This window comes from Coregonus clupeaformis, unplaced genomic scaffold, assembly GCF_020615455.1.
Source record: "Coregonus clupeaformis isolate EN_2021a unplaced genomic scaffold, ASM2061545v1 scaf0018, whole genome shotgun sequence".
NCBI lineage: Eukaryota > Metazoa > Chordata > Actinopteri > Salmoniformes > Salmonidae > Coregonus > Coregonus clupeaformis.
The window spans coordinates 116,377-188,465 of NW_025533473.1; the positions used below are offsets into that span (position 1 = coordinate 116,377).

Here is a 72,089-nt window from a genome sequence, read left to right on the forward strand (position 1 = left end):
ACCTACAAACAAGCAAGATTTCTGGCTCTCACAGACCTGTAACTTCTTCTTTAAGAGGCTCCTCTGTCCTCCACTCGTTACCTGTATTAATGGCACCCCTGTTTGAACTTGTTATCAGTATAAAAGACACCTGTCCACAACCTCAAACAGTCACACTCCAAACTCCACTATGGCCAAGACCAAAGAGCTGTCAAAGGACACCAGAAACAAAATTGTAGACCTGCACCACTGGGAAGACTGAATCTGCAATAGGTAAGCAGCTTGGTTTGAAGAAATCAACTGTGGGAGCAATTATTAGGAAATGGAAGAGACATACAAGACCACTGATAATCTCCCTCGATCTGGGGCTCCACGCAAGATCTCACCCCGTGGGGTCAAATGATCAAAAGAACGGTGAGCAAAAAATCCCAGAACCACACAGGGGTACCTAGTGAATGACCTGCAGAGAGCTGGGACCAAAGTAACAAAGCCTACCATCGTAACACACTACGCCCGCCAGGGACTCCAAATCCTGCAGTGCCAGACGTGTCCCCCCTGCTTAAGCCAGTACATGTCCAGGCCCGTCTGAAGTTTGCTAGAGTGCATTTGGATGATCCAGAAGAGGATTGGGAGAATGTCATATGGTCAGATGAAACCAAAATAGAACTTTTGGTAAAAACTCAACTCGGTCGTGTTTGGAGGACAAAGAATGCTGAGTTGCATCCAAAGAACACCATACCTACTGTGAAGCATGGGGTGGAAACATCATGCTTTGGGGCTGTTTTTCTGCAAAGGACCAGGGACGACTGATCCATGTAAAGGAAAGAATGAATGGGGCCATGTATCGTGAGCTTTTGAGTGAAAAACTCCTTCCATCAGCAAGAGAGCATTGAAGATGAAACGTGGCTGGGTCTTTCAGCATACAATGATCCCAAACACACCGCCGGGCAACCGAAGGAGTGCTTCGTAAGAAGCATTTCAAGGTCCTGGAGTGGCTAGCCAGTCTCCAGATCTCAACCTCATAGAAAATCTTTGGAGGGAGTTGAAAGTCTGTGTTCCTAGCGACAGCCCCAAAACATCACTGCTCTAGAGGATCTGCTGGAGGAATGGGCCAAATACCAGCAACAGTGTGTGAAAACCTTGTGAAGACTTACAGAAAACGTTTGACTTGTGTCGTTTGCCAACAAAGGGTATATAACAAATTATTGAGAAACTTTTGTTATTGACCAAATACTTACTTTCCACCATAATTTGCAAATAAATTCATTAAAATCCTACAATGTGATTTTCTGGATTTTTTTCGTCTCATTTTGTCTGTCATAGTTGACGTGTACCTATGATGAAATTACAGGCCTCTCTCATCTTTTTTAAGTGGGAGAACTTGACATGGTGGCTGACTAAATACTTTTTTTCCCCCACTGTTACATAATATTGGCACTTATCTGTCTCCATAAATTAATAATAGTGTGACATATTGCAGAATGAAACATATATGCTGTGTTGTTGCTTGAGGTCCCCTGTATTTAGCTCTGATGATGCAGTTTTGTTCCCTATAGTGTAACAACTTTGATCAGAGAACAGTCAATGTGAAAACTATTCAGTTTAGGTCTTGACTATGTATGATGACTATGAATCTATTTGAAATCATATTTTTCTTTCAAATGTTCAGAGACCAACCATTAGTTTAAATTATTATTTTGGACCAGAGATAGGATATGCTGTGGTAAAATGGAATTAATGCATGTATAAAATGCATAGCTCATAAAACGGACAGAGACATTTCTACTTTAGTCGCAAACATTAGGAAGGAGAAAAGTTTAACAGTTTTGATGGGTCCTCGAAAACACTTTACAAGTTGCTCTTATGCCATGTAAAATCTTAGGTAGTTACACAGCAGCTGTACATGGTGACAGCAGAAATATAAAATATAATGTAATTGTTTTGAAAGGGAACTTGCCAAATTTTGTTTCAAATGATTAAATAGTTTAGTTACTGTGTAGTTCCATACCATCACATCAAGATATTTCAATTCCACAGTGGTGTAAAGTACTTAAGGAAAAGTACTTTAAAGTACTACTTAAGTAGTTTTCTACTTATTTCTATTTTTGATTACTTTTACTTTTATTTCACTACATTCCTAAAGAAAATGATGTACTTTTTACTTCATACATTTTCCCCTGACACCCAAAAGTACTCGTTACATTTTGAATGCTTAGCAGGACAGAAATGGACCAATTCACACGCATCCCTGGTCATCTCTACTGCCTCTGATCTGGCGACTCACTAAACACAAATGCTTTGTTTCTGAATGATGTCTGAGTGTTGGAGTGTGCCCCTGGCTATCCGTACATTTAAAAAACACAAACAATTGTGCCATCTGGTTTGCTTAATATACGGAATTTGAAATTATTTATTATTTTACTTTTGATACATAAGTACATTTTTTTGTTTTACCTTTATTTAACTAGTCAAGTCAGTTAAGAACAAATTCTGATTTACAATGACGGCCTACACCGGCCAAACCCGGACGACGCTGGGCCAATTGTTCGCGGCCCTATGGGACTCTCAATCACGGCCGGTTGTGATACAGCCTGGAATCGAACCAGGGGGTCTGTAGTGACGCCTCAAGCACTGAGATACAGTGCCTTAGACGGCTGCGCCACTCGGGAGCAATTACATTTACTTTTGATACTTAAGTATATTTAAAACCAAATACTTTTAGACTTTTACACAAGTAGTATGTTACTGGGTGTCTTTCACTTTTACTTGAGTCATTTCCTATGAAGGTATCTTTACTTTTACTCAAGTATGACAATTGGGTACTTTTTCCACCAATACAATTCCATGTAGGCCTAACTATCTGTGGAACTCAGGTGTAACAGGTGTCTTTTGCTATACGTTTTGTCTCAATAAAATACGTTTATATAAAGTGAAATGTTTATTTTCTGTGGCAGTGGCTACAACAACTCTATAACAGACCTATTACAATAAATACCACCACTCAAACACATCTTAATTGAACTTGCGCTTGCCTAAAACTAGATGGCGCAAATGGTCCAGTAAACGACCAAACAAACTGCATACCCAAACAGCGTCAGTGAAAAACAGTGAGAACTTGTTAACCCACATCTTGGTCGCAGAAGATATTTCATGGTAGGCTATGCATGCCTAAATCAGCTAGACCTGTGATGTAACAGATTGCTTCATTTGATTACAGTAATATTGAAAACAGATTACTATCAGTGTCATGAGATATACAAATTACACATTTTCTATCACATTATTAAGAATGGACTCATGTAAAAGGGGACAATACCTGTTCCTGTTAAATATGTCTTTACGTGTTACTTTCAGCTGTGAAAGGCTTTTCCATAAATTACGTTTGCGTTTTCTGTGAAATGTAAGATAATTTTGGCCTATGTGTAAAAACATTTGCATGGTTTTCAAAAGACAATCTGGTCACTCAATAGAACATTTTAGTTTGTTCAGCAAACATTTGATGAGCTATTCAGAGAGAGGGAGCTTTTTAAACAAATTGTCAAATGTGGGCTACTGTAAAGGATGTTAACTTACACTGTATCTACAGCTGTGTGTTTTCTTGACCACAATACAAATATGGTTCTTCCAAATTAGCCAATTCACGTTTTGGTTAGCCTAGACATTAATAACCATGTGGATTGTGGTCTGAGTAAAGTTCAAAACATGTTAGGAGTGTTAATAAAGTCTGTAAAAGTAGCCCATAGACACAAATATTCGTTCATTCACGTTACAAATTGATAATTAATTTTCATTCCAAATAATAATAATTATTGATTTGACGATTTCAAATATATGTCATTATAAGGACCTCATTGGATAGCTTCTTCATACAACTAATTACAGAATAAATCAAAAGTTTGGTTTCAAAGTGATTTTTCCTGCCTGCACGTCCTGCAACTATGCTTCGTTTAAACAAATGTATGTTCGAATCTGAAAGCAGCTTTAATAGCCTACCACCGAGGTTTACACTATTTGAAATGTCAACAATTATTGAGGTTAAATTATTTAGATAATTCCTTAACCTCAATCCAATGAAAACAACGTCACATATTCCAAGTATTTAAGAGGTTGGTAAGATTTAATCTACTCATAGGTATATCCTCGAGAGAGATAAGGCCACATTTATTTATACGGACAAGGTAGCCACTCTCTCTGGGTAAAGCTAACGTATTTTGAAGGCAACCACGACCAGCCTCCCAGTTTGAAGCTTGGCAAGGCTATGCGTCTTTGGATAACACTTTGGACAAACTCTAAACGACTTTCATGCCATATTTAAACCACTGCTCCTCCAATCTTCATTTAAAGTTGACCTGATAACATTAATACTTTGTTGGATACGGACTCAAAAGTTAAAGGGTTTACACACTAAACAACAACGTAATTACAGTGATTAAAGAAATTCGTAATTGTATGCATGGTTGGTGAGGGAGCTTTAATCCCCAATAGCTAGTAAACTGAACTTGATAGGCTATAGTTCAGTGACTTTCTTTTTACACATACAAGTACAGTTAGTCATCTATTTGCAAGCTCTCATTACACAATGCTGGCTATGCACCAAACCATCAATTTTTGTATTAGAGAACAGAGGCCTGTGGCTTGATATCCGCTTAATTGCGCCCATTCTCTTCCCACTTCTACTGTCATATTGGACAAAAGGTCTGTCAATCAATTCTGCGAAGGAGTGTCAAATTCTTACACTTAACCTCCAATAAAATACATGTTTTAGAGTGCTATTATAAACCTGAAAAAAAAGTTAATAGCTTATTTGTTAGACTACTTTTATTTTGAGGAAAAATGGACAGCTGTTTCTATTCATGGTTAGTTATTTGCTTATTTATAGCCAATCTTTTGTTAATATTTATATGTATTCTTTAAATAAACTTAAGGCATGCTCGTCATTGCCACAACAAATCTTACAGCTGAGCACCAGATAATGCAACCCTATATGCGATTGAATATGCTCTTTTTACAGTTCTCAAACGCCCCCACCGGGTTCTCCACTTGATGTGGCCCATGCCAATACGTGACCAGTTATGGCCACCACTACTTCCGGGTTTGCACAAATTGGTCAAAGCTACCCTCTCTGCGTTATGCGCCTTGCAACAACACACACACACACGCGCGCGCATTTGGAGACCCAAGCACGGCATTCACACTGCACATCGGGATCCACCAAAACGCGGACAGACGACGGCTCCTTTAAGAAAAACTAAGTCAGAAAATATCACCCCTCCTTCTTCAGATCTCCACTTGGATGGTATTGCATCAAATAAAACCTTTACTGGAGTTGCAAGTGATCGAGGCGACGATAGGGACTGTTTTTGAACATCTCCACATGAATATCTGAAGCATTCCAAGTGAGGGAAGAGCGCGACGAGTCATCATTAATTAAGCAACTTGACAACCTCGATATTGATTGACAGCTTGCTTGTTGAGCGAGACTAGAGTCTCACTGTTTTTTTTTTCTGTAAGGGGCATTTTACACCAGTCGCAAGCGTGAAGTCGTAGCCTAGTGTCGCTTGTTTATGAACGGTCTCCAGGAGAAAGCGAAGGAGCTCTATACTGGATTGTGGTGTTTTTGTCAATTGCTGGATTTATGCTGACGATCTGGCAACCATCCTCTCTGGAGAGACGAGCACAGTATTCTTAATCTTGCATTTGGAGTTAGGTGTTTATTTTCCCTCAGCCCTGGCCTCGTAGAAGACGTGTAGAGTCCGATTGGAATCGGCTAGAGTGACAGGCCGATGGCGCAACGGGTGCGTATTGACAGAACTTTTAGCAATGGCAATAAAGCTACAATTGAGACGTGGCTGATTACTGTGCGCAATTTTCCATTTGTATGGCACAACAAGCAGGCAGCTATGCAATAAGAGAGTGTTTCAGCCCTTTGGTAGAGCTATAAGTTGTTATATATACCCCTGCTACATGCTAGCCTACTATTCAGCATTTGAACGTGTGTGAGTACAATAAACAATTGCATGTTCATATTGTCTAAAGAACTATAGACTGCAGACTGCAAACTTCATCACATAATTCATTTTACCCAACTATTATGATATGTGTTTTGATATTCTGCATTTCGTAAACGCCGCGTCCATCTTTGGGGGTCCAGTGTTTAATGTAGGCTATAACCAAGTTGTTACACATCAACTTAAAAGATTTACATAAAAAACATGATGTAAGTTTGGTAACAATAACATGGACGACATTTCACAAATGTTTTGTGTGTATGCAATATCAGTCTTTACATATATGAAAATTATGTAGAGAATGTTCGCTTTGGGTTTAGTTTGTTGATATCTGTCCTTTTCAACATTTCATAATATTTTACATTCTTATTTGATATATGACATACAAATAAATCAATTCAACATTTCGTGTAAAAAATATGTGATTACTTAAAAACGTTCTCAACATATACTCGAAATAGTTTAGTTAGGCCATGTAGCCATGCATGAACAATTAGCCTATCTAAAATGCATCTGTTATTTTTTAAAAGTTTCTTTAAGCTATTAGTTTTGTCAAGATAAACAAAACAATATTTTATTTCTTTGATATATCAGCAAGAATACAGACTGAAAAGTGTAGACATTTGTGATATTGTTTTGTCTAAGCTAGACCCTGTTGTTCTAATCGGCTGAAAGAATTAAGCCTACCAAAAACGTTTGAATGTTTTAGACACATAAAGGTTAACTGCCTTTTCACAACGTTTTAAAATGTTAATGATCCAACGAATCCACAAACAATGAACATTTGCCATTGATATTCAATTAGATGATCAACATAGGCTTTTATTGCCACTAATATTATTCCTACCACTAAACATACCATAGGCTACTATTAACACCATATACCTAACACATTAGCACTTATTTTATATACTAATTTAGTAGGCCTAGATGTATTTGATATTATTAGTATAGACTGCCAACAACATCATTCTAGCTATTTTACTATTGTTATTAATACATTTTTCTTGTTATTAGTCTTTATAATTCGTTTTTATTGTCAGTATCATTACATTATTACTTTTAGTATAGCTATTATCAACACAGGCCTTCATTCAAAATTAGGAGAGGTAGCACAACAGTGTCATTGGTTATTATTTTAGAACATTCTCTATATTTCACTTTTGACAGTATGAAGACCTTCCCCACTATGGAATGGACGGAGTAGGGCTGCCCTCGACTATGTACGGGGACCCTCATGCAGCGCGCTCCATGCAGGCGGTTCACCTGAACCACGGGCCCCAGTTCCACTCGCACCAGTACCCGCACTCAACACACGCCAGTGCCATACCGCCCAGTATGGGCTCCGTCAACGACGCTATAAAAAGAGACAAAGATGCCATTTATGGGTACGTTTATTTTACTGCCAACGTAAAGTGTATAGCCATTGGGGATATTAACCACCACAAATGTGAGCGATGAAAGTTTAAGAGAGAGGGAGGCTTTGGGAAATTCTCGCTAATTAGAACCTCTTCTGTGTTCGGTCATTACGCATGGTGCTATATAGGCTTGTTTAAACATTGTATATCTGTTTTGAAATGTTAAATTATGACATTGTCCCCTGAGATTTCGAAAAGATGCATAGGCTACGTTTGCATTTGGCTTTCAGTCTAAATATGATGTTATTTTACATTGACAAAATTCATGATTTGGATGTAGCCTATTGTTTAACAGGAGCCAGTGGTTGAGTTAGATAACCTAACTCCCAAAATGTTTGCAAATCCAACTCTCAGAATTAAACAATTGTACATCAAACACATTCTCAAACTGCCCTGCCTACTTCACAATAATGTATAGGCAGCGTTGTTTATATTTGTGTGCCATACTATAAGCCTATTTTCAGGGCAAATGTAATAGTCTTATACTCAATTGTAAAGCTCATAATGTAATCCCACTGAAGAATATGGTGTTATTTCGTTGTCCTAAAATGTTGAATCGTGTTCTGAATAAGGCACTCGAGGGCTGAGGTTGCCATACGACCAGTTATGCCTATATGACCAACTATTTTCATGCAGTAGGACTAGGCCTACTTTTATATAATTATTGTGCTGTTACATTTCTGAATGTTTTATTAGTGCAGTATTTATTCAACTTGCAACTGAAAACAGAAGGCAATGTGATTGAAAGTCGATGTAACCTACTTTCTTAGTTTAGTTATTATTATGTTATTATTATGTTATTAGTTATACCGACTCGCAAACTTTCCAAGGCAGCGTATAGTGTTAATGTCCTCTCTCTTCCTTTTAGGCACCCCCTTTTCCCACTTCTAGCACTGATTTTTGAAAAATGTGAATTAGCAACTTGCACACCAAGAGAAACTGGGGTCGCTGGAGGCGACGTGTGTTCCTCCGAGTCTTTCAATGAGGATATAGCAGTATTTTCAAAACAGGTTAGACATATCTGTTTACTTGTTTTGGTGAAGTTCAAATTCGTTCAAATTCTAATATTTTAGGGTAAATAACTGTTGTGCATATTTACATGTTGTGTAATTCTGAATTGTGAAAACGTTGTAAGCAAAGCAGTCCCATGCATGTGAACACCATGGTTAGCAATGATGTACGACGCTCAGTAAACAGTGAACTTGTAACACTTTTGTTTCAGATTCGATCAGAGAAGCCCATATTTTCATCAAATCCGGAAATTGATAATTTGGTAAGAACTCACTTGCTTTAGGTCATTCACAAGAACAGTATCGAACAGTTGGCCTATGAATACATGCATTCATTGTCTACAGTAGCCGACACTTTAGTGTGAATTTGACTTTATCACAGTCCTTGTTATTAATGATGTCATAACAGATACACGTTTGTGTAATCGTTTTCTGTCAAAACGATTTTCTTGTCATAAAGTTTGTTTGCTTTCATGCTAATTATTTTCATAATGTTGATCCTGATCTATTTTGCCTACACGTTATTAATGGACGTGCGCGTGCAAACACACGCACACGCACGCACACACACACACACACACACACACACACACACACACACAATATTAATAATAATGTAATGCTCGAAAATGTGAATAAAAATGTTTTAATGCAAACCCTTTCCTCCTAGATGATACAAGCAATTCAAGTATTACGGTTTCATCTGCTCGAGCTGGAGAAGGTAGATTTACTCATAACCATCTCATGCACTGTGTGACTGATAGGCCTGGTGCTGTAAAAATCTGATATTTTATCGCAATCGATTGCGATGATGAATAGCATTAGGCTATAACTTCGTAGTAGAGGTGTAATAGTGGTGGTAGTATAGTTGGTTGCCCAAATAAAATTTTTATGTTATGGAGTTGATAATGTTGCCATTGATGGATGCGCTTGCAAAATATTAGGCGAGAGCGTTTATATAATAGTCGACATATTGCTCATGTTAGGCCTATATTGCAACTTTCATTAGTGAGGAGATCACGTTGCTAAAGTATCCTACAGTTCTCGCTCAATTATATAAAAAAAAGTAAGAAAAAAAAGTAATCATTCGTTTTTCTACAATTAATGTCAAATGTATGTAATGTAATGTAGTTCTGCTATTTTTGAAGCCAATTTGCTTGAATCGTAACTTAGGCCTGTCACAAGGGCAAGGGATAGGCAATTCTTTATAATATCACTCATTACCACCATCTACATTTTATTTTTTAGGGCTTTCCCATAGGGTATAGTGTTCACTCCGTTTTGATACATGTTTGCAGGTACACGAGCTATGCGATAATTTCTGTCATCGATACATCAGCTGCTTGAAAGGAAAAATGCCCATTGATTTGGTCATAGACGACAGGGACGGTGGAAATAAATCTGACAGTGAAGATTTTACAAGATCGTCTGGGCCTCTTGATCAGGTAAGCTCTTGCCTATCACATGCGTATTAATACAATTGTCGTCTATTAAGTGCATTTGAATTGTAGGCCTATACAGAGAACACGTCGCACGCGTTTTATGCTGTCTAGATAGTTTTATCAAAATAGATAGGCCTATGGAAAAAATATAATTTACGAAATTGTTGTCCTCCTCTTAGTGATATAGATTGATAAGTGACTTTAAAATAAATCAAATATCAAATGTAGGCCTACCATTTGACAAAATGACAATGAGAACAAAGTGTATATTCCATTTAATTTCCAAGCATAATAAATGGCTTTTTTCTGACATGACCATTAACATGTTTTGGAAAAAACTAGTTTGAAGCAAGGATCCCGGTAAACAATTGCTTGGCTTTTATTATATTACTTCATGATTAAATGCTTCCGAGGGACTATGGAAACATTTTAATTGTTATTATGCAATTTTATGGTGTTTTATGTGTCAATTATGTTCATTGTGCTGCATGTGCTCGAAAAAGATACCGTTGACCAAAAAAGGGGCAAGAGGTGAAGAGTCAAGTCTTCTCCTTTTTCGTGTGAATGCAATCAAGCCAGTTTTGAAGTCATGTTGCACCACCCTTTGAGCAAGGCTTTAGGAATATGGAATCCCTTCCTCCAAGTGCCATGTCAGCCACACAGCGACTTGTTAACCATTTAACCCTTTATTTACCAAAGCAACGAGCATCAATTCAGGCAGCTTAGTGGAGTGTCAAATGGCGCACAACTCATATGTCTCGGTGTTTCGTTTCAAACACCCTCCCTAACCTATATCATCCTGTTGTTGAGATGTTCTGAGTGTCCCATTCACTTTACTTCAGGGTTCCAAGCTCTGTATTATAAAATAGTCCTCTATCCAAGCTTTATTCTCGTGTGAATCAATCTACTATATATCACAAATTAATATGTAGCCCATTCAGTCCTCTCGGAGACTTCCATCCAGTAGTACTTTTGATCACATCTGCTGATTTGCACTTTGATAGCCTTCGTTGATTGTGCTGTCACCTGCCAGAGTATTTGTATTATTATCGATCAATCATCGTGATCAACTGAAAGCGCGGGTCCCTGGTCTTATAAGCACTGTTTATTTATACTATTGATTAAACAAGTTGTGTGGCTCAGTTGGTAAGAGCGTGGCGCTAGCAACACCTGTCGTAGGCTCCGATTCCCACTGGGGTTGCATAGACTCGGGGGGGGCGAAATGTAAGTCGCTTTGGATAAAAGGGTCTGCTAAATGGGATACATTATGAAGTAGCACACTAAAGTGCTTAGCCCCTTGACATGTGGAGGTCAACCCAATAACCTGTCCCACCAGCCTTCACTCTCCCCACTCATAAGTCCATGCATGGTACAGCACCCGCCCGACACACACCCTACCTTGCAGGACACTTTGTCCCCACCTCTAGCCCAATAGTGTACCATTTTCACACTTAATTCCACACTTAATTTCTCTTCTCAAGTGGATGTCGGGAGTACCTAACACTGGTTATGGTGAATAGTGGGAGGTGTGGTGGCGGTGTTGTGTGTGTTGTGTGTGTGTGTGTGTGTATTTGTGTGTTTGTGTACATGTTTGAGTGCGTGTGTGTGTGTGTGTCTCGGTACCTTGAAACCCTCCGTCTCTCGGGAGTGGTTCCATTCTGATAGAACAAATCTCTTCAGCTCTATACTCCATCCCCCCTCTTCCATCCCCCTTGCTAGTTTAAGTTGGGAACTCCTCTTGTTGGAGTTGGCCATCGCAGCTTATAACCATTTGTGTTCTGAGCATATGTTCTAGATTACCACAACGCCTGACATTCTCTTGGTATGCAGCGTAATACATTATATATATTTTTTTTTTTCCTTCCCAAAGAGGACTTATTATTAGTCCATTTGCTGGTCAAAAACGATTCAGGAAATGGGTATGCATTCTGACCTGGAGTTTAAGCAATGAGTTAGCCAACATGCACCGCCAACGAGAGTAGTTTAGTCAGTGTGAAGGGTTGTTTGGTGTGTTCCTCCTCGTTTGGAATGACTTACAGGATATTCTCCTTTCCGCTGAATGTACTGCGAGGAATGATATCGGTAGCGAAACCAAGAATGACGCTTTTGTTTCTGATAGGGTCCATCCATAACTCTTTTTAATCAGTCTGGTTGGATTATTCTATGACTAACTTCACTTAAAGCCCTGGAAGCCGTGCATAGAACATTGACAGTTTGTGGTAAAGTAGCTTCGGCATGACTGTCGGGTCGGTGTGATCAATTCTGATCCGGCGGTTAGTCACGTTGACACAGGGTAGCTCGGCCAGGGGACGCCTGGGCCCTCCAGTGGGGGACACACACAGCACAGTGGGGACAACAACAGTGAAGAAGGTAAGGGGATTCACTGATAGGTAAGATAACTGGATAGGTGTCCATCATTATTGCTTTTGTCTTTCAAGTATACTTTCATATCAGTAGGAGGAACGAGCTATTTTGGAGTTTTGGGACAGATCAGATTCACTTACAGGTAAAAAAATACTAGAAAGGTGTCCACCATTATCGCGTTAAGCCTATCAGGTACTTTCAGATTAGTGGGACAGTGTTGGCACTGATTCGATGTCAAGCCAATGAGTGAGTGTCACGTGTTGGCGAGTTTGGATTGGATGGATGTTGACTAGAAAGAGATGACAGCAGAGAGAAAGAGAGAGTGAATGATGAGGGTTGACAGAAAAATGAATGCGGAGCTCAGACCGGGACTGGATCTGGAAGAAAGGTGAGCATTATGTTCTGGTCGACTGAGCGAATCGATTTATATACAGCCTCTGCGCCTCTTTATTTGGACATGGGGAAAGTGTAATAACAGAGAGCAGTACACACACACACACACACACACACACACACACACACAAAAAAAAAAAAAAAAAAAAAAAAAAAAAAAAAAAACACAAAACACACACACACACACAAACATCCCCCCACACACATTCGATGCTAGGCTAGCTCCCTAATGGTTGAGGTAGAGAAGAAGACTAAAGGGACTCTCTCTCCTCTCTCCCATTGGCCGTCTTTATGAGCCAGGGATCTGGGTTCGTGGACTCCCGCCACACTGTCCAAATAGTTTCAATCAGATGTGTATCACCCATTACCAGGGCCATTTTGCAAAGTGCTGTTTGTGTGCCAAGTGCAACAAGCGCTCAGGGGTTTTGTTATCTCCCCGCATACATTTGCAGTTTAGCACCGCCACGGGTGGACTGCTTTGGGGATATCTGTGTGTTTTAACTCCCAAACACAAATACAGTCACACTGCCAGAACACTAGGCCCAGAACACAAACACCCCTAATGCCCATTCCCCCATTTGGATGGTTGGGGAATTGTGGCTCCTTCAAGGGAAGTATTTGACAGAAACATATTGGTTGAGCTTCTGTTGGATAGTGGATTCTTGGTTGATCCAATATTGGGGGATGTAGTCCAGTGATACCTTTACACTGGCTCCTTGCATCTCCTAGATAGGCTGAGAAGCTACCATTGGATAGTCATGGTTTTCTGACTTTTCAGGAAAACCTGATGCATACCTGAGAGAGATTTGTTATCTCTCACTTTAACTGTAGAGAGGGGAGGTGTAAGTGCCGGGAAAAAGAGAGGGAGGAAGAAAGAAACCAGAGGGAAAGCTGGTAAATAATGTCCCAAAGAAGGCAAACAGTTTCAATGACTTAGTTCATCGCTTTATGGTGATGTCTGCAGTTTGGTCAGACATTTAACTTCTGTTTAATTTGAACTTGCTGGTAGCCAGATAGAGAAAGTCCATCCAAGACAAGTAGTCAATTCATCTCAATCTTTCCTTTGTGTATTGTCTGTGTTTTGTTGTCCATGGTTGCTTGAAGTTATCACAGACCTGAGCAAAGGGCCATTCTTCACAGACCCATGGATTGGCCGGCAATGGTCACATGGCTGCCTCGCTCCTATAGGGAAGTGTGTCTTGCAAGAAATGACCAATGGTGGAAGCGTGGTGCAAAATAAAAGGTCCTCTCTCCTCCCAGGCCCCTTTCACCAGACCATTGGCCATAACATTTTCTGCAAACACTTCGAAAAGTTCAGCAATTGAGCGGGCCAGCAGGTATGAGCGCCGAGCTGACAGCGTGACTTATAATGTTTGCGTGAAAAGTGCAAGTTTTTGTGCCTCTTAATTCCTTTGATGCTGGAAGAGAAAGGAGCAAGCAGCGATATTGAACGGGTAGAAGAGAAAAAGGTTGCAGAAAGAAGAGGGCAAACACGGGAATAAAAGAAAGAGAGGGAGAGAGAGTGAAAGAGGGTGAGCAATGAACCCTTTGGTTTGGCGTGTGGCACGGTCAAGGCTGCATAACTACAGCTGAGCTGACTTCATGTTCAGAGTTTTTTTTCGGGCACAAAATTCCTTTGTATGGCCTCACTCTTCACTGGACCTAGACAGGAAAGCCGAGTAGTGCAGCAACCCATGCCACTACCACTTTCTCCGGACCTCCCGTCACTGAATCGCTTTTGCTTCTTCAGCTCGTCTTTCACACAAGCCCCCTTCCAGTCACACATAGCTGGATGTGGAGGACGAGGAGTTGACATGTGCAGCTCTAGTCACCGTAGGGCATTTCACAAGAGACCTATCCTCCCCGTCTCCACCCCAGGTTGTCGCTGGTGAACTCTGAGCTATCACAAACCAAGCAGGTTGGGCCCGGGGTCACCCAAGCCGCGGAGTATCTCCCTCGTGGTGTTGGACTAGAGAACACTGCCATGGCAACGCTGCAGTGAACTAATGATGCCGAGAGCTTGTTTATGGACTATGATTACTTCCACCTTCTCAGACTCTTGTCGGTCCCCGTAGAATCTCAAATCTGTTTGGAGCAGAGGTAATGGCAGAGAAGCCATAAAAGTCAACCGCCAAGCTAGTTCCCGGGCTAAAAATGCACCGCGGATAAAAGCGTCTGCTAAATAATAATAAGTATCTAAGTAGCTGCCCATGCCTGCTCTCGCTCGGGTTTAACTGACTGTCTCTAACCTTGCCAGTTGCTGATTAAAAGGGGGGAAATAAATGAAAATGAACCTCATTACAGGGCAGAAAGAGGTGCAATAAAGGACTAGCTCAGACGTTTCTCTGTGGCACTTGACAAAAATTACAAATGCTCATGATTGGTAATTGCATTTTGTGGAGGAGAGGTTAGTGTGAGGGCTTTGCTAAAGATGAACTTGACGAAATGTTGGATCGAAGGAGTTCTTGTCCCAGATCTGTTGTGCTGTCTTGCCAACTCCTATGATAGGAGTTGGCAAGACAGTCTGCAGAGAGATCTATGGCCAGGCTACCTTCAATCCAGCATTTCCTCCAGTTCATCTTGCTAGCAAAGCCCCTTCTGTGCCCCAGACAATGACCATAGGAGTTGGCAAGGCAGGACAAACAGATCTGAGACCAGGCTAGATCGGAGGAGCATTCACATCCAATGAGACATCTTGGATTACGAACCCCAGGGCCAGCAGTGTAGCTCTCCCCTTGGCCAGATGGGAGCTGAGTAAACATAGAAGAGCGAACTTGTAGCGGAAAAAACAGCGAGAGGAACAAACTGGGTATTAAATCAATTGAGCTGGTTTTGGACGACTCACCATAAACGACCCTATTCCTTACATAGTGCGTACTATGGACCCTGGTCAAAAGTAGTGCACTATGTAGAGAATAGGAGTGCCATTTGGGGACTGAAAACTAGGTCTGTGATATCTTGGAGATGTACTGTATGGATTTTGGGTGGAGTAGATGGTGCTCTGGGTGGGTCATATCAAATCCAAAAAGTACAGTGAGTCAGAGAGTTACCCCTGCTTAAAGCTTGATGTCTTTAAAATAAAATAAAATGTCCTGGGGAGGGTTGGTGCATCGCAGTGATGGGAGTGTTTTGAATGGAACATTGAAGAATCAACCTATTCGTTCAAACGCTCTCTCTGATGAAATATGAAGGTTTCTTGGATGCCGAAGTGGTAATGAGTCAATGCAAGTCAGAAATGTAGAGAGAAATATATTTTTCACCAGATCCATCCATATTTCAGCTTTAGAGCTTTCTCCTCGCATTCCGATAGACTGTAGCAGTAACTCTATTGCGGCATCCTACAGTTTGATCAATATTTTCAGAGCAGTGAGTAAAACTGTGTAAAAAGGGTAGAATTTCGAATAAAAAATTATCCGTTGCTGTCTTTTTGCCCAGGATGCTGTAGCAGAATTCTCTCCTTTTGGTTGAAAACATTTCTGTTTCTAATGCACCAACGAAACACATTCAGCTAAACAAGGCTGCAGGAAGCACGATCGCTGCTAATCATGTCCAATTAAAATATTCCTTCACAACCCAGAGGAGCTATGTTGAAAGGTTAGAATTCCTGAGCAAAATGAGCAGTTGTTGACTGTTGTCCAGGAAGATAGCAGGTTACCATGTTGTAGCAGAATGGTCCGTCGTTATTCCCACCATAACCCGGGAAATTGTGTCAAGAATTACGTTTCTGGGAAGTTAAACGAAAGCAGTTACTGTCTGTTTGTCCAAGAGGAGATAGTCGGTTGCCAGATTTGGAGTCGAAATGTCCCCAAACCCCCCCCTTAGCTCCCCATGGGACCAGCCACCCCACTAACTGTTGCCTTTGTTTAGCCACAGGTGACTGCATGGACAACGGGGTGGCCTCTCCCAGCACTGGGGACGACGACGCACCCTGACAAGGAAAAGAGGATCGTCACAACAAGAAGCGAGGTATCTTTTCCTAAAGTGGCTACCAACATCATGAGGCGTGGCTCTTCCAGCACTTGACGGTGAGTAGAGTGGTGGATCACCATTACACTTCTTAATTTAGCCAAGCAGTGAGACCTCGATACCGGCGGCCTTTGAGCTCCATGTTATGCCCTTTAGCCTCAGTTACGCCCAGGTATGTCCCATACACCTCAAGACTCTTTATGGGTGTTTAGGGTTGTTGTGACAAGTCTGAAATGTAGCGATGAGGAGGGACTTTTCCACTGCGGCCTAGCAGGTTTAGGGAGGATTTGGCTGTTGAAATGACTTTTGAAAACCCAATACCGAAGTTGCCAAAGTAGACCATGCATGCGGGTGTTTACGTGTGCTTGTGTTTTGTTTGACTAAGGCATGAGCTATAGTGAGAATTAGTTTGTAGATAACTTCTCCCTATAACCTGTCAGTAGCTACGAGTGAAGTGAGTTGTGAGAAAAGACTTTGAGTTGCAGTTAACCATCCAATAGAGCTAGAACTGCATTAGCAGTAAAAAGGGAGGCCGCTATTCTCTGTGTCCATAGTCTCACGGACCCAGACTGTTAAAAGGGGAGGACATATCGCCAATGACACGGACATATCAGATTTACAGCTTTGGCCAAAGCCCTAGCAAGCTAGTCAATTGGCCAGCAGGCCTCTGAGAGAGACACTCTGCAGAGATTTTGCTATGCAGGCATTTTCCCCCCTTTTTCTATCTGGGCTCCATACAAGGAGAGGCTAATTCAGGATGTCTCGATGGGGGTCCAAGGTGGCTGCCTGGGCCTACCACTGAGCCTGGGGGTAGATGCAGCCTGCAGCAGATGGGATGTGGGGAGTGAGGGAGGAGGAATAACCAAGCAGGAAAAAGGGAAGAAGGGGAGAGAGAGTTGAGCCATAGGTATTCCCAGGTTCTCTTGAAGTAAAATGTTGGTGTGTGTGTGCATTATCAGTTAAAGTGGTATTTAGAACTATGAGCACAGTATCTTCCATTTCCACCGTATCGATTCTCAACGACTAAGTAAATGTTTATGCATGTGGTCTAGCAAGCTGGCTGCGTGTGTGTGTGTGTGTACCACGAATCCTGGTGAGAAATGGGGCGGCACTGTCGCCCCTCCAGCAGGGAACCACAGGTCTTTTCTTTCTCTCTTCACTCACTCACACAAATGGTATTTTCCTTTTTAATTGATCAAGAAATGAGTGGTAAACGAAAGCCATTGCCCAGAAAAGCCCAAAGGAGACCCTGACTGCATCCCAAATGGAACCCCATTCCCTATACAGTGCACTACCTATAACCAGGGCCCATAGGGCTCTGATCAAAAGTAGTGCACTATGTAGGGAATAGGGTGCCATTTAGGAAACAGCCCCTCTGCTTGTTTTCTGCACACGGGGCTCCCCAATGAAAAGGTCATTATGTGATAGGGTAATGGGACGAAACCCAGGCCTGCAGATTGTTGCCATGCCCACTGCATTGTGGGAGGTTCCACTGGGATTGGCGGGTCGTTACCACGGTGAGGGGGGTAGGAGGCAGGGTGAGGAGCGACGGAGGGGGAAGGGGTTAGCAAGCTCCCGCCCTCATTTTTTATTTATTAATTATATTTATGTCTCCCTCTTAGTTGTGCACAGAATATTAAAGCCTGCGAGTGAGAGGGGAGCCACAGCTTGTAAAAGAGAAACCACAACAGAACGTGCTGTTTTCTTCACATGTTTTCGCTTCTCTTTTTACAAAGTGTTTCATGTAAAAAACAAAAATCAACTGGAAGCCATAATCCCTGTTAATGCAATTAGAGGCTAATTTGCCACCCTCTTGCTCACAGATGTGCTGTAATAATAACGTGTGCTCCAGCCCTGCATGCACATTCTACCCAAACCTGAGCAGAAACGGGTGGGAAAGAAGTTGTACTGGGTCGCTAAGTGTACTGTAACTTTGTTTATTGAAGTTGGGTTTGAATAAATGACAAGTTACCTGTAATTAGAAAACACCCACATCTGTGAGTTACGGAATGCTTTGGTTACACAGAGGTGAAGAGAACTTCTGAACTGGCAAACTGCTCAGTTAGACAAGTAGGGTGGAGATGGCCTAATTCCCGAACCTTAGAGTGCCCATAACCCAGAGTACCTTAGAGTACCCATAACCCAGAGTACCTTAGATAACCCAGAGTACCTTAGAGTGCACATAACCCATGCAATGTAGAAACATTTCTATCCTGCTTTCCTGTCCTCTGGAAAAAGGAATGCCTTCCTAAGCAGAAAAAAGAGGAGTCTGGCTAGCGTTTCACAGGAAGCCCCTGGAATGACCTCATCCCCTCTCGCCCCAGGATCATCAAAGGTCAAAGTTTGACAGGTCATTTGAACCCATTCGTCATTGGTTGTTTATTGCCAGAGCCCCCTTGGATGTTGACGCACCAGTCACCCATGGCAAACTGTGGTGTGCCACACAGCAGCCTATACCCTGGCAGGAATCCCTGTCCCATGCCAACGGCCGCCAGCCAACCCCATCCCCCTCCCTGTTCCCCCTCCCCCATCTACCCAGAGGCACATTTATAATGCAGTCTTGCCCTGATGTCATTAGATCTGGGACATGAAATGATACAAATAAAAATTTTACTATGGCCTGACTGGTCTCTCCTGCCCCCCCCCCAAAATTCCCAGACTTCTCAAGCTTGTCCCCATACACACTGTGTATTTACTGTCCTCCCCCACCCCAACCCCCCATGTACGTGTGACGAATCCATCCATCCATATTCATATTTGTAAATTAAATTTAGTCCCGGGACCTACGGTTCCTGATTATTCCTTAATTCTATCCAAGCAAGCACTCAGAATCTTTGGCGCCACCCAATTAAAGAATAAAGAACATTACACATGGTGTATAATCGCGTCTCGGCCTCTTGGACTAAAAATATGACCCTCCCTTTTTAGCTGAATGCGCCCCTTTGTTGGGGCAGCAATATCTGAAGTTCTTCTTGCCACTGTTTTTAAACCTTTCTTTTAGTTCCTCTTTGTTCTCGATGCCCATTTGAGTTATTTGAGTTCCAGGGAAACATTTGGAAGTAATGAGAAGACGAGTATTGGAGTCAGTGGCAATCCAATTACGTACATAGTGCACTACTAGCCCATAGGGCTTTGGTCAAAAGTAATGCACTATGTAGGGAATAGGGTGCCATTTGAGACTGATACAAAGAAGGGAGGGGCAGAAAGAAGGGGCAGCCAAACAGGGTCTTTTTAGGAGACCTGTGGGGCATCTGTTCATTTATCCAATGCTGGCGCCCCATTGTGTCAGGGGACGGTCTTCGTTCTTTCTCTGGGTCCCTCACCCTGCAGTGAAAACATCATCCATTACCTTTTTGACAGGCCCCCAGGGTACCCCAGGGGCTTGGGACTCAGTGCCCAGCGGGGGTCGCTTTTATTGACCTCCCAGAAATCCAGCATGTGGTCACATACATCACTGGCTCTGGCCTTTTTCTCTGACAAGGTAAATGGGCAGTGTTTAGATCCGAAAAGATAATGAAGTGAGGAGAAGAGGGCCGATGGACGGAGGAGACTGGCAGATGGCAGTACACAGTGAATGGGGGAAAGTGGACACAGGTTCAAGTTTTAGCCAAGTTTGATTGGGGATGCGCTGGAGATGAGTTCAGCAGTTATACCTGACTCGTTGGTGCTGCATGGTGTTGCTCTGCAATTCATGTTTGGGAGCAGCGATACTTTGAGCTGGAATTTGTTTGTTTCTTATTTTGTCTTGATTGCTTTTCCCTATAGCAGCTGGACACACGTAGGATGTGTGTGGCCTGTTGCATTTTTTTTGGAGTGTCCCTCTCCTTACCCTTGCCAAAATGCCACAAACGGCTAACAAATCTGAGTTTGTTAAGAGCACTGGATATTGAAGGCTTTGTGAAGTTTAGCATTTAGCCTTACACTGTAGTTCAATTGCATCCCATCTAAAGCTAGGGATCTCTCCAGGGATGTAGTGTTAAATAAAGGTGGGTGAACTCTGCAGATCGTGATGACAAAAATAAAGTTTAAAAAGCGTAATTTACCGGAATAGATACTTAAGTTTGGTTCAGATTCAGTACATTTACCCTCCACTACGTCCCCGGTCCTCTCACCTCTTGCCTGTCCTCCTCAGCTGTATCAGGTTGTGGGCACGGCGGACCGACCGCCCTCGGAGTGGCTCTTCACTCCAAATGAGGAGTAATTACAACCTCCTAACAGGTTTACTGGTCCAGTAAACAACATAATCACCCTCCCAAAACTTCTCCTGATTTGGCCCGGGCTGATCACTCAGTCGTGAACTCAAAGAGCTCACAGCTCAAACCCCCATTTGCTCACAGCAACCCTTCCCTCCAACCAGCAGGTGTGGAACAGAGTGGCAAGCCCCCCTGCCTCCCCTCTTACCCCATAGCCGTGAAATGCCACGTATTCTGTTACTGCCGTTTACTAATGAGATTGGTCAGTAGTAGGAACTCCCACTCATTAGAGGCCCTTGTTTGGGGGGGGGTGGTTGACGCGCTACATCGCTGGGGCTATCAGCAGAGGAATCTAGCCTGGGGCTTTGGGCCCTGTTTAAGGCCTTCGCCTGCCTGCCTGCCTGGCTGGATGGCTGGCTGCTAGGTGGGAGGCTGGTGGTAGACTGGTTCAGCTGGCCTGTCACCACCTAGGCTGCCTCACAACCCACAGCCCAGCGGCAGCCACTTAGTGGTCGACACCAGGCCAGGCAGGGCCCACTATGTGAGTTGTAGTGTAGTGTGTTGTAGGAGGGTGGAAGAGTGTATGATGTGTGTGTGTGTGTGTACAGTATGTCCATGTGTGTATGTGTGAGTGCGTACATGCATCCGTGCATACTCACACATGTGCATGTGTGTTTACACCCCTCCAACCAACACCCCTCCAACACTCACTCTCTCGCTAGTTTGAGAGAAAAGCACCCTTTCCATTTGATGTGTTCAGACCTGCCTGCTAGGATCGGCCTGGTTGATGACGCTTCCCTCTGTTGCTGTTAATGTGGTGCTGAAAGAGATGGCGACGGGGTGTTCCCCTCGGAGTGGTCAGGCCGGCTGGAAGTGGAGAGGGAGAGGGAGGGAAACTGTTGACTGTTGATAGTCTCAGTATCCGATGCTAACAGTTGAAAACAAGTGACATTCATTTTCAGGTAGAGTCAATTGTGTTAAAAGGTAAAACAAGTTATATTCATTTTCAGGTAGATTTTGGAAGGCTCATTTCGGTTAGTTGTTTGGAACTAAGCCAAGTTCTTCATTTTCGGTTAGTTGTTTCAGGTTAGTTGTTTGACAGCTAAGCCTTAGCCTCTGTTGCCACCAGGTATTTGTGTTGATCTGCACTACTTTGTTGCTGTTGGTGTCCTCTGTCTCCTTGGAGATTTGGCGTCAGTTAGCCATTCACCTGGAGGGCATGGTTTCATTCTGTCCCAGCATGCTAGAGCGCAGTCCTTGCTTGAGCATGGAGTGGCTGCTAGCTGGCGGCAGATCTGTGTTGCCACTCATGTCAGAGTGCTCTGAGTATAATTTTCCTATAGGCACAGATCTAGGATCAGCTTTAAATGCTATAATCCTAACGTTAACCTTTATAGTGAAAAATCACAAACTGACCTTGGATCAGCGTTGAGAGGCAACTTTATCTTTCTCGTGTCAGAGCCAAGGGTCATGTCCAGTAGGGAGAAAACTTTTGAAACAGATCAAAAAGGGGAGGTACTGAACTGAACTTGTCCAATAGGAACACATATTTTAAGGTTTTGGTTGCAAAGCGTTTCGTGTACCCTACTGAACAGGACGAAGGCCTCAGTGCTGATTACAGGGTTGGAGATGGCCCGGCATTAACTCTGGGGCGGTTAGCTCTGGATCGGTTAGAGCCGCAAGTCCTTGCTAACAGGATTATAATTCATAATGAGCGGGTGGGTCGGGATTAGGTCCCAGAGTGGAATCTCTGAAATTAGGCCTGAGGTTACCAGCCTTTCCTGTGTGTGTGTGTGTGTGTGTGTGTGTGTGTGTGTGTGTGTGTGTGTGTGTGTGCGCGCGTGAGTGTGTGTGCACGTTTGTGCATGTGTGTGTGCATGTGTGTGACTGTGCTGTCACTTTTGTGTTCTGGGAAAATGTTATGGTATCTTAACTTGTTTTCCCTTATGAATGTCATTGTAGAGATTGGTTCAAGGCGAGTTAAATTCACTGGTATGTTGGTTGTTTGATGGTCTGTCATGATGGTGTCAGCATTTTGACTTTGATGTAAACAGTTCTGTTATGATTCCTACAAGGGGTCATAAAAATTCTAGTTCGCTCCAGGACAATGTGAAGATCAAAGAGTTTGTGTCCCTGGGTTTTTTCAAACTTTCTCATAAATGTTTTGCTGCTATTTATCCTTCTCTTAGTTGATAGAATTATCCACGTTATTCAGGAACAAAGGGCACTGGGAGGAACATGGAACGTAGCCGGCAGACAGCGAGGGACAATTTGATGAGGCGACACTGAGATAATAACTTTCTGTGGCGAATTAGACTCAGTTTAGGCCAATTACCTACAATCAAATCACATGGAAACAAGAGGGCGAGGCAGCCATTACCAATTGATTCAGCGGTGGGAAAAAAAACTCAATAACATCAAAGACCCTCTCCCTGTCGCCACAGAAAACGGATGTGGTAGATAAATATTCTCCAGGTGAAAGCGTGTCATTTCTAGCTTTGTGACTGTGTGGAATTGGCCTGCGGGTGTTTGGCGTCTCAGATGGTTTGAACTGGTCACAGTGGAGGTCTGATTTCTAATGTTAAATAGCATTAGATGTTATGAAGCGTTGGGACAGTAGAAATCTGCTCTGAATCCAAAGTTTGACCTCCTTTCCTATATCCTAGCTCCCTTATTCTCACTGACTTGAGAGGTCTGGGGATGGTTGAAAGCCATAAGCTTGGTTTAGTTACTGACATAGTGCTCGCCTATCCATTTCTTTTAGTTTAGGGAGTAGGAGGGGAAAGTAAATAGAAACGGGAGCGCTGTTAAATGCATTGGGATTCTTCCCGTGTGACTTACACTCCCATCTCTACACACACACGCGCACTCACGCACACACGCCTGTATCTATATCCCACCACTACAAAGAGAACCAGCTCAACCTACTCGAGGGCATATCAGGAGCTTTTGTGTGTGTATGTGCAAAGCACCAGTAGCACCCCTAATTAATGTAGCTGTTTCTCCACTCGGCTAAACTCTTTAATTGGCTCACACACACACTCACATTCACACTCATATATACACACACACACACCATTAATTATGCTCCATTTCATATTGCCCTAATGAGTCTTTGGAGCCACACCTCCGTTTGTGTTTGTTCACGCTAATTAGCCGGCGCTGCTTTTAAGCTAGCACAGCCACAACAACACAAACAACACAAAAGCCGTTTTCTGTTTCTGTTTTCTTTCAGTTACTATTTCCTTTATATTCATATGTTCTTTCTTTCTCCTTTTCTCGTTGAAACAGCATCCTTACCCTTCGGAAGAGCAGAAGAAACAACTGGCCCAGGACACAGGGTTAACGATCCTACAAGTCAACAATTGGTGAGTTGTATTGGGGTTGTTTGGCGTCTGCATGTGTTTACATGGAAGTAATACTTGAATGCATTCAGTTGTACAACTGACTAGGTATACCCCGTTCCCTTATTTCCCTTATAATACTTAGGCTGCGTCCCAAATGGCACCCTATTCCCCATAGGGCTCTAGTCAAAAGTAGTGCACTATATAGGGAATAGGGTGCTGTTTGGGATGCAGCCTTAGTTAGTTTACCCCACCCCAGGCAACCTAGGTCTAATGATTTGAATGATTAATTCCTCTGGGAACACCTAACTGAAAATATCCCCCTTACAGTCGGTTGGCTTCAGTTAATTGGAATGAGAGGAAACCTGTAGAATAGTTCCAGTGGTGCGGGGTGCATTTACTACATTATTTACTAATCTGAATGAAACTAGGACATTTCACTGTACTTTGATCTATTTTATGAATAAATATCAACAGTTATTAACGAATAATGAGGTAATAGCCTGCAAGGTGTTTTATTCTGGCTGGTTATGGAGGCAAAACATAGACAAGAATGATGATTCAATCACTCTATGAGAAATCTCAATCTTCACATGTACTGATGTACAGACATCCTAGCCAACTGAACCCTAGCCTAGGCAAATATATGCAGCAATATACATTAGCAAATACAGAATACAGAAAATGCAATCAATGGTTTATGGTATAACTCTACACCATTCCAACTACTGTTTAGCCTTTGCTATATGCATGCACTATGTACAGTATTTCCCTATATGCATCTGTCAAAAGGAATACTCAAAGAACAATGCCTCTGTCAATCCTATAGCTATTGTATTCAGTAATAATTTGCCTATGAACCGGAGTTATACTGTTAGCACTGTGGCGGTTTGCCCGAGTTGGAAGTCCACTGTGTGCAGCTCACCCTGCACTATCAGCTCAAACATAAATATCACTGTCATGTCTACCTCTGATAAGCCTCCCAGTAAAGCAATAAAAACAATCACGAATCCCAGAAAAGTGCCCACATTAACATATGTAGCCTACTCCAACGGCATTCATCACTGTTGCAGTTTTTCATGTATATTATTACTTTTTTTATTACAATATGTATTGTTTTTATTCCAGTCAATGGTCATGCTGCTCCCCCTATGGTCATTCCACCCCACCACACCCCTCAACAGCCTTTACTCTGCCTCCACCCCAATGGACATGTATTTATTCATCACTGCCACAGTTGTTATTATGTATATAGGGCTATTTCTATTTCTATTGTTGTTTTTTTATTACCATTTTCATTCTTTTATTTCACTTAGTCCTGCATGTTGGAGCTCGAAGCCTAAGATGTCCACTGTACCCTCCAATCACACCTGCAACCCTGTATATGTGACTATTAAACACTCTGAATCTGAATCTGAAACAAGGTTCATGAAATCAATAACTTGCTAGTAACAGATAACATTCATAAACTGACTATCTCTGAAACTCACTTAGATAATACATTTGATTATACAGTGGTAGCAATACATGGTTTCAACATCTTCAGAAGAGACAGGAATGCCAATGGTGGAGGTGTTGCCATTTATGTTCAGAGTCATATTCCTGTAAAGCTTAGAGAGGATCTCATGTCAAATGCTGTTGAAGTAATATGGCAACAGGCTCACCTGCCTCACCTAAAGCCCATTCTTGTGGGAAGCTGCTATAGACCTCCAAGTGCTAACAGTCAGTATCTAGATAATATGTGAGAAATGCTTGATAATGTATGTGCTCTCAACAGAGATCAATTTTTTGGGTGACTGGCTTTCATCAAGCTGTCCATTCAAGAAAAATATTCAAACTGTAGCCAGTGCCTGGATCCTGGTTCAGGTTATCAGTCAACCTACCAGGGTATTTACAAACATCACAGGAATGAAATCATCCACATGTATTAATCACATCTTTACTAATGCTGCAGAAATCTGCTCTGAAGCAGTATCCAAATCCATCAGATGTAGTGATCATAATATAGTAGCCATATCTAGGAAAACCAAAGTTCCAAAGGCTGGGCCTAATATTGTGTATAAGAGATCATACAATATGTTTTGTAGTGATTCCTATGTTAAAGATGTAAAGAATATTTGCTGTGTAATGAGGAGCAACCAGACGCTGCACTTGACACATTTAAGAAATAGCTTATTCCAGTTACTAATAAGCATGCACCCATTAAGAAAATGACTGTAAAAACTGTTAAATCCCTGTGGATTGATGAGGAATTGAAAAATAGTATGGTCTAGAGGGATGAGGCTAAAGGAATGACAAATAAGTCTGGCTGCACAGCCGATTGGCAAACGTACTGTCAATTGAGAAATCATGTGACTAAACTGAACAAAAAGAAGAAGAAACTGTACTATGAAACAAAGATAAATGATATAAAGAATGATAGTAAAAAGCTTTGGAGCACCTTCAATGAAATTTTGGGCGAAAAGGCAAACTCGGCTCCATCATTCATTGAATCAGATGGCTCATTCATCACAAAACCCACTGATATCGCCAACTACTTTAATGATTTTTTCATTGGCAAGATTAGTACATTTAGGCATGACATGCCAACTACAAATTCTGAACCTACACATCCATGCATAACTGACCAAATTATGAAAGACAACTATTGTCTTTTTTTATTCCATTAAGTGAGTGTGGAAGAGGTGAAAAAAGTATTGTTGTCTATCAACAATGACAAACCACCTGGGTCTGACAACTTGGATGGAAAATGACTGAGGATGACAGCGGACTATATTGCCACTCCTATTTGCCATCTCTTCAATCTAAGCCTACAGCAAAGTGTGTGCCCTCAGGCCTGGAGAGAAGAAAAATTCATTCCACTAACAAGAATAACAAAGCACCCTTTTTCTGGCTCAAACAGCCGACCAATCAGTCTGTTACCAACCCTTAGTAAACTTTTGGAAGAAATGGTGTTTGACCAGATACAATGCTATTTCCCAGTAAAATGAACAACAGAAGGGCATTCGACATGTACGGACGGCACTTACACAAAATGACTGATGATTGGCTGAGAGAAATTTATAATATAAAGATTGTGGGAGCTGTTTTGTAAGACTTCAGTGCAGCTTTTGACATTATCAATCATAATCTGCTGCTGGAAAAACGTATGTGTTATGGATTTACATCCCCTGCTATATTGTGGATCGAGAGTTACCTGTCTAACAAAACACAGATGGTGTTCTTTAATGGAAGCCTCTCCCAACACAATCCAAGTAGAGTCAGGCATTCCCCGGGGCAGCTGTCTAGGCCCATAACTTTTTAAAATCTTTACTAATGACCTGCCACTGTCTCTGAGTAAAGCCTGTGTGTCTAAGTATGCTGATGACTCAAAACTATACACATCAGCTACCACAGCAAGTGAAATCATTGCAACACTTAACAAAGAGCTACAGTCAGTTTCAGAATGGGTGGCAAGAAATAAGTTAGTCCTACATATTTCAAACACTAAAAGCATTGTATTTGGGACAAATCATTCACTAAACCCTAAACCTCAACTAAATATTGTAATGAATAATGTGGAAATTGAGGAAGTTGAGGAGACTAAACTGCTTGGAGTAACCCTGGATTGTAAACTGTCATGGTCAAAACATAAGATGGGGAGAGGTCTGTCCATAATAAAGTATTATTCTGCCTTTTTAACAATGCTATCAACAAGGCAGGTCCTACAAGCCCTAGTTTTGTCGCACCTGGACTACTGTCCAGTCATGTAAGGAGAATGACTTCATCACTACGTGTATTTGTGAGAAGTATTGACATGTTGAATGCACTGAGCTGTCTGTTTAAACTGCTAGCACACAGCTCAGACACCCATGCATACCCCACAAGACATGCCACCAGAGGTCTATTCACAGTCCCCAAGTCCAGGACAGACTATTGGAGGCGCACAGTACTAAATAGAGCCATGACTACATGGAACTCTATTCCACATCAAGTAACTTATGTAAGCAGTAGAATCTGCTTAAAAAACAGATAAAAATACACCTTATGGAACAGCGGGGATTGTGAAGAGACACACACACACAGGCACAGACACACGCATACACACACACGATAACATACGCACTATACACACACGTACACATGGATTTTGTGTTGTAGATATGTGGTAGTAGAGTAGAGGCCTGAGGGCACACACTTGTGAAATCTGTAGTGAAATATAATGTAATGTTTTTAATTGTATATAACTTGCTGGAACCCAGGAAGAGTAGCTGCTGCCTTGGCAACAGCTAATGGGGATCCATAATAAATACAAATACAAATACATGTGCCACAAAGATCAGGTCTGAAATATAAAAATTGCTTTTCCCTGAATAGTGGGGTAATGACTAGCAAAAACGAGTGAAGATGGCCCGCGGTGTGCCAACCTGCCATGGTTATTGGGCGGAAGCTAATGGCTCACACAGAGAGAACAGGTGCTGTAGCCAGGTAGAGAGGAGAACCCAGCGTGTTCCTGCACACTCAGCTGCAATCAGCACTTATGCCTGCCTGGGTCCTGTTCAGTCGGGCACACAGTAGAAAAATGTCTTACAACGGAAAACGAAAATCTGCATTGTTATTGGACAGTTCACGGTAGTACCTTCCCGTTTCACTCTGTTTCAAAACTCATACAGAAAGGACATGTGCTGTAGCCAGGTAGAGAGGAGAGCCCAGCGTGTTGCTAGTGCACACTCAGCTACACACTTTTCCTCTTTCAAAGACGGTGAGGTCGTGAAACATTGTGTGTGTTCCACATGGCACCCTATTTCCTATATAGTGAACTACTTTTGACCAGTGCCCCATACACTACTTTAGACCAGTGCTCCATAGGCCCTGGTCAAAAGTAGTGCACTATGTAGGGAATAGGGTGTCATTAGGGACGCAGGCAGGATCTCAAGGGATTTCGTTAGCTGCTCAACCTAGCATGCAGGTAGTGGTACCACACGGGCCCCATGGGAATCAGGGGTGTGAGAGAGGTGGGGTGGGGAATGGAGGGAGAGGAAGAATATGGCGAGGGGCAGATAGGATGCTTGCACATTCTGGATGGGGGGTGAGGGGTGGTGTATGGGAAATATTGTTTCATTTGATGGAGATTGATGACTTCTGCTGCTATTAGTGTAGCAGCAATGCTAATATTGTGTCAACTATTATTCGTCTGTTACCGTGGTAACTTGGCTAACGAGCTGATTTTCAGAGGGATTCCAGGGTTTTCTCTTGTATAATGCTGAGAAATACAAGTGAATTCGCAAGTTTAGCCAACTTTGCTTTCAGAAAACGGCAAATGAGGCCTTCTTGTTGGTGTCTCTCCCATATATGCTTTTAAATGGACTTGTGCGCGCATGTGTGTGTGTCTGTCTTTGTGTGTGTGTGTGTGTGTGTGTGTGTGTACGCATATGTCTGTATTTCTATGTTCTACCAGAATGTGTGTGTGTCTGTCTGTGTGTGGAGAGGTGGCGGGTTCACAGTTTAGTTGTAATGGAAACACTCCTCTGAGTTTGGCGAGAGGTGCCCACCGAGGGGTGTAAGGGGGGGTAATGGGGAGGGGGGTTTAGTAATGAGGTAATGGCCGCCCACTGTTCAACAACAGAGCCTAATGTTGCCATGGGGAGTTGTGGGCGACCCCCGCGTATGTCCTCTTCGTTAAAAGCACCAACCTTTGAATCACACACAGACACATAAACGTGCACAAAAACACACACACAGACACATGCATGTATGCACGTATGCACGTATGTATGTGTACAAGCACGCTGGCACACATGCGCACGCACACACACACACACACACATACATACATACACACACACACACACACACACACACAAGTACTCTTGGAATTTCCGGCTGCGGTGGAACGTTACAGATATTCCAGCAGTGTGTGTAGGAATTCAGAGCCGTTTGGCCTCTCAACTCAGCGGCTGGCACTGATGTTTTTTCTATGTCCTCTCTGGATCTTATTAATCTAAATCAGTGGTGGAAAAAGTACTCAATTGTCATACTTGAGTTAAAGTCAAGATACCTTAATAGAAAATGACTGAAGTGAAAGTAGAAGTCACCCAGTTAAATACTACTTGAGTAAAAGTCTAAAAGTATTTGGTTAAAAATATACTGAAGTATCAAAAGTAAAAGTATAAATCATTTCAAATTCTATATAATGTATTAAGCAAACCAGGCGGCACCATTTTCTTGTTTTTTATTATTATGGATATCCAGGGGTACACTCCAACACTCCAACATAATTTACAAACAAAGCATGTGTGTTTAGTGAGTCCACCAGATCAGCGGCAGACCCCCTGGTTCGATTCCAGGCTGTATCACAACCGGCCGTGATTGGGAGTCCCATAGGGTGGCGCACAATTGGCCCAGCGTCGTCCGGGTTTGGCCGGTGTAGGCCGTCATTGTAAATAAGAATTTGTTCTTAACTGACTTGCCTAGTTAAATAAAGGTAAAATAAAAAATAATTTCAAAATGTAACGAGTACTTTTGGGTGTCAGGGAAAATAATGTATGGAGAAAAAAGTACATTATTTTCTTTAGGAATGTAGTGAAGTAAAAGTAAATAGAAAAGTATAGTACTGATATCACTAAATCTACTTAAGTAGTACTTTAAAGTACTTTTATTTAAGTACTTTACACCACTGATCTAAATGGAGCAGCAGTACAGTCCATTTCCTTGACATACACATGCATTGTTCAATTGACATTGCTGTTAGTGCTTTGAACATACTGTACATGCATGGGCTCGTTTGTCAGTCACATACTAAGTGCAGTAGGATAGGTTGCGGAGAGGTTGTGGAGAGGTTGCCGAAGCATTTAAGTCCCCCCCCCACCTCATAACAGGGCCATGTGCTGATTGGAACAGGTGAGGGGGGGGGGATGTCAATAGCGTTTTCACGGCAAACAGCTGGACTGGTTTATTTAAACACACCCAGGGGCGGGCATGCAATGGGGGAGTTGGGGGGGACCAAGGGGGAGGGGGGGCGGGGGGGCGGGGGGAAGCTGACCTGAGAATGACACCCGGGGAGGCGGGTTTAGGGGCCATTTTACGACCAGGGGAGCCCAGACTGGAGGGGAGCGCTCGTTTATTTTAATCCTCACAGGAGAGGCGTGTCACCGTGCTGAGGCTCCAGCTCTGCAGCCTGCAGTGGACGAGAACAGATGCCACCGCACCAAATTAGCTAAAGGAGGATATTTCAGTTGTTGGGGTTGTTCCTTTAAACAAAAAATGCTTTTCGGGCTGTGTTTTTATGTGTAAATTTGATGGTGCATGGTGGTGAGGTAGTATTTGTAAAGTTGTGTATCAGGGTTGGGGTCAATTCCATTTCAATTCAGGAAGTTAAAGTAAAGTGAAGGCTTTTCAATGCAATACTTCCTGAGATGATTTAATTGAAATGGAATTGACCCCAACCCTATTGTGGATACCCTGACTGTATCTAGAAGTGACTACTATAGGTGCTTACTTCACTACCCACTAAGCATACAAGTTCATATCATACAAAGCCGTCGTAAAATAATGTTTTTCTTGTGGAGGGTTTTTACGACACGTCTAGCTGTAGTCAGAAGAATAGGCCTCTATTGTGGGAGTGGGACCCAGAGAGGGGTGGATAGTCGCACTTATTGTGCGGTGGGAAGCGGAGGGCTGAAGCAGGGCCATAAACACAGTCCCATGGTGTGAAGAGTTCGTGCAGGGGTGAAACTTTTAACTCCCTAACAGAGGACGCAGCCTTGGCCGCGCCGCATGGCACTCTGTTCCCCCTTTCATTGGCTGCTTAAAAGGCGGAGCTAGTGGGTGTGTGGTGCCGCCTGGGCTCCCAGAACAACAGAGCACCCCACAGCCTCTCCACCCCTCTCTCTCCCTCTATCTCACTCTCCTTTGAGACCCCTAACACTACATACACCCCCTGTGCTCCCCACCATGATTCGTCACAGTATCATCAAGGATATGTACTTCTTGTGGTTTTTGCTGGAAGCACTCTGGCCTAAGGGACTTTGCGCCTCATTTGTCAAAGCTTTGTTGATATGAAAGTAATTGGTTCCCCTTTATTTTTGTGGTTCTATAATCCAAAACAGCACCTAATAGCCACATTTTATTGTCTGATAGAGAGATACAGTATGTTATTACACTGAAAAGGCATGCGGCTCAAGACAGGCTTCATCATATGCCTCTGTTTTGCTAGTTCAGTTTGTCCTCTGCCTCTTCTCCTCACTTCTCTCTTAGTATCGTCTTCTCCCCCTCATCTTCACCCCCCCTCCACTCCTCCTCCCACTCCTCCGCTCCCCTCCCGCCCCCTGCTTCTGCCTTTTTTTGGGCCCTGCTGAAAGGAGTGGTGTGGCTTTTGTTTTCCTGAAAAGGAAACCCGTTCCTCCCCTTTTCTCTTTTCTCTTTTTTTTTTGAAGAAAAAGATGAAATGGAACCATCCCACCAGGGGTAAAAAGGCAGGGGGACATAAATCAAGTTGGAACCACTGAGCTTTCACTCCCCGGGTCGGCAGGGGTCGCGGGGCGGGTTCACAAGGCTTTAGGCTGAGCAAGACCAGAGTGCTCCTCTGCCGAGGGTGCCGGGTCACGGGGCCGCCAGGGTCAAAGGTCAGGGGTCATGCATACCAAGATGATGGCTTTCAAGAGCACAATTATACTTAGAGGGGACGTGTATGAATGTAGGACAACTCTCTGCAAACATAGCTATTCCGTAATGCACCTAAGCTATCCCACTGCAGAGAGATTTAGTTGTATGAGCTTTGTTTGGATGTGTGCTAAGGGATGGTACACTAAAAAAACTATACTAGTACGTTAGGACTTGTGCATGGTGTATTTTATGTATTTTATGTAATGAACAGCTAAATAGCATTTAGCTGTGACATGAAATGTTTTGGACTTAAAGGACCAACATTTTTAGAGACAGTATATCAAGTGTCTACTGTACTGGTAGAGATCAAAGAAGTGTATGCTTGCACCAGCAGCGTCCGTTTGCTATGAACTCATAGATATTCCAGGTGTTTGGTTTGGTAAGAATCACAGTTACTGTCCAAGAAGCAATTTTTTTCTTTGAAAGCCACAGTTTGAGAGGACGTTGAGGTTTCCATGTTCTTTTAGTGAAGTGTAGACCAGACGCCTGGAGAACGTCAGGCAACCATCGCTGACAGCGAGTATTTTTTTTCTTCTCATAACGCCAAAGTGAATGAATGCTTTTCCTCTGTGGTCCCAAAACAGTACATTGAAATCATATGCTGCTCGCCAGGCCTCATTTATAACGTGTTGCTGTCTTCTCTCTCCTCCACCGCCCTCCCCCCATTCCCTCCCTCTCTCATTCCCTCTCTTTCAGGTTCATCAACGCGAGACGAAGAATAGTACAGCCCATGATCGACCAGTCCAATAGAGCAGGCAAGTCTGCCGTCAAATTTGAATGGTTTCAATGAATGTGGTAAAGTTGTTTCAATTCAAGTCAACGCAGGAATATGAACTCGTCAAGAAAACATTTGTCAAGAAAACAGATCAACATACATTTACAAAAATCTTGAATTTAATAAAATAAAATAAAAACTTCTCAAAATTTAAACATAAATTAAAACATATATTAATCAGTTTTTGACAAAACAAACAAAACAGCTCAAGGCCTAAAACTGTGTACTTCTCCTGCTACTATCGCCAGCCTTGCCCCTTCTGGTCTTCAACGTGTTTAACTGAACGGACGGACTTAACTACGGGAGTGAATGGCCACTAAAACCCACTGGATTAGCCCAGACAAAGACACTAATCACTTTGACTGGCCAGTCCATTGAAAGTTTAACCTTGGATTAAAAACAAACAAGGAGCAAGTGAAACTGAAGCTAAAATATGACCAGTCGTTTGCCCTTGCTTTTTTACAAATTGACATTTAATTTCAGAATTACAACTTTTTTATAAAAACACATATTGACTGTAAAAAGTTGTTGAGTAGGACTTTGGTTTACTTCGTTAGTCTCTCTCTCTCCCCCCTCTCTCTCTCGCTTCCTCTCTCTCCCTCTCTGCTAAAGACAGAGCAGTCCCCTGGCACATGCCTTGTTTTGGAGCTGCTGTAAAATGTATGACCTGTGATGAGGGTTAGGGGTTAGGGTTGCATTAGGGGGACTCTGTAAAGTTCAAAGACAAACCGAGGAGCATGAACTGTTGCTCCGGCTCATGTAACCAGAACCAGCTTCTCTACCTGAGGCTGCCTACACTTTTATGATATGAGGGAGACAGAAAGCCGAATCACAGCCTGTTCTGTCCTATCCTTCCTCCGCCACTAATTGTTCCATAAGCGATAGTGGATGATTTAAATAGTAACCTGGTGGAAAAGTAGTTCCTTAATTACGTACTGTAATCATGGTTAAGCGGTTTGCTTAAACGCGTGTTTAATGAGTCAAAGTGTTGTTATAAGTTACTTATCTCCCATTTACAGTGCTGCTGTGTAATTCGAGGGAATTACGTTCTAGTTGCCAGAACAGTAAGCTATTTGCTGATATCAACTTGCTCTTACACAGCAGAAGCCTTAAGGACAATTTGATATTAACTCTTACCAATACATACTAAGTCATTTGCTAGTAATTAAGCCTGTTGATGAATAAAATGACCTCCCAAATTATCTTGTAATTAGAGGATAATAGAGAGCGAATAACAGGACAGACCAAACCGGGAGAGGGAGGGGGGACGTTTTATGGGGGTGCACCGGTAATTAAAACGTATGTACGATTCTAATTAGCATTTCTTTCTGTCTTGGCCTGTGTTTTTTCACCAGTGACTGGAGGAGGGCCCTACACCCCAGATGGTCAACCAATGGGAGGGTTCGTCATGGACGGCCAGACACACATGGGAATCAGACCACCTGGTAAAGACTCCTATCTCTTAACTCCTATGTCCCAGGCACACACATACACACACGCCACACATGCATGCATGCACGCACACACATGCAGGCACGCACACATGCACACACCACACACACACACACACACACACACACACTTTTGAGTCCCTCTAACACACACCATGGACCTGACTGGTTCCCATGCACCCCTCCCCTGTCACAGTATAATTTGCTCACCCTATCTCTCCTGCATTCCCTCTCCCCCCACCTTGCCGAGACACAGTCTTGACCAGGTGTGATTGGTCACTGTAATATTTGCATTGCCTCACCTCACTGACCCAAATAATAAGTCTTTGACCTCTTTATCTCTTACCCCATCCTCACTCACACCTCTCTAATTTGTCCCTCTTCTCTCCCCGTAGGGCCCATGGGTGGGATGGGCATGGGTATGGGCGTGGAGGGACAGTGGCACTACATGTGACCCCTCGCTAACGGACCCAGCACAGAGCCCAAGGGGACGCACTGTAAGTATCAAGCATCCACCTTAATGTAGAAGTGTTTAGAAACATATTCTATTCTTATTTACAATAAAAGTGTCTCCAAAATGACACAAAACATTATTTGCGATTCATTTATATTGGGAACAAAATAATCTTATGCACAATCAAAACAAACAGCAAATGTATCCAACAAGTTTGTAGAGCCACAAGCTTGATGTAATCATCGCGTACTAGGAATATGGGACCAAATACTTAACTTTTTACTACTTTACTACACATGTAAGTGAATTTGTGCCAATACTTTTGGTCCCCTAAAATGGGGGGACTATGTACAAAAAGTGCTGTAATTTCTAAACGGTTCACCTTCAAATTAAAGCTGACAGTCTGCACTTTAACCTCATAGTCATTGTATAATTTCAAATCCAAAGTGCTGGAGTAAAGAGCCAAAACAACAAAAAATGTGTCACTGTCCCAAGCTCAATATATCATGAAGAATGTATAAGGCATGCACACTAAGTGGTATGCTAGCACGGACACACGAAGTAAAAGTCTACTGTATATAAATGCAGCATAAGCTACTGCCACATTGCAGTAGGATGAAAAGGCTGGCAAAAGCTAATTGACTTTGTCTAAATTAAATATGTATACGCCAGTGGTGTGACCAATTGATTTATTTGACTGGTCTTGTGGACAGAAATAATGACCTTTCATTGCTCCCGCTTCTCACACGCACTGTGGGAAAGAACCTGTTATGGCTGTCCACTTTCAAAGGGTCTACCATCGGAAAAAAGAAAGCATAGTTCTGCTTCTCAGATGTGCATATTTGATGTTTGTTTAGAAACAACCAAAGTGGATGCTCAATGAAAAACCATAGTGCTAACGAATTTCTCCAATGTACTCAGTTGGGGGTAAAATGAATAATTTAATTGGTTAATGGGGTAGGAAGTGGCATCTGAAATCCTATGGGAGCAGAAGTAAGACAGACAGACTGAGAGTCAGTCTTCCTCTGCCGTCTACTGAGTGTTGGTGGCATCCAGCTCCCTCACAGTTACATTTCGGCCTTATAGAGTGGCTAATTAAGCTAAAGATTGCAGGGTCAATTAATCATAAGAGATGAGCAATATTATTTTACGTCCCATTGAATGAATTGATCATTAACGAGGGACATAAAACGGTTTCCCCCTCTTATTTGATTAAGGGCTCCAGTTCCTTCATAAGCTATTTTCATTACGCTCGGCGAATGGGGAAGATTAAGCGAGCCGTTTACGGCCGAGACTTGAGAGAGACTCGGGACTCGGCCGGTTTTTCTAATACGGTCACTCTGCAACATTACTCCGAACCAAAGTCAATTAAAGACTTCTCAGAAGGAGCATTACGCTTTCTTCCCCTTGCGATTATCGAGCTTATGGGTCCTTGGGAAACAATGCACCTGTCAGTTCGGATCCGAAGCAAGCCATGCAGAAGCCCCCGGACCCCTCCGTCCCTGGTTGTTTGGCCCCCTTTCTTTCTGTCTTTTCTTCTTCTTCCGCAAAATTAGCCAAGGCTGGGCAACATCGTCCTTTTCCCTTCCCAGACAATAGGCGATTACGGGCCCACAAATTAATAACGAGCGTACAGGATTATTTCCCCCCGTAAAAATGTTTCTCTCTACCCAGAAACCCCCTCAGGCATCCTTTGGTGAACTTCCTCACTGACCCCTGTGCGTCGCTCTAACACCGCTGGAGGCCATTGTTTAAAGGAGCCCTCCGCCAATTATTTGGCCGAGGTTTGCTAACATCGTTCCGAGGGGTCAGGGTTGCCATCTTTTGAGGGGAGGATCGGTAAAGGGACTAACGGGAGAAAGAAAGAAAACGAAAGAGAAGAAAGAGAAAATAAGGCTTCAGGGGCGTTTAGCCTCTGCTCTCCATCGGGAAGTAGCGCCTGTTGATCGGGTCCCCCGGTGTCAGTGAAACAGAATGGGTCAACCGCGCTGCTCTCTTGCTCAGCCGCAGACTACTGCACTCTAGCCGGCTCTAAATGCCTGACCAATGGCCTCTTTTTCCTCCCTCCTCCTCTCCTTTCCTTCATGAACACTGATCTAAGAGTTAGCGGGATAGGTGAAATCCATTTGTCACGACATGTCACCCAATTGTAGTGCTGCTTAACTGCACACAACACAACGGCTTCACTTGACCTATTTTTGATGTATAGTACATGTCTCTGTGGGAGTTAAAGTAACAGTGCACAGTGATGTAGTTTTAAACTAACACTACACAGTGTTATAGTGTTAAAGTAACACTACACAGTTTTATTGTTAAAGTATCTTGTTCACACTGGTGTTGTTTTCAGTTTTACTCATTGTTTGTTTTTTCTTGGTTTTCCCAGCAGAACTGCCAGGTATTCCCGAGGATGGCGTGTCCCATGGCTGTCCAATCAGCACGGATATGGGCATCGCTCTGACTGCCACTGGTGTCCCTACCATCACCTCTACCCTCCCACCAACCAGCCCCGCCGCTGGGGCATGATCTCTCGCTGCTGCCCCTCCATCCGTGACTCTTCCGTGACCCAGCGATATCGATTGCGCGGGTGCCCAGCCTGAACTCACCACCATCGCCTGATTGTTTGTCAGTGGAGCTGGTGCCCCCCCTTCTCCAACTCCCCCCATTTCTTCAAGTGGTTCAGTCTGAGTAGCCACTGTTGCTGAACCACCACCCTGACTATGAGAGGCCTTGAAAACCCCATCATGCCTTGTAAGGACTTCTGACGTTGTAAGGACTTCCCTTCTGGAGACTACAATTACTGGAGCTCTCCAGTGGATACTTCGATACTCTGTTAATTCAACCAATACAAACAAACAATTCGTCCTTAACTTTCCCCCTCTCTGCTGCATGGCATGGACAGTTATAGAGGGTGGAGACACTCTTGTCTTGGCAGTGGACTTATACCAAGAGAAGAAGCCGATGTCTGTATTTCTTGGGGGGTCGTTTTTAAAACAACGGACACCCTGGAAACCATTTTTTTTTTTTTATAATGAAATTGTTGTAATTCTGGAAAATGACAATAAGGTGAGGCAATAGTGTGCTGTTTACTGTTTTACCACAAACTCTACGGACGAGTAACGATAACTATTGCAAGTGCTCTGGTATTGCTTTGCCGTACTATGCTGTTTTTCAAAAAGGACTTGACTTGTTTAATTCACACTATGTGTGTGTCTTTTTTCATAGACTTTTATCTCCTATCCCCACGAATCTGCGTTTGAAAATAAAAAGAAATAACAGGACCCGTTTCTCTCCGTTTGCTGTATGAACAAACCAGAAAGGAACCATTTCCATGCTTTGAGGTCCTGTCAAACAATTTATATTATGTGGTAAAGAGCTTTGTAACACTTAAGTAACTAGAGTGTAATTACAGCTTTACTACACAGGTAGCCTATAAGAATAGTAATTACAGGGCTACTACACAGGTATAAGTGCAACTCAGTGTAAAGTGCTACCATAACCCCAGTTAGTAACCCAGACAGTTAGGAGGGTACAGCTTGGTACACTACAGTGGTGGGAAAAACGACACAGTAGATTTCCATGCCTACCGGCTGCCCCCTTCCCTGCCTCGCATGGGTAGCTCCGTATTTACTGACTAATTAATTGTCTGATTCACCGACTGTGGTGGAAAGGGCTTATGCAGACACAGGTTGCGTCCCAAATGGCATCCTATCCCTTATATGGTGCACTTGTTTTGACTAGGCCCCATAGGGCTCTGGTCAAAAGTGCCATATATTATAGGCAATGTGGTGCCATTTGGGATGCATCCACAGTGTTGGTGGTGGGGGTAAGAACAGAGCAGGGCCGCTATCTCTCGCTCTTTGGTTTCTCAGCTGCTGTATGAGGTGTGGCTGAAGGAAGCAGGCTGTTGAGGCCAAAAGGTTATTCTGCCAAACGGACGTTGTTGTCAAGTCCGAACCCCGACGAGAACAGACCAGGTGGGCTTTGAAGGTCCACTAAATGAACAAGCACATTGCTCTATCTTCTTGTTCTTGTCTTTAATGGGTCAATATTAGTATCTTGGAATAATACATTATAAACTTGCCTAAGACCTATAGTCTCTCAGGTTTGAATGACAATGTGAGAAAAAAAGGTTTAACCAAAATCAATTTAACTGGAAGCTTTGTTTTGGCAAATAGAATGTTTGCGAATACTTCAGTATTTTTCTTTATTTAGGAAGAATATAATATAAATTGAGGTTATATAGAGAAGCATAATGTGGTATAGATCTGGAACTCCCGCATCACTACCAATAAAATATCTGCTGAAATGCACATCACTGAAATCCAGCCCCCGCAAACTGTGGCTACTTTTGCTGCAACTGGGACAAAAAAATATGCTGACACTAAAACATGGTGTTATACAGTATATAGACAGAGGCCTACTATTTATATAACATATTGTTATTGTGGCATCCTCCAGCATTAGGAAAAAGGCATACACTTCACTATCCACTACCAAGATGCTTAATAGTGAGAAGGCCTTGATACAAATTAGTCTTCCTTGGAATTTGAGGGACTGAAAATATGCTGACACTTACTAAAACATGATTTTCTACTATAGACATAGGCCTACTATTTATATGATATCCTTTTGTGAGACTCTCCAGAGACAAATTATATACACTATCCACTACCAAGATACTCAATAGTGAGAAAGGCCTAGCTAGATACAAATGAGAGTCTTCCCTGGAATTTGAGGGGGAAAAAAGAGATTTGCGTAAATCTGCCCCAAACACTTAAATGGAGAGATTAGTTCCTGCTCACGCTCTACTTCTCCCTCTCAATAGATGTGCTCTCCCAATCCTCTGGGAGTTCCCTAGATACACCTCATTTCAAAGCCGATGGCCACAAAAGGAATCATTTATCTTCCTCTTAAAATCAATTACTAATTTGGTGTGAGGACAGAAGGATATTGTGGAATTTTCGGTTGGTTATCGACTTTTAGTCGAGATTATGGGTGAATGTGGCTGCCACAAATCTTTTTTTGCCACAAATGTAATGAAAAAATAAAATAGCACCATAATGTTTAAGAAAATGTAACTCTTTCCTGTCATGTTTTCCCCTCATCTCTCTGCTCCTCATGATTCCACTGCAAGTCTCACATTCCTGAGGGACATGGTTGTCTGCTCCGATAAAGCCAGTGTGAACTAAGTCCCATGTTTGACTGCCATCTTTAGGGGATTTTGGAAACTGCCTTCATCTGACTGTTTTTCCCATCTAAGATTACATTCCAAATGGCACCCTATTCCCTACATAGTACACTACTTTTTACCAGGGCCCATAGGGCTCTGGTCAAAACTAGTGCCCAATATAAAGAATAGGGTGCCATTTGGGACGCAAACCTAAATGTGTGATTAGACATCAGTAGCAGATTTCCTCCAGCTGAGGATTCATCATGTCACTTCATTAAATATGCTAAAAGTGCAGTGTAAACAACAAATATAAAATACATCAAGTTTGTGTGGGGCCACTTTAGGGATTACGGTGTGTGGCAATTTCAGTGTTGATTTATTACTCTGTAATAAATTCAGAACTAAGCTAAAATCAATCAACAAAGTAGTGATATACAGTGCCTTCAGAAAGTATTCATACCCCTTGACTTTTTCTACATGTTGTGTTACAGCCTGAATTTTAAATTGATTAAATTGAGATTTTGTGTCACTGGCCCACACACAATACACCATCATGTCAAAGTGGAATTATGTTTTTAGAAGTTTTTACTAATTAATTAAAAATGTGTCAATAAGTATTCAACCCCTTTGTTATGGTAAGCCTAAATAAGTTTAGGAGTAGAAATGAGCTTTACAAGTCACATAATAAGTTGCATCTATTCATTCTGTGTTCAATAATAGTGTTTATCATTATTTTTGAATGACTACCTCATCTCTGTACCCCACACATGCAATTATCTGTAAGGTCCCTCAGTCAAGCAGTGAATTTCAAACACAGATTCAACCACAAAGACCAGGGAGGTTTTCCAATGCCTCGCAAAGAAGGCAACCTATTGGTAGAAAAAAAAGCAGACATTGAATATCCCTTTGAGCATGGTGAAGTTATGAATTACACTTTAGATGGTGTATCAATACACCCAGTCACTACAAAGATACAGGTGTCCTCCTAACTCAGTTGCCGGAGAGGAAGGAAACTGCTCAGGGATTTCACCATGAGGCCAATGGTGACTTTAAAACAGTTACAGAGTTTAATGGCTGTGATAGGAGAAAACTGAGGATCGATCAACAACGTAGTTACTCCACAATACTAACCTAATTGACAGAGTGAAAAGAAGGAAGCCTGTAGAGAATACTCATATTCTGTTTGCAATAAGGCACTAAAATAAAACTGCCAAAAATGTGGCAAAGAAATGAACGTTATGTTTGGGGAAAATCCAACACAACACATCACTGAGTACCACTCTTCATATTTTCAAGCACGGTGGTGGCTGCATCATGTTATGGGTATGCTTGTCATTGGCAAGGACTAGAAAGACTCAAAGCTGGAATCGCTGCCAAAGGTAATTCTAACATGTATTGAATACTTATGGAAATTAGATATTTCTGTATTTTATTTTCAATACATTTGCAAACATTTCTAAAAACATGTTTTCACTTTGTTATTATGAAACGTGTGTGTAGATGGGTGAGAATTTTTTTATATAATCAATTCTGAATTCAGGCTGTAACACAACAAAATGTGGAATAAATCGAGGGGTATAAATCCTTTTTGAAAGCACTGTATCTAGTCCATCTAATCTATCACAATGAATTATATTAAGTTTCATTTTAATTTAGAGCTTTTAACAAAGTAATTTGTCACAAAACGTCAAACAAAGAAACCCATACTTAAAGATGCACACAAGTAATGCTAATGGCAATCAAGATGAGGACTGGAGACATCTCAGAGCCAGTGTGTAAATAGCCTTTGTATTTGAGGCAACTAGGAGAAGCAGTCACCCTGAAACAATGGATGGAATCAGCAGGCCACGACCCCTGGGGTCCTGGGGGCCCGACATGCAGTGACGGATGACTTGGTCTCCTGAGGTGGGTCACTGCTCTGGGTCTCTATGTGTCAAGGTGCTGCAGGGGCCAAGGCATGGCCACTACCTCACCTCAGCCTGGACCTACCAGAGGAGAGAGGAAGAGGATGAAGACGAAGATTTCCACTGACCATGGAAATACTTTATCTGGGGAATATTTCATTTAGTTCACTTCAGATCAGATAACTTACATTTTATGAAATTAATTTCTGTTCATTTCAATTTCAATTAAATTAAATTCCATTAGATTCCATTCAAATCCATATAACAATTTCAGAGCAACTGCAAAACAACGAATGCTACATTACTAGTTTTGCCTTCTGAATTCTCCATATAGTTACATACAACAATTTCACAAGTCTTGAGTAGTAAGGTCAATATCTCATTACCAATGTTGTGAAGTTCAGAAGTGAACATTCCGTTAAAGGTATAGAAGATTTTGACATAAAAATTCCTTGCAGACTGACATGCAACTATGGCATGCTGGTACAAGCAGCAGAAACTTCCAAAACATTGAAAGATGGTTAGGTTAAAGTTGTTATCGGGTTCCGAGTGACAGAGTGAGTCAGACTGACAATGTTATCTCTGTGAGGACAGATAGCGTGGCTAATATCTGTGCTGGTTGGCCACCCAAGGCAACTACTACCTTTATCCCCTCAAGAAAAATATTTTGGTCGCTATTTCAAACCTGCACAAAAACAATCAATCACTCTTGTCTGTGTTTCGGGTACAGGGCCGTTTTTCAAATTAAATGTAAGGAAGGCTTAAAGAAAAATGCAAAATGTCAGAAAAATTGTGGAAGAGGTATTTATGATGAATGTGGTGCTACTGTGAAAAAGGTCCTGTACAGTCAGATCACTGTTCTATGTTCATCTAAAAAAATAAAAGATATCAAATAAACCATTGTCATTAATGATGGACTCTCAAATGTTTGTATAATTTCAGACAGTAGTTTTGAAAGTGGTGCTCACGAGCCAAAACAGACTCTGTTTTTTTGTGTACTACACCATCCAATTTTGTACTAAGTCATTCATTTCGTTTGATATGTTAAAGCTACAATATGTAACTTTTTGGGCGACCCGACCAAATTCACATAAAACATTTCTAGATCTGTCATTCTCATTAAAAGCCATTCTAAAGTATGCTTCCCGTTCTTAAGTTTTGTTTTTGCGTCTTTTACTTTGGGTTTTGTGCACCAGCTTCAAACAGCTGAAAATACAATATTTTTGGTTATGGAAAATATATGCCACAGCGATTTAGATGGTACAATGATTCTCTACACAATGACTGCTTGTTTTGTAACATAAACTGAAATTTGGCAAACTATTAGAATTTTAGCAACCAGGAAATGGCGGAGCGATTTCTGCATAGTGCAACTTTAACAATTTTGCAATTTGTATGATATCTTACAAATGTTGCAATTCAAGTGAAACAGTATGTTACGAATCCAATTTGTGCAATATGTTACGAATTTGTTGTGCTTAAGATTCCGGACTTCATCTTTAACATGTATAAACTTATAGATACAAGATGTAATATTCTTGGATTTCCAACCCCCCGACCTGAATAAACAAGGATGACAAGTTGAGATTAATGAAAGGCTGTCTGTGACAGGGCCATTTATTTGTCAAGAGTTCTGCTGGCTGAACTTTGCCAGTGTATTTACACAGTGGCTGCTATGGGCCGGGCCCCTCAATCTACCTAATTGATAATGACCAATAAGTGATTATTGAAACCAAAACACATAGCCTTTTCTGTCTCTCTTGTCTGCTACTTCCTATATGGTGCTATTCAGCCCCTTTTTTGTACTTCTTTTGATCAGAGCCCTATATAGTGCACTACATTTGACCAGGGCCCATAGGGCTCGGGTGAAAAGTAGTGCACTAGATAATTGCGTGCCATTTCGTACACACCTTAGTGACTCTAGAATAGTGTCCATGGAATAGCTTCAATGTAACGTCATGTCTTCCAATGACTTGGATTAACCATACTCATGCTACACTTACTTTAGCATACTTTTTTCAGTTGGTTTTCTAATCCTCTGCTAATGCCGTGGTATGGAGGCGTGTCGATACAGGCAGTCAAAACATCATGCAGTGTGCCTCCCAAATGGCACCCTTTTCCCTACATAGTGCACTACTTTTGACCAGGGCCCATAGGGCACTATATAGGGAATAGGGTGCCATTTGGCACTATATAGGGAATAGGGTGCCATTTGGCACACAACCCACAGTGTGTACATTGTAAACATATAGTCCTCTCCAACAGATAATTAGTCTCTGAGAGTTGATGGGGTGTATGATGGGATTTTGTCACCCTTTCGCAAGAGCGCAATCGGTAATGCACACGTAATCACTGGCCCAGGAGGTATGGAGATATTTTACTAGTCTCGAAGTTGGAAAAAAAGTCTCACGGGGTGGATAATGAATAGGTTTGCAGTGTTTTCTTTTTTGGCGGATTTTCCGGTTACGCTAAAGGCTTGTGCATTCCAGACTTCTCTCCGTAAGGCACTTTCCCTCCACAAGTACCCCAGCGGCCTCTTGTCTGACAGGTCCGTCGTACTCAACAGGCTTTGGGGTGGAGGGAGGGAGAGAGGTGTGTGTATGTGTGTATGTGCACGTGTGTATGTGTGTTCATATGTGCACATGTCAGTATGTGTGTGCGTAATGTGTGTGTGTGTGTATGTGTGTGGTGAACTTTGATTTGAAGCAACGCTCTGAGGCCCTTCTCCCCGCATTGTGCGTTCGCTCAATAGGAAAGAATGCGAGAGATACAGACGGAGATATATATGCCTTCGAAATGATGGGAGTAGTGAGTGCCCATGGAATGACCCCTCTCTGGCTATAGGCGAAAAGCCCAGAGAGCGGTAAGGGGTTTATATAAACAAAGCAGCTCCTAATTTGGACTCACATAACCAACATTAGTCTGAACAGAACCAAATTCCAGCAAGGCATCAATCTAAAAAGCAAGGTTTTCCCCTTCCATTCCTCCAGGTCTTGGTCTGGGTGCGTGACCTAGCCCATCAATAGTCTGCTTTAGAATAACACTCGCCATGAGCTCATTCCCACTCTTGAAAAGCGTCCAACATCTTTGTCTCCGAAAGTCTAGGACGTTTCCCGGCCGCCTGTAGAATCCAAGTGCGTTCAAATAGAAATGTGATAATTTATTACTCTTAATTACATTCTTGATTTAAGATGGGATTAAATGCTGTACCTCCTTGCGCCAGTGGAGGGGGAAGGTATTGGGTGACGGACAGAGGATCAAGGAATCCAGGGAGGCGTGGATCATCGTTACCCCCGGGAGAGGAAGGCGGGAGGTCGGGTAACGCAGACGGGAGACATTGACCCAGTGGGCAGGAAGTTACTGCATTTAAAGGAACAATTACCATGATTTACCCACCAAAGGCAAACATATCAAAGATGACTGCCATTCCTGTATGTCATTCAGAGGGTAGCGGTACAGGGTCCTTGCAGTGGCAGAGTGTGGTTTGAAATGAAGAAGTTATAAAGCTTATAGACAGGTTGGTTGTTTAGCAACAAAACCAACACCTGTGCAACTATGGGGCAAAACAGACAGGGTTGGATTAGATTGTTGACAACATGTAAACTAGATTTAGTCTCAGGATATTTATTGAAAACTAAAATAAATTTGCACAATGAGCACTTGTTGTCTCTCAAATACAACATTACAATTGTAGCCATATTAGCATAGACATGACATGTCAAAACAAGACATGGTATCAAGAACAAGGTAAAACTATCTGATATGAGCCACCTCGTTTCAGCTAGTGGCAGCTTTTTGTCATTGGCAGCTTCTTATCATTGTTGCTAGCTATCTGACCGTTCAGAATCATAACACCACACGGCTTCCGGCCCTTTCGATATGTGCACATCATTTTCCTGACATTGTCAGCCAACCCGTCTATATGAAGAATTTGTTAAGTCCTCACACATGTAATATTAAAAATAATAGTTTCAGAAACCATTCACAAGCTACCATTATACTTTTTAAAGAGTGTTATGGCACATGATGTTGATGTTATTCTTATCTAGTGTGTGTTTTAGTGTTTATGCCTATAGAAAAAGGCATTACAAGTTTAAAGAGCTCACAAGAAAGGTGCAGTTCAAAATGGCCGCCATTCATTAGCACCTCTAAATCACCATCCCTTCCAGTTAATGATTCCTCCTTTGTTTGCACTCCCAGTCTGTCTAGACTCCATTCATTTTTCTTGTTTACCAATACACCTAATGACACCAAATGACAAATAATCAATAGCAAAGAGGAAAACTGGCACGCGGGGAAACTCAAATTAATCTTCCTAATGACACTGAGTGCCTTGGCCCAACGCTTGTCCATTTACCTTTAGAGATGGCTCAATTAGGTAAGCTAGTTAGCTGAAAAGCAAGTCGCTTTGTCAATAGAAACCAAATACCCCTGAAGAGTATTCTTTTTTTTTGTCGTCTGCAGTGTAACGTGAGTTAGGAGATGTTTGATATCAATATGCGGAGAAATACTGAGACTTTTTGACATTAAAGTAGGTGGGACTGGGAGTAGTAGGCGGACATGCCGCCAGTGAGTTGAAATAGCAACTCAACACGGGTGAATGAGTGGAGGCAAATAGAAGGCGGCAATGGTGGGGGGTGACTGTAACACAAGCGTAATAAAGTGTATATAATAAAGCGCTGCATATATAAATAATCATCCGAATCAAGGTAATTAAGGTAAAAGCTCATAGAGTGCACACACACATATGGTCTCGCAAGTACCACTGATCAAAGGCACATCAACCCCCCCCTCCCCCCCATACTCCTCTGGACACCACAACAAAGAGACATATCGGGGCTCAACTAACAAACGACCTTGGGCCTGATGACATCACGTGCCGCCGAGCGGAGTAGAGAGAGAAATTAAGCCATTAGCCCGGTGGCAGCCAGCCTTGCTGTAAATCAAGCCTTTTTCCAATAAGGCTGCCTCGCTTGGTCATCCATCACGGGAGTGGGCGCAGGCGAAGCATGGCGACACAGGAGCCGGGCCGGCCCCAGGATGGAAGAGACATAAACAGTCATAATGATCCCTGTCGGAGTGGGTCACCACCAGCCGCCGCCGCACCCCCTGCAGGAAATAGAAGCACCGTGGTGGGTTCTGCAATTCTGATTGTGATATAGAGGTGATATTGAAAGAAGGAAAGCTTGTGGAGCCTTTTGAATGTATCAAACAGTTTGAGCAAAAGTTCTATGCATATCAAGGTAGACCTTAGCAGCTTTTGATGCACTCTCCATATTACGTTTATTGTATTGCTTTTAATCGTTTTTTGTGTGCAACTTTTTTCTTCTTCTATTGTATCGATATGGCATCACATGTAACCTTGTGCCAAGGCTAATTGCTACTGCAGATAGAGATCCGGCTGGTGGATGAGTCGGCACCACATGTACCATTAGAAACCTAAACCTGTTGCAATAGCATTGTGCTGCAAATGTTCGTAGGCTATAGCAGGACAACGCCCCTGTTCTAAAAGTCCTCTTCAACTCCTTTCTGTAAAGGAAGTTAATTTCCATTAACTTTTACATCTCTCTGATGGTAGCACACTTTACGTTCATCTCTCAGGGGCGCAAGCAAGTGGAGAAATAGTGTCCATAAAGTTGCACAGATGGATGAAACAGTCTTATGAAGACCAATATGACATGTGTGGGAAATGTAATATCTCAAATATGTACAGTCAAAATAAAAGCAACTATTGCCAAAGACGGGATAATCTCAGTTTTTTCTTGCAGTGCGGTGATTGCAGGCTGGTTCCCGATAGTCCAGTAAAGTTTCTCCATAAATTGAAACAGCCCTTGTCCTGGAACAGCCAAGCAGGCTTCACTTTGCCTCCAGGGAACCAGATATGAAATTAGTCTGGGAAACAAGTTATGCTGCTGTACACACACAGTGCTCAGTTGAACCCTCTCATAGTAGATCTGGGTCTGTATTCATAAAGCAACTCAGAGTAGGAGTGCTGTTCTACACTCAGGTCCCCCCTGTAATCTCATACAATATGATCTAAAAGGCAAAAGGTCCTAGATTAGCACTCCTTTTCTGAAATGCTTTATGAATACAGGTAGGTGTAAGAACATCACATGACAGGTGGTCTGGAGGTTGAATAATAATGGTGCTTCATGAACATGCTTTAGTGCAGACCCTTGATATTACAGTGTTTGTTGTTTTTAATGAAGCCCTAACAAGATCAATTGATTGAAATGGGTTCTGCTGCTGTACTGTAATGTATCCTAACAAAGCCTAAAATAACCCCATTCTCAATTATCCATCACATGTAGGACATATGTGCTCTGTTAAGAGTCAAGTTTTGACAGTTCATGCTTTCGGTGGAGGAGTACTGTTTTAGCCACTTCCTGCTTGCAGTGGAGGAGGACTGTTTTAGCCTAACTCAAACAAAATGAGGCAATCAATGTGCATGCAATGTTAGTTGCTTTAAGCATAGTTTAAGGATGGTTGGAGATCTCATTGGCACCTCTTGACAAAACTGGCAAATGCTGCCCTTTTCCCTCAGGACACACAACTTATTGAGTTGTGCTCTGTGTCTCCCATTCATATTTCTCACAATACTAGGAACTGAGAGCCATATGACATGCATTACATTACAATGGCTCAGACCAGTCAGTGGCAATAAATGCTGTATTAAACTCAACCTAAACACATGCATATTTTACATTGAAGCGAATAAGTGGGCACTTTAGGGGTAACTTTTTGGAGCGCTTTCAGTTGGATCTGACTGAGCCACTTATCATATAATTTATGGTCCGGTAATGAAACTGTAACTGAGAGTAATTTTCACATTAAAGTGTGTGTTGAAGTAGAAATCTAAAGGGGCTCTCGAAATATTATATTTCAAGTGCAGGTGTGTAAACGGTATGCCAACGCTCTGGGAAACTTAACAAATGTGTTTATCGATAAAGTTCTGTTTCAAGAGTGGCCAAGGGTTTAGCTGCACATCTCCCAATATTAAAAAGTGAATCCGAGTAGTCAAAGGAAGGCATTCAATGCAGTTGTGACATCGTGTCTGCTCGGTTGTCTTTTTTGCTTCATCTAGCCTCTCTCTCTGAGTCAAGGGCCAACACCCATGTTTCATTGAGTTAAGTGTTTTTCAATGAAAAAAGTGCTTCATGCTTTTCTCAGGCGACATTCTCTCCAGAAATATCCTTGTCTTTCAGTAGTTAAGCAATGACTCCACTGTTTTGGAATTAGGACATCTTTATACCTGATCACTTTGAAGAATTTTTCTTTTCTTTCTGGATGACACCATTTTGGGCCAAATGTTTCACGGAAGCAGCCATTTTCCAGTTTTGGGGGGAATTCTGAGATTTCAACAAAGCACCCTATTTCTCATTACTGTTAAATTGCCTAATTTCTTTCATTTTATTCTTCAAATAAATGTGTCTGAAACACAATGACAGTTTCTTGGAGGCCTGTTAAAAATACCAGGAAAAACTAAAATAAATATACTTATGAGACAATAGTTGCGTCCCCACAAGCTATAAATATATATTTTGGGAGGGGAAGGGGGTTGGAGTCCCCACGGAGGTCAGGCCCCCCAGATAGCATATGAACACGTCATAAGCCATGAAAGAAATGTTTAGAATGACAGGAAATTAGCTTTAAAACTGCCTCATGGCAAAATGTGTAGAATCGCAGGAAATTAGCTCAGAGATTCTTGAAAGTCAGGACAATCCTAGTCTGGTAGGGAAACTAACATTTTACAGTTGAACAAATTTGATTTTGTAGCATTATTTGAGCTTAAAATTTACATTTAGGAGAATGTTATAAGGGAAAAGATTTGTTTGGGAGTTTTCTAAATAATTTCAATATTATTCACTTCCATGTCAGCTCTATGCCTGGAAATGCCCTTGTCCCGACCAAAGGATCCCAGTTTTTTAAATAATCTTATATCGTTTCTTGCAATAGCCCTCTGTGACATTAAATACAATTTCTCTCAAAACTGTGATTCCTAAAAGATGTGTCCGGATATTTGATCAACTCCGTCAGATTTGTCTAAAATCCTGAATTATACTTAACAAAAATATAAACGCAACATGTAAAGTGTTGGTCCCATGTTTCATGAGCTGAAATAAAAGATCCCAGAAATGTTCCATATGCACAAAAAGCTTATTTCTCTCAAATGTAGTGCACATATTTGTTTACATCCCTGTTAGTGAGCATTTCTACTTTGCCAAGATAATCCATCACCTGACAGGTGTGGCATATCAAGAAGCTGATTAAACAGCATGATCATTACACAGGTGCACCTTGTGCAGGGGACAATAAAAGGCCACTCTAAAATGTGCAGTTTTGTCACACAACACCATGCCACAGATGTCTCAAGTTTTGAGGGAGCGTGCAATTGGCATGCTGACTGCATGAATGTCCACCTGAGCTGTTGCCAGATAATGTAATGTTCATTTCTCTACCATAAGCCTCCTTCAACACCGTTTTAGAGAATTTGGCAGTACGTTCAACCAGCCTCACAACTATAGTCCATGTGTAACCACCCCAGCCCAGGACCTCCACGGCCGGCTTCTTCACCTGCGGGATAGTCTGAGACTAGTCCCCGGACAGCTGATGAAACTGAGGAGTATTTCTGTCTGTAATAAAGCCCTTTTTGTGGGGAAAAACATTCTGATTGGCTGGGCCTGGCTCCCCAGTGGGGGCTGTGCCACTGCTCAGTCATGTGAAATCCATAGGCATGTTGTGTAAATCAAATGATACAAACCCCCCAAAAAATCAATTTTAATTCCAGGTTGTAAGGCAACAAAATAGGAAAAATGCCAAGGGGGGATGAATACTTTACGCAAGCCACTGTATGGTTCTATGTAGAACCCTTCTTGCCTTCCAAAGAATCATCAAAAACCCTTCCTTGCAAAAACAGTCCTTAGGATGTTAAAGGTTCTAGGTAGAACCCTTTGCTTACAAAGAACCCTGTTAAAAAGGGTTTTATTGGTAGAACCCTATCCCTCCGCAAAGAACCCTTTTGGAACCTTTTTTCCTAAGAGTGTAGGCCTAAGTAGACAATGATTGAGGAGAGATTACAGAACATAATCTGAGACGGCTCTAAAGAGATCTGCTAACCTAAAAGCTCTGTGCTCTTTTATTAGAGCCTAGGCCATTGTCACGGCTCACATTTTAAATGTTTTTTGGGAAAAGTTATTCAGCCCCATAGAAGCCTACCCACTCTAATGCAAAAACAGGTAGGTACCTTTTTCCCTCTGACAGCACGGCGATGGATTATTTTTCAGTGCATAGAAACACAACGTTTTCTTTAGCACAGCAGGGTATTCTATTCAAGGCACCCTCCATGAAATATTGTGCATATCTGTCTTTGGCTGGGAGCCAGTTGCAGTGGTACGGCATTTCAAAGTGAAGGGATGTTGATGAATGCTAGGATTTTCGTCACAGTCCGGAATCACCAAGGGATACATAACTAACTTTACCCTCATTGGAAGCTCAACAGTGTGTAAACACACAACATTAGCCTAGAGGAGCCAGGAAATATTTGGCATATTCTATGTGTACAGAATATCACCCATTGTAGCCTGCAATGAATTACATGTATCTGTATGCTTATATCTTGCCCTTCAAATTTAAGGCCCACTGGTTTCTGATGAACCCCCCACACTGCCAGTGGCAAAGCACTCAGGCACCTGAGAGGAGCAGACGGTGCTGGGGTTCTCTCTGAAATTCCACCAAACTACCACAGCTGTTACTGTGATCTGCAATAGGCTCCATTTACACCAATGACATTCCCCAATGAACTCACCAATTAGGGTGCTTCACCATTAGGTTCCATATAACCACCTATGGCTAGATAAACAAATGAAGTAAGGCCAATGTGTTGAGGTGTGGGGCTCTGTACAGTCATTGGTATTCCTCCAAGGCAAATTACATTTTGGTTTTGAATTTTCCAACAAAAGAGGCCACCAAGGCATCTCCTGGCTGAGGGTTTGACGCTTCATACCTAAATTGAGTGGACGGGCCTAGGCCCTGCTCTTTCATCTCACTATCATTTGGGCGGAGTGTTCACATTTGGTGTGACAGAGGGTGTTACAGTGACTTTTCACCGTGCTGCTGCAGCAGACATTGCCTCCAGTCTTTTCCGAGAAAGAGCCTGATGAGGCCCATATAAAATATATTATAGGTGCCGGGACAAAATGGATATACAATTTATACAATACCTCATAACGTTATTTTGATTTTTTAAGAACAAAAAGCAAAAAGTGAAATGTCCATTCAGATAGTCATTGCTTTCCCCCCTTGGGTGAAATGTAAAAAAATAGACATTATCCATTTATTACATTTTATGAATGTATAATTACATTCAAGTGACATTAGAAATCTATCTATAATAACAGTAGGCCTAGTTAGTTAAGGGAACAGGTTGGATGATGGGCATGATGATAACTGGCCACTGTGGTTTCAGAGCAAGATATGCCATATAAAGATCTAGACCTCATAATAAACATGGACTACGCCATTGAATATATAGATAAATAATATAGTAAAAAAAAAATAAAAATAATAATAATAATAATAATGAAGAAATAATAATTTAATGTATCCTTTATTTAACCAAATTCAACTAAATAATTCATAACAAAGCTAACATTTCCAATTCGAACAGTAACTATTTTAGTTGTATGTTGTCGTTGTATCCTATGCATGCCTGTACAGTCGTGGTCAAACGTTTTGAGAATGACACAAATACTAATTTTCACAAAGTCTGCTGCCTCAGTTTTTAATGATGGCAATTTGCAATGTCATGAAGAGTGATCAGATGAATTGCAATTAATTGCAAAGTCCTCTTCTGCCATGAAAATTAACTTAATCCCAAAAAATATGTCCACTGCATTTCAGCCCTGCCACAAAAGGACCAGCTGCCATCATGTCAGTGATTATCTAGTTAACACAGGTGAGAGTGTTGACGAGGACAAGGCTGGAGATCACTCTGTTATGCTGATTGAGTTAGAATAACAGACGAAGCTTTAAAAGGAAGGTGGTGCCTTGAAATCATTGTTCCTTCCTCTGTTAACCATGGTTACCTGTAAGGAAACACGTGCCGTCATCATTGCTTTGCACAAAAAGGGCTTCACAGGCAAGGATATTTGCTGCTAGTAAGATTGCACCTAAATCAACCATTTATCGGATCATCAAGAACTTCAAGGAGAGAGGTTCAATTGTTGTGAAGAAGGCTCAGGGCTCCCAAGAAAGTCTAGCAAGCACCAGGACCGTCTCCGAAAGTTGATTAAGCTGCGGGATCGGGGCACCACCAGTGCAGAGCTTGCTCAGGAATGGCAGCAGGCAGGTGTGAGTGCATCTGCACGCACAGTGAGGCAAATACTTTTGGAGGATGGCCTCGTGTCAAGAAGGGCAGCAAAGAAGCCACTTCTCTCCAGGAAAAACATCAGGGACAGACTGATATTCTGCAAAAGGTACAGGGATTGGACTGCTGAGGACTGGGGTAAAGTCATTTTCTCTGATGAATCCCCTTTCCGATTGTTTGGGGCATCCGGAAAACACTTGTCCGGAGAAGACTCCAAGCACTTGATTATGCAAGAATGGGCTGCCATCAGTCAGGATGTGGCCCAGAGTTAAAATTGACAGCATGCCAGTGCGGATTGCAGAGGTCTTGAAAAAGAAGGGTCAACACTGCAAATATTGACTCTTTGCATATACTTAATGTAATTGTCAATAAAAGCCTTTGACACTTATGGAATGCTTGTAATTATACTTCAGTATACCACGGTAACATCGACAAATATCTCATAACACTGAAGCAGCGAACTTTGTGAAGACAAATACTTGTGCTCATTCTCAAAACTTTTGAACACGACTCGTATGTGATGCGCAGCAACAACGCAAATTGGATGACCACGAAAACAAATATTTCTGGAACAGAAGTCGAACTGAATCATGGGAACAACATGGCGGAATGTTTGAATGTCTGGTGTTCCAAAACAACTTGTCTACATTTCGCTATTACACGATGTATTTAAAGATATTCTGTACCTACATATGTTTATATGGGAAGTTTGACTATAAATGCCAGTTACTATCCCTGCGAACAATATGACAGAATGGCGAAAATATTGTGAAACGTCCGCGTCGGGAATGACAGATGGTTTAGACGAGAGCAAGCAAGGTGGTGGGAAGCCGAAAACAAACAGACTGAGAAGAAGCCTCAGACAAACGCAGGCAACCCCATCTCTCATTGATTCTCTAAAAACCTGTCAAGGTCGGTAGCTTGCAAGCCATGATGTGTTGAATTGACCTGTCACTGATTCAGCTACTAGCTAGCTAAATAGCTCTTCCTGTAGCCAGTAAGCTATGAAAACAGCTTATTAGCTCCTATGTACCGTAACTAGCTAATTTATGTGCAGTGTTGGTCTACTAACGTTCCTTGTGCTAACGTTAGTTAGTTATATAACGTTAGCTATTTTCTAGCTAGATGGTGCCCAACGCAAACTAGTTAGTAGCAGACTGAACTCCACTCCATGTTGAAGGAAGTTTAGTCCGCAAACTAGCTAGAGCTAATGTCATGTAGCTAACTACTTTTTTTGTTTAGTTTAGATAGCTAACTGTTACCACGTGAGCCAATTACATAATCATTCACATCTCTACCATCAGATTTCAAGACGCCAACTCGTGTGACAAGATCGAGATACAACAATGTATTCAACAAAGGAGAGTCGCCAATGAATGAATCAGAACTTCAACAGGATATAATTTGGGATGCAACTTCCCTTCACCCCCTTAGGACAGGCAATTATATTTACATGTCAATATAACTACACACGTAGTAGGCTAAGCAGTGATGATCAATTTAAAGTTTACCTTATCTGTCTTCACTTTTTTCATGTTCTTTCTTAGGTAGCAAAAGAGGCAAGAAGTACTCAGCAAATGTTGGAATTGTGGACATTTCGAAATCGTCAACAGGATAGCTCCCACGGTTAGTAACACTCTGGCTAACTAGCCACACGTGTGCCATCAAATAAATGTATAAACATTTTCGAATTTATAACAATATTCATTACTAGACCCAGTGATGTGATTTCTCATACTTCATCATTATCCAACCTTTTTCATTGGGCTCTTACTTAGTATAGTGCTGTTCAATACTCACAGATACTATGTTATGTTATTCTGAAATATTTACTGTAGTAATATTTAGTATAATTTATCTTATTTAAGCATGGGAGACCTGTAGTTCCAGAGTCATCCTTGCTCCAGTGGATTGGAGACAGTGCTATTCCCTGCACCCCAGAGATGAGCAGCCCAAGGCCAAGAAGAAATCCCCAAGGCAATATAACATGCTCCTCCTCTCTTCTACATTGTACAGTTATTAGAATAGAGCTTGTCACTTGCAAATAGCTACATTATTTTTTTCTTCCCTACAGGCCAAATGGAGTGGACGACCTTTTAAAGTTGGCGAAACAGTTTGATTTCAACATGTTTCGGCAAGATGAAGAACGAGTCAATGATATGCACGAGCAGAGTTTGCAGCTTCTGTCAGACTCGGAGGACATATTGGATTTAGATGGCAACGAGAACCAGCCTCCGCCCTTACTGAGTAATGTCACACCTGAAAGCCCACAGTCCGCCCTTAAAACAAACAGCATGAGAAACTCCAAAGACCAGATACCTCCTGACCATGAGATGGAAGATGATTTGGATTTTTTATTTGATGGACCAACTCAACAAATAAGTGGTAACTTAAGTCAGAATTCATTGCCTCAGTCCTTGGAGGTGAAAACTGCTCTCACTGTGTCCTCCAAAGCCATTCCTGGAAAATATCCTGATTCCATACATGGCCACACTCGACCGTCTCCTCATCACATCCTGTCAAAAGAAGCTCCACAAATAATAACTTTGACGATGACTGGGAAAATGACAATTTGCTGGATGACTCGCTGGTTTTTGAGATGACCCAAAACCCAGACCTCTTTGCCACTCCTAATCATTGTTCGACCCAAAGAGGGTCGAATGAAACAAAACATGAAAACAACAACCCCTCAGCCATTTCCAAAAATGCTCTTCAAGGAAGTAGAGAGACAACACCAGCTGTGTCTAAAGGACAGAGTGAAACTGTGAAAAACAGAAAAACTTTCACGCTTGAAGCAAATCCTAATGTACAAGCGGAAAGTATCCTCTCAGAGGCATTACCAAAAAGCAGGGCATGTCTCCGACACTGTCAAACCAGCACCACATAGGAACGTACAGCAAAACAACCAAGCAATCAACAAAGCTCAGTCTATGGAGTCCAGTTACCAACGTAGCCAGCAAACGCAGCACCAGTCTAATGGAATAAAGACTTGGCCGCAGGTGCCTCTTTTTCAAAGTACATCGATCTCAACCAGCTCAAGCACATCAACCTCCACCAACCCTTATTCAACGTGGCCCCTTCAGGCTGAGAATAGCTCTTACCAAAAGCCCACAGAGAACACAATATGAAGGGAACCGGTATCAAGGCCCCAGCTAGCCACAGCCGTCGCGCCAGGACGACTTGGACTCTCTCTTCGCTTCTGACTCCATCTGGGATGACAAAGACGATGACCTATTGTGCCAAGCATGTGATAACCTGGAAAGCCAGGTACAGAGCATGGAGGACCCTGTTATCACACACTCCCATTCCCTGCCCAGTAATCAGACAGAAAGCCAGAAGTTTGTCCCTGTCTCTGCACCTTTGAATAGCAGCAGATACAATGTAAATCAAACGACCGAGACCACACAATTCAAATATCCCAACATTTCAGTTTATTCACAATCGGCCCCTGGGAACGGTAACACTTTCACCCACTCTCCCCATAACAACAAAGTACCTGTTACTGTGGTCTCTGGTTCTAACAGACCGAGTTACAATGCTTCAGCTGGAAATGCTATCGCTAACTCCACGTATAGGCAACAGAACCCTGCAGCAGGAGAAGGGCCATACAAAAGTACTCGGGTCAAAAGCACTTGTGTAGCTGGGAGCACAGCTAATCAACAAGGCACTGGGAGTGGAGCGCGGCCGTCGTCATTCCCGTCACCTGTAAATGTGACTGAAACCTCCACTCAGTTCACCTTTAAGAGACAGTCTGGCTGCGCGTCCAACCCTGTCATCACTGTGACCAACAAAGGTAAGAAATGTGTTATGCAGCTGTGAAAAATGATTGAATCTCAACTTGAAACGTGTAAACGTATTGACGTCAATGCATATTTTATGAGGTCAATGCGTTATTTTATGTGGACGTTCGATTAAAGCATCAGGGCCCAGAATATTGGACCCTTCTATTGCTGTGTTAAAATAGTAAGTCATATTCATTAGACTTGTACTTCACTGAGAGTCAATGATGGCGTAACCCTTTTCTGACTCATCTGCCTATCCTAATTTTTTCAGCTTTCGCTTCGACCGCAGCAGCTGGGAAATGTTCTGTGGTGGAGATTGAACTGAAGAAACAGCAGGCCATGGAGAGGAGACGGCAACGGATGCAGACTGCCCACAACCTAAGGACTCCAACCTGAGGCTGGGTACAGTGCACACATACAAGAAGATTCCCAATTATAGTTGGACAGTGTTGGCTAACTCTAAATGCTGACTTGTGCTAGACTGACCATACAGAGCTCTTGAAAGTAAACCTACTAGAGTTGTTGTAGCCTCGTACTACCATCCTGATCTCGTAGCGAAACAGAATGTAAGCTCGCTAGACTGGGATGGTTGGACGAGGCAAGTGCTGCCTTTCTCTGTGTTCCAACTCATCATTTACATCACTCAATCCATTCCTGAATATGATTTTAATAATATGAATATACATGTTCTTATTTACGATAAACTGTTGGAAAGATGTTCATAAATTAACTTTTTTAAATAAACAATAACGTATTTTCAGGGAGTATGTTATCAGTTGTGTTTGCAGAATAGGCTAAGCCTGTCCTGTCACTTTTTCATTATATTGTATATCAGTTGTGTAAATTACATAGCATTACAACATGAGCAGTTTTCTGATATAAAACACGAGTCGCCTTGTGCTCTGTCAGGAAAAACGATCATATGTTTAGATATTATGTTTACCTTGTCTTTTTTTTGGACTATGTTTGTCATTTGCACAATAATGAAACTGCCTCAAAAGATGGCACACAGATATTAAAGTTGCAAAAAGATTCCCCCCCCTTTCCAGACAATACTATCTTGTGTACAGCAGTGACATCTAGTGTCCTTTTGTTTCTGTATCATGTAGGATCACTCTTCCTTTAGCATACCATCATTTATTCTTGTGGAATACAACAATTGAGTGTAAGTGAACTACTGTCACTAAGCACAAAATAACCATTCCGATGCAACAGCCAACACAGGACGATGAGCTCCTTTAGGACCGGCACACATAGTAATGAGTAGTGCTTTCAACAGAGATGGGCGATGTCCCAAATGGCACCCTATTCCCTGTATAGTGCACTACTTTTGACCAGGGCCATAAGGAACTAAATAGAGAGTAGGGTGCCATTTAGGATGCACACATGGTTTAAGCCTTGTTTATACCTGGTGCTAACATCCATCCTTTCTCCTGATCCTATCCACATTCTGATTGTGCCCACATTGTAGCCATTGCATCTACACATGGTTGTAAAATGTCTCTCTTGTCTGTCCACATTGTGACCAGATATCCTGGTCCCTCCCTGTATGCACATTTTTTGACAGATATTCTTTCAAAATAATATTAATTTATTCATTCTAAGCAATTAATTGATGCCATAAGCCAATGGTGATACCTGTCAATTAATTTAGAGACCTGTATAATGATGATTTCAATAGTTTGATCATTCAGATCTGTTTACACTTGATTGATATCCAGATACAATGGAACCCGGCTACCTCCGGAGTTGGTCAGGAAGAATTAGATCACAATGCATCTTTTAATCGTCTACACCTGTCTAAAAATGTGGGCACAATCAGAATGTGGACAAGATCAGAACAAATTATGCCTCTTAGAACCAGGTATAAACAGGGCTTTAGATAGGTTTGAAAGTGGCTTTGCCTTCGACTACACCACACATGCAGTCTGGTAGAGCGTGTGAGTAGAGACCTGAACCCTTTCAGGGTCCTGTAACATGGGATCTTATGAATCCTTCAGCCATAGTCGAATATCAGTTTGCACCGTGGGAGCCTCAGGATCTGGCCCTGACTGAACAGTCCACTCGGTTGGATTTGGCCCCACTTCAATCACATCTACACCATGTATCACTTTATTACATAGATCCTTTACACTCGGTTATTCCAGGAGCTGTATTGGTCTGTCTGCAAACTCTGCTCACCGTCTTGATGGGACAAAGCATAAAGACAATAAAGGAATCTTACTGTAATGTCTATGGTGAACCCTTCAATCCAGCGCACACACACACCACTCAAAACCTTGAGGGAATCTTACTGTTAAAGTGATGCTCCAGGACTTTTGTATAAATTCAGACAGTCGTTTTGAAAGTAGTGCTCACGAGCAAAATGGGTCCCTGAAAATTGTGCACAATTTTGTACTACGTCACCTGCAATTACATGTTTTATTTATTTTTGCAATTCGTATGATATGTTACGAATTTGTAAGTGCTTAAGATTCTGAACTGCATCTTTAAGTCTATGAAGATTGGCAAATCATTCAACCCAGCACACACACCACTCAGTGCGTTTCAGTTTCATCCGAGGAGTGCTCCGAGGCACCTTGCTCAGCAGCCCAGCCTATGCAGTCAACCCATCCGGACGGACTTGTCAGGTCCCTTCATTAGTAGGCTGGCAGCTGTCTGATGGAGAGATAGGCTTGCTACCCACCCGGCTGGGGCACATGTAAGGAGAGTCGCGTTATCATCAGTCAGTGTGTAACTGTACCGGTAGTCTGGGTAGTATTGTTGCTGCAAATCAGTGGCACCAAGATGCCAATCTCCTACCTACCGGACTTAATCACAAAGCTATTGTCTCACAACGTTGTTTCATTATAAAAAAGTTATCCGTTTGTAAAGTGATTTGACTAGACCCTCTCTTGCCAAATGTAAATAACACTATTTCACAGTTCACTATTGCAAATGTTTTAAAGAAAACTGGGAGGAGTTTTGTATTGATATCACCTCCTACACGACACACCTAAGGGGAACAGTTTGTTGTTTTATGGCCCACCTGACACCTAGAACAAGATGGCGAAAGTGTTAACTGCAGATAATGTTTCCCTGTTGCAGCCACCTAACAATCGCTTCAGGTGAAATTACGTTATCTGAGAATTGCATTGAACTCCCAATGACCCCTTCTTTGCCCCAATTCACGGGCGTTCCATTAATTAGTCTCGTCCCAATCAGTGAGGACGCTGATATTTCTAGGCTTCCTTCGTCCCAAATGACCCTATTCCCTATATAGTGCACTGCTTTGACCAGGGACCATCCTCGTATAATAACTGTCTTTGTTGCTTAGCCTGAATCAACCGATCAAAGTCAGTTCACCTATCTCAGGGAAACCTGAAAGCTTGCAGGTCATTTGAGCAATATCGAATCTCATTGACATGGGAAGCTGACAAACTGTGTTATTATCTCACTGGATTAATATTAGCATGGATGGCGAGACCAAGTTTATTCTTGATAGATGGTAATTAATGTATTTGGTTGCTTTAACGCAGCATAGACATGGAACTACAGACTTTTGGTACAAAATTAGCTGACTAAACTCAACTCCATGGTGTAGGTTTCTGATTAACTCCTCCAATGGAGTTGAGCAGAAACCAGGCTTTAGAAATTGACCTAGATTTGATTCACCGAAGGTGAATACTTAAAAAAATTTAAATTATGAAACGCTTACCTTGTACCTATGTTTGAAATAACTTTTTTATTAAACTGTAATCAAATACAAGCACAGACTTTGCTCATTTCTGTTTCTCGAAGATGGCAACTTTACACCATCTGTAGATTGTGTGATTTTATGAGTATTTGGAGACAGACCTACGTTATCGGAGATTTAATTGGCACATGCACATTCACACTTGCCATCTTCGAGGAATAGAAAGGAACAAATTTGATTAACGTTTATTTAAAAAGTATGGATTTCAGCAAACAAATAAAGGCTCGCAACCACAGAGGACAAACATAGGTACAAGGGAAGCATTTCATAATTTAAATTTTTTAGGAAAGTATATAGTCTGAGCTGAATTCCACAAAGCCTGGTCTCTGCTCAACTCCGGTGGTGGAGTATATCAGAAACTTTCTTAACCATGGAGTTGAGTTGGCAAATCCAAAATAAGCATTTTGGATATTAACGACGGTTGCCATGCGAGGTGAAGAATCTTTAAGGCTCAATCAGTAATTCTTATTACCCAACTTACTGATTTTAATGTACAGCAAACAAATATACAGGTAATTTGATGAAAATGGCTTTTGAAATAACACCCATAGGGCACAGGCAACTTACGAGCGAACCTCATTAAAAGAGCTGGAAAACCGACATAATCATTTAAAAACTATTGGGCTGCACGAAATTTTGTGGAACTAAGTAGCCCAGAGTAATCAGAACCACATGTAGCTCAGCTGGGAGATCGGTCAGAGTGTGGTTTCCATTAACAGTGACTCTATCACCAAGGGAGTTGGTTTTTTGGAAAGCTATACATTCTTCTCTTTTTGGGGGGAATTTCATCACACGATTCAAGAATGACATTGATAAAAAAGCTACTTTTCTGAAAGGCCAATATTTTTTCCTCAATTCAATGTCAAAGCTTGAGAGATGTGTAGTTCCATTACGATCAACAATTTGTACTTCACCACATTTAAATTATAATTGACCCCAACCCTGTCAAGCAACTCTCACCAATTCTATATTCTCACTTCAAAGCCAACCTACAGTACTTTCTCTATTGCTCGACAGTTTGCTTCAGGTTGAGCTATGGGTTCTGGTCTAGAAGTTTTGGTTTAACCGTTCACACCTCAGAGAAATTGATTATGACATCTGTACAAATGAGGCAGATTTTCCCCCATGCTATGTGTAACTGTAGGATGTCTGGAGTTCATTCCAACTTATGCTGTCCCTTTTCACATGGGGCATTTTCAGTAACCTGAGCTACTAAGCCTCCCGGAGGTTTTCCTTACAGTATAAAGGTCCTCAAGATCAACCAGAGGTTCAAATCGAGTACGGTTTCATTTCATGAGAATAAAGGTGCACCAGTTGGCGCTTTTTCCATAGGTTATCTATCCATGGCCATCAGTACTGCTGGGATTTACTAAGAACAACTATGGTCTTTGTCTAATGTTCAATGAAAGCTTTGAGATGCAAAATGTTAAAAGTTCAACAAACTGTTTGGTACCATAAATGCAGTTTTCTATGCATTATTCATACTCTCAGGTACATTCCTTTGTATCCTCCATCTATAGAACCATGCAATGGAATCAACCTCACACTTGTCAAAACACTTGCTGAAATCAAGGGAAATTCTCCCCCTCTAAAACGTGTCTGAAATTACACATCGGTCGTAATTGTATTTGTGTAGGGTTCAGCTATTATGCAAGATTATTTTGAGAGGCCAAATGGCATTTTTGAAGTTGGCTCTTGGGGTCTTTCATGTTGGCTGTGTAAAAATAAATCTGAAGACTCGCTGAAAGTCCAAATCACAAACAGATGAGCAGGTTCCATGAGAATGGCAGTCTTTCGGAGGTCCATGTGTGGCTCGGCTGAGGAATACAAATGGGACTTTTAATCGGCAGTGACAGGCACAACTGGCCACATTCTACATGAGCTCAATTAGGACCGTTCAGGAAACAGTGACACATTATCTGAGGGTAGGGGAATCTAGTTCACTGGTGAAGTATGATGTATGTGTGAGCGCACGCATCCATGGGTATATTTTTTTTGTGGCTTACTGTAAAATAAGGGTATCTGATTACAATTGATGGTTTTCCAGTGGCCTTGAGCTTGAAATCAAACCCAGCTTCCGAAACATTTCCTGCCTCTTCTTTTCCGTAAAAAAAAAAAAACTGACAGTAGGGTGCAGTACTTGCATGGAAAATAAGGCAATGTGAACGGAAGATGCAGCACTTAAGATGACACTGCTTTAATCTCTCATCAGTAAAAGTATCAAGATATTAAGTGCGGGGCAAGCTCGTGATAGCCGTTCGGTAACTAATAACAAACACTACTCTGAAGACACACGTCCTTTCGCCTCCTAAAAACAAGGCCCGAGGGAAGGAACCGTTTTGAGGAGACAAGGAGAGGACACAAGGAAAATACTTTTGAGATTCCCCCAGACACTCAATAGCAACTTTTTTAGTTCTTATGTTGCCATCTAGCGGTCAGTTTATAGTATAACAATAACATACCCATGAGTGCATTCTGCTCCTGCTTGGTTGAGTGCATTTTTCAGTACAATAGAATTGTCTTGTCCTATTATGAAAACATCATCATACATGTGGGGATACTAATCATCAATACAAACCCATTTCCCCCACTTTCATAGAACAAATATCCCTTTGCTGCTGGTCTTTAACCAATCGGCTGGCATTCTATCAAAGCGCATTCACACTTATTCTGCGGTGTGCCATCACAACTGCATTCATTTGAATTTAAGCACCATCTTGCAACGATCATAACGCATGGATACATAACGCACACAGTCTATATACAATTCCCAGCCTCTGTAACAACTTTCAAATAGTTTATTTCTCTTTTCACGTATGAAGTTTCAATGGTTCCCACAGCAGATGGTTCCCACAGCAGACGCAGCATGCAGAGATGGATAAGAAGAAAAGTAAAACCTAAGACTGAAACCGTTTTTGCCTCCACCCTATACACCCCATAATAAAATACACACACCTATACAGATCCCATTCATCAATAGCGGACCTATTTAGCACAGACCAACAACAACAAAAACTAAGGAGGGAGCACTAATACTACCATGTTAATAACAAATATCTGTAAAAAGAAAAAAAAGAAAAAAAAAGAAAATGTTGAATGGTTTCCCCCTGAAACAGAACTGGTACTACTCTGGGGCATAAGTGAAGCTTTGCGGTAATAGAAGTGACACACGTATCCAAAAGATTATAGTTGTTTAGGAATAACAGTTACATGTAGTGGAGTTAATTTCAGTCATTTCCATATTTATTCAACATTTACCAATTCTTTTTTTGGCAACATCCATGTATATGTCATTTTCATTCATGTTATAATATATTAACATTAAGATTCATATGTAAACATAGAGCTTTTCCAAAAATGGATCTACATGCACAAAGAAAAAAAGGGGGAAAAAAGAGAACACTCCATGTCATGCAAGCACACCACAAGTCTGATCCTAAAGGCCCGGAGTTAAGAGCCATCAAGTCGTGCAGCACGCCATTGAAGAAAACAGTGGCGCCAGGCGGGCGGGCGCATGCGGCACAGGATCACCTACTTAACACCCGCACCGTTGGTGCATCCATTTGAGCAAAAAAGCAGAGCCACAAACTGAAATACGTTTAATTCCATAAAATGTACAGATAAAAAGAAAACCCTATCTCTCTGTGTAAAAAACATTGGTAGCTTTGTAATAAAATGCTGTTGTTGGTTGCATCTTCTCAACAAAACTCAAAAAAAAAAGAGAATGGTCAGAGGTAGGGAGGAAGAGGGACAGCACACCTGTGACTTTGCACTATTACGCCAACTCATGGCAAGAGTCCATACAATGTTTGAGAAACCGAATTAAAGATGTTCATGAAATATAAGCTAATTACGTTGTCAAGAAGGCAAAATGTGCACGTTGAAATCAACGCCTCTCATAAGCCTAACCAACTTAACAACATCCACTCAATGTTACCTCAGCTCTGCCTGCAGTTAAGTTGGTAAATACAACCCAAAAAAAGCAAGATTTACCATATCACAAACATTTAAACCAAAAGCACTCATCTCTACTTCTATATGATAGTCTGTAACCAATCCATATCTGTAACTTAACATGGCTGACGTTAAAGCAATAAATACAAAACACATTAACGAGAATATTCTAATGGCCTGTGATGTCATAACTTACAGAATAAAGACGTGCTTTTTGTTGGAATAAGAGACTAAGGTGAAAATGATTTGCATAACAAACCAGTGACTCAAAAAAGACTTGAAGTAAACCGTAAGCTTGTATGTGCAGAAATGTAAATATTATTTTCTCTACTCCACTCCATCTCCAAAAGCAAGATGATAGATGTCCCTGACAATAAACATATATAGTGTACAATCCCCCTTATTAAAAAAGCTGTCTTACATGATCTTAAACTTAGCTGTTCAAAATATTGAGTGAAAGTAGAAGAAGGAAAAGCATTAGTCCTGAAAATGTAATCAGATTGTTTGAATCGTGCAGTATGCACGTTGAAATAAGCAATTATACAAAAAATTTTATAGAAGATATATACCATTATATTCAACCGGTTTATTATATGTTCTGATTGGCACTTCATGCTCTATTTTTGTGTTGTGTTGAAATCAAGTTACATCACAGCTAGCTACACATCCCTCCCAAAAAAGCCAAGACCAAAATAAATATAAAAAAATCCCAACTGCCTCAAAAAGAAAGAAAAAGAAACACACTAACCTTCCTCCACCAAACTGAAATACTCGCTCAACGATAAAAAGCTGTCCTTCAGGCTTTTAAAGTGCTACACCGGGTTATTGAGAGAATTCATGTTCAATAACACTTAAAAATGGTTGGCTTCAGAAGGCTCAGGTTGGAAAAACGGTGGCTTCACAGAGAAAAATACTTCCATTGAAAAATACACAGAGAGCGTTGCTGGATGACGCCTTGAGCAGATCCTCAGAAATGGAGAAGAAAGCGAAAAGGGGTTTTGAGGGGGCCCGTGAGGTCAGTCACACGTCCACAACCATCTTTTTGTGTATGTCTAATCCTCCCACCACCTAATGGAAGACAGAGGAGGGGCAAGAAACTGTCACGGATGCAACAGACACCTTTGAATTTTAACAGAAGTGATGCACCGCGATCATGGGAATATGATTGCAACATTTCAGAAAGTTCTGAGTTTTTAGAATAAATCCTTGGAGGATTTCTTCCCTGATTATTCCCTACTGGTTCCGGAAATCCTCATTTTACATTTTACATTTTAGTCATTTAGCAGACGCTCTTATCCAGAGCGACTACAGTTAGTGAATAATATATATATATATATAATTTTTTTATACTGGCCCCCCGGGAACGAACCACAACTGGCGTTGAAAGAGCTCTATCAACTGACACATCTGCCGATCCCTCCCTACTGCGACGTGCGCAAGTCTTCGGCGCGCGACAGAGCCTGGATTCGAACCAGGATCTCTAGTGGCACAGTGGCACAGCCTTAGACCACTGCGCCACTCAAATCCAAATAGGATTTCTCAAAAACATTTTATGGAAGGTTTCAGGAAATTTGCAACCCTACAACAGAGTAAAACTTTGTTTCTTCGACTCACCGCACAAAACTCCTCAAAGGATATTCTCCCATCGCCGTCTTTGTCTGCATTGATGATGGTTTTGTCGACAATCTGCTGAAGCTGGGTGTCCTTTAAGTTGTTTCCCACCATCATCTTGAGGACCTGGAAGAGTTCTCCATTGGATATGTAGCCATCCTTGTCCATGTCATAGATCCTGAAGGCAACTATAGGATAAGGAAAGACAGAAGATTGTGTCAGACCTCTATTTGAAGAGGTTTTCATTGCGAATGATCTGCCAATATGCATATTTTGAGGATTTTGAAGGAAGAACTTCTGAACATCCGAGAAGGTGGATCATTTTTCAAACAGGAAATCAAATCACAAACATTTGCTTTATGAGCTCAGCATTGGTGTATCAACAAAGGTGGGTAATCAGAGGAAACTTTACAGTGAAATCAGTTGAGATAAGTTGGCATTATACTTACAGCGCAATTTCATCTCTTTATCACCTTTGACACTGAACTGGGAGACACCCTCGATGAATTCTGTAAAAGAACGTGAAGCCATTTTGAGTCAACCAACAATTAAGGTCAGTAACAAGGACATGAATACACATCGGATCATTATTCCATTCACTCAGTTGTATAAGAGCCTGAGGGTGCTTTCGAGGAAAATGCCCAACGGCACAACAAACTCTTTCACAACTGTTAAGGCATTTTCTGATTTAAGTAGGTCAGCATAAATCATATTGCAGGCTAACACTTCCTAGAAAAAAACATTATACATTTAAGCATTTGGTTGGTGATTTAATTTCAAGGTGAAACGGCACCTGTCTTTATCCACAAGGACAGCCTACACAAAGACACCAGACAACAAAGGCTCTTTTTAAGTTATAATTTAAAAAAGGTGAATAACCCCATATCAGTCTTACCTTTGAAGTCGACTTCCCCATTGCCATCTGTGTCAAATATATCGATAACTCGCTGTACAAGGGGATTCTGTTGGAGTTCTGGTAAGGACATAAACTCTTCCACGCTCAAGGAGCCAGAGTTATCTAGGTCGAGTTTCTTAAATCTCTTTCCTAGCCTCTTAATCTCATCAGCATCAACTGAAATAGAAAAGGGGGAGAGAGAGAGAGAGAGAGAGAGAGAGAGAGACAGAGAGAGAGGTGTTAAAACTGACCTATTCACATATAGGGGAACAAAACTTCCACAGCAGACTCCATTTGCTAGGGTAGCTACTACCACCACCACACTGGGTTTCGGAAGCACACTTTCGCCACGGTCACTTACATCTGGTGTTATGGTCCTTCGCTGCCTTTAAAATCGATTCACCCGTCCCCGATGGATTCTTACCCGATTTCTTGTGAGTGCTGGCCATATCATATCTGTCCCAAGCTACCGCCCACCTAGTGTAGTTTGATACTGGTGGCCAACCTTGAGCTCCAGTAGCGGCATACCTTTCGGTTCCCCACTCTAAGCGCTTTCACTGTGTCACGTGACGCCTCCTTTACACACTAATCACTGGACTGATATCCATTAATCGTAACGTGGACACAACAGCATGAGGTGGACTTTAGTGAGACTAAGTGTGAGCTGTGAGGGGCGGGACTTCAAAGAATGAACCTTTCCCCTGCTGCTGCTCTGTCAGCACAATGCTTGATCCAGTTCTCTATATTTAGCGTTTAAACACCATATCATTTTTAAGGCCTCCAACCAAGGACTATCAAAAGGGGCTCATACAATACATATAATTCTACATATATGATAAATAATATTCCAGCAATTTGTTAATATGATCAACCTCGCACTAGTATTAATCACCTACAGTGTCTCACTGTAAATAACAAGCTATTTTTATCAGTCTTAGTGGCACAATTCATATCTACAGACTCAAGGTCTTTTGCATCAGCTTTATTTGACAGTTACAGGCAATCCTGAGTTTCTCTCTGACCCGATATGGTTTGGGTTTGCTGAGCCGCTCCTCTGGGCACCTTGACATGGCAGTTGTGTCTTAGTCAGCAGTGTTGTACCATGATGACAGGCTTAACAAGTAGGAACCGGCTGCTGCCATAACCGAGACCCACCACTAGATGTACCACAACACAAGTGAGTGGGGTGTCACAAGAACTCCAATAACCCTATGGTGGCTATGTGAGCGGTGCCAATACAGCACTACACTGAAAACTGATGCCCTTTACATCTATATGTGAGCATTCCCTTGGGCTTAGCATGGCTAAGTGGCCGGCCTATATGAATGAACTGACTTTTACGACATGGACAGCTTAGTTTGCGGCCATTAGATATTTCCCGGTCACCCCGACTTCCTGTTGTAGGGTGTAGACGACAATGTTGGCAGCACCTTTCGACGTGGGCAGGCATCGCTCAATAAAGATATGGGAAATTCCCCAGATCCCTCACTGCCAGGGGGCGCTTCAGTTCCAAACGCTGATAACAAAGCCAATACAAGGTCAGCACTAATTCTAAAATGATACAGATATAAACTAAAGATAAACAAAATGCTTCAATTCAACTCCAGCTAAAGAGAAGTAGAACATCTATTTTAAAAGATAAGTAATGTCAATTTTGCTTGGTTCGTGGTTAATATTCATGCTTGCTTCAAGCTAGAAATCAAATGGTAGAAAGTAGCTAAAAATTGTTGGAAACACAGTGACGTCTCACAACACCAATCAAATTCCCTTGCTTGGCGGAGCTCCAAAAGGTGCCCACTTATAACTTCTCCTTTTTTTTGTAGAGTGTTCAAGTAGAGAAATTGTAATGCCTTCATCGACTCGATTGTGTGTATAGAGCACACCTCTGGCAAAACAGAACTCAGTTTTTACTCTAGGTTTTCTTCCATTTTATGCAATGTTGCAAACTAGCATACGGAACAATTCTTTGCAAAATGTGTCCTACCTAAATAAGAAAACAAACACGCAGCGCCTTTCTACGGGCGTGTGGGGGGAGGGTTCTTGAAATCTAACATCCAATCAAAATGTAGCCGCTGGAATTAAGCGGCCCATTCTAGGCATTTTTGTTAATACAACATTTTGGATGGCTACGTGAAACTACCAGGCAACAGGTGCTTATGCATTGGTAATTTCATATCTCTACACTAATAACCTTATTCATTCAATGGAGAATGAATTGAAGACAAATCAATATAAGCCGGAAAGTGATGCCTAATGCGCTCTTTTCCAGCCCCCAAAAGCCCTTCAGTAGTAGTCCAACATTGAGACAAGGAAGGATGCCATTGAAAATCATGTGGATATAGCCAGCCCATTGATGATCATTTTAGTTAAACTGATTTAACTAATAACTGAATAATTTCAGCGTTAATGATGGACTGAATCTTGTATACAAGTTTCTAGACTAACTGAGAAAATATTTAAAATACCTCAATAGCTCCTCCCCTGACACAACCTCTTTAGCGGGGACACAAAAATGCATCTGCAGAGGCACAGGCCCCAACAGCACTGCATTAATTCAATTACACTGGCACAACAGCATATGCCAGAGAGTGCTGTGTACCATTCTGTCCGTGTATACAGTCCACGAGTGTAGCTCAAATAGATAGAGGAAAAAAGTATTTATAGCCACAAGGCAGTAAGAAACACCCCTCACTCACACACACACACAGCTAAATGGCTGGTGCTGCCCCCCCCTCGGGGAAACCCCTAGCAACAAGGAAGCCCTGCTAGCTAACATACAGAAGGGGAGGGAGGGTATTTTGAGGGCTGCAGTCAGACAGCCAGCTGGAGAGGCTTTCAACACAAACTGAGCTGCAGAAGGAGACGACGTGTTACATTCACATAGGTTTCATAATTCGGCTCACTGGGCCTCACAACCAATGACCACACATACACAACAGCAAGTAGGCTAATGCTGAAGCCAGTGCAGTCAAGTGTGCGCTTGAGAGTTCTGAGACTGTCTTCGAGTCCTCATGAATCAAGACCCGGTTATGATATTTTAGGAACAGGGTTACCACCACAAATGGATTATCAACAATTTGTTATGTTAATGTTACTAGCATTCAGGCAGGTGTCAAGATGTAGCCCCATTAGAGTCTAAATAGTAATTTTAGTCATTCTAGACACTGGTTTGCTCTAGAGACCTGTAAACAAATCATGTCGTCCCCCCTCCCCCCTAGTGAGATATAACGGCTACACAAGCTAGCCAACATCACACCTATAAACCAAACACGCATCTGACAAGAGGCAGATAATGAGGCAGCAGCGGTGACTCCGCCGCCATTTACGTGAAGGGGCTACGATGAGTGCCATCTCAATGGGCTGCCATCTCTCTTAATTTACTGCCGCAGAAACACAACCCCTCCTACATGTGGGCCCAGTCACGCTGCTGATCTTACTGAAAAAGCAGCACCCACAGGGGCGCATCAAAGCACTGCAGCTCTCCCAAACAGCCAAATAAATCCTCTCAGCTCTGTCTCTCTACAATATATGAGAAGTTAGTTTTTCTTGATGTGCTGGTTTGTAGCCAATGATGGTTTAATGTTTTTTTCATACATAATGTGTTTGTGAAGTTTTTTGATTGAATGTGCCTGTGTGAATGTGTGTACAAAAAAACAAGTGAATACAACCTGTCTACTATATAGATGCAGATACTCATAGTTTGATGAAGACAGCTCATGAACTGCTCCAAAGAACACGGGATACATGGCTGTGTGAGCATGTCGTGTGTGTGTGTACGCATGCATGCCATGTTCTGCTGCATCACCATGCTTGACTGGTGCTCCTTACGACACGCCCAAAGCTCTCCGCAGATGCTAAAGATTGCCACTAAGCGTTATGCACACTGTGCTAAGACTTCGGGGGGTGAATAAAGACTGACTAGATTCTGTCTTTTTACTCTCTTGATGCATCTCAAATCATTTCGATACAATTTACTTCAGAGGGCTAATTGAGCAGCAGGTCATAGTTTTTGAACAGTTAGTGGGTACTACTACAGAAAAGCGGAAGTCTGCAACTCAATTGAAGGTGTTATGCAGGGAGTCACCATGTTGTTTTCTTGAAGCAAAAAAACTGTCTTTGTAGGACCAGTAGAGTGTTTTCTGTTTAGCCACAGCTTCAGCCGTGCACAGGGAGTCACCTAACCCTCCGAGTAGACGTTTCCCCTCTGCTAGGATCAGCTTCCCCTTCTCCAT

General features: G+C 42.0%; 3 protein-coding genes across 3 annotated transcripts in view; 2 read left to right on the plus strand and 1 right to left on the minus strand.

Annotated features, from left to right (window-relative positions):
- The first annotated feature begins 5,121 nt into the window (after window positions 1-5,121).
- LOC121572408 (homeobox protein Meis1) lies at window positions 5,122-38,718 on the plus strand. Its single transcript, XM_045212483.1, is given in 13 exon segments — window positions 5,122-5,774; window positions 7,158-7,375; window positions 8,274-8,415; window positions 8,628-8,678; window positions 9,086-9,136; window positions 9,714-9,883; window positions 12,136-12,227; window positions 16,488-16,639; window positions 24,065-24,141; window positions 33,457-33,515; window positions 34,891-34,980; window positions 35,382-35,483; window positions 37,824-38,718. Coding segments are annotated over 12 exon segments (1,173 nt in total). The 5' UTR covers window positions 5,122-5,762; the 3' UTR covers window positions 35,441-35,483; window positions 37,824-38,718.
- An 18,340-nt stretch (window positions 38,719-57,058) lies between these two features.
- On the plus strand, window positions 57,059-58,057 carry LOC123483073. Its single transcript, XM_045212520.1, has 2 exons — window positions 57,059-57,672; window positions 57,933-58,057. Exons 1-2 carry the CDS (start codon window positions 57,156-57,158, stop codon window positions 58,055-58,057), a joined length of 642 nt encoding a protein of 213 aa, XP_045068455.1. The 5' UTR covers window positions 57,059-57,155.
- An 8,051-nt stretch (window positions 58,058-66,108) lies between these two features.
- Window positions 66,109-72,089, minus strand: part of LOC123483062 (calcineurin subunit B type 1) — a 13,013-nt gene continuing 7,032 nt past the window's right edge. Inside the window, exons 3-6 of the mRNA XM_045212484.1 lie at window positions 67,858-68,034; window positions 67,412-67,471; window positions 66,966-67,150; window positions 66,109-66,419 (exon numbers count right to left, since the gene is read on the minus strand). Coding sequence (XP_045068419.1) covers window positions 66,372-66,419; window positions 66,966-67,150; window positions 67,412-67,471; window positions 67,858-68,034 — 470 coding nt within the window. The 3' untranslated portion in view covers window positions 66,109-66,371. The remainder of the gene's footprint in view (window positions 66,420-66,965; window positions 67,151-67,411; window positions 67,472-67,857; window positions 68,035-72,089) is intronic.

Bases quoted from the DNA above. Each gene is read 5' to 3' on its own strand.
- LOC123483073 (XM_045212520.1), top strand. From the start codon at position 57,156: ATGGAGGACCCTGTTATCACACACTCCCATTCCCTGCCCAGTAATCAG. The intron at 57,673-57,932 runs GTAAGAAATGTG...TAATTTTTTCAG, and splicing joins CATCACTGTGACCAACAAAG to CTTTCGCTTCGACCGCAGCA.